Source organism: Carassius auratus, chromosome 46 (assembly GCF_003368295.1).
Source record: "Carassius auratus strain Wakin chromosome 46, ASM336829v1, whole genome shotgun sequence".
NCBI classification, from domain to species: domain Eukaryota; kingdom Metazoa; phylum Chordata; class Actinopteri; order Cypriniformes; family Cyprinidae; genus Carassius; species Carassius auratus.
Genome location: NC_039288.1, coordinates 12,502,401 through 12,574,489, shown reverse-complemented (window position 1 = coordinate 12,574,489; position 72,089 = coordinate 12,502,401). Strand labels below are relative to the sequence as shown.

The window sequence follows — 72,089 nt, the reverse complement described above, 5'->3', positions numbered from 1 at the left end:
TATAAGTTCAGAGATCAATGTGAGTTCGAAATAAAAGACCAAACTGGATCAAACACAGACTCAAAGCTTCCCCTTCACCCTCATTCATACTTTAACCTGTCAAACTTCACATAGCTCCTCTCACACACATTCACTAATTAAATACCCACTGCTGAATATTTCAAAGAATGTGTTGCAATTAAATAGATAAAATCACAATAACAGGTCTAAACAACTACTCACGACGTAATGACCAAGGAATGGAACATAAACTCTTCACATGGATAAGATTCTGTCAAAGAAAAACATCAGATGTGCCAAATAAACCACAGCGATTCATGTCCAAACTATGCATCATTATTAACAGCATATGCTAACAGACAACGACACTATTCCCTCTGCTTTCTATCTTTTGTACTCCTCTACTGTATTTTGACAAAGGAAGCTGGACTCATTAGTTTCTAAGCGGACATAATTTGGAGCCGTTTTGCAGATACCATTTCTTTCAAACTGCTGAAAAGGTAGGCAGATCAAAGACAGAAGAGAGATATTCTGAACTCACACACAGAGAAAGTCAGGGTGGGAAATAGTGCCATGTGAATAATTTTAAGTTAACAAGACCACCATGTAACGAGATGTTACAAATCACATTCATGGCACCAGTGGAGAGAAAAAATAAAATAAAATGCACAAATTGTGCAAGCAGTCACTGAAATACTGCAAGTCACCATCGAAAGCCTCATCATAGTGGATTGTGAAACCCAAAACTTTTCTGAATCCTGTTAATAACCACTAGAAGGCTGCGATGTTTAAGGGCCATTCATAAACGTTCACGCTCCGGTGCTCAGGGGTCCAATTTAGATACATTCTTAACCAACTGTGAATGTACACAACCTTCAGTTCAGTGAAAATCTCCCATCAATGACTCCTAACAGCCCTTAATTGCGCTTTGAGTTTCATTGTTAACAATATGTGGTAAACAGAAATTCATTTTATCTGCATCTACATGTGTCCTGAGGAGTCAAAACCTTGAGTCTACCAGCCGTTCACACATCACATTTCCTTCATTTTCCTATTTACTTCTGCTGGGCTGTTTATAAGCACTATATATAAGTCTTAACTCTAAATGGGTCTTTGAGGCAGCAGCTGTGTTGAACAAAACACATTTCAGACAGTGTTATTATTCTATTTCACGCTTTTCCATTCTGTACCTGGAGTTTTCAGATCGGCTGTGGCAAAAGGGAAGCGTTACTTGATCCATCTCCACACGGGCTATTATCTTTTCGGCCAAGAGTGAAATAGTGCCTTATTGAAATCCCACAGCCAGATCCACTTGGTCATATCAAACAAAACATGTTTTGGGTTAATCCTGTAGGACCCCTGCGAGAGGAACATGATAAGGGATCCTGTGCTATCCTGAGAAGTAATTATTAATAACAATTATAAATTTTTAAACAAACAATGGTGAGAGGAAAAGCTATTAGAATATTGAGCTTTTTGCAAGAGAGGAACGTAGGGAAGCCCATTTCTGCCACATAAGAAAAATCATAATTATGCAGCCTGATCTCATGGCAATTTGTACATATTTTACGAGGTGGCTAATTCGTATGTGCTAAATCGTATGTATTTTATGAATTGCACAATACATATACATTTGTAAGAATGACCTACACCTAACCCCGCCCCCTTGTCTCATAATTTTGTAAAAATTTCATAGTCACAAGTTTGACTTTATCTCATAATTAGAACACTTATGACATAAGTTTAAATGATGAGATAAATGTCATAATTATAAGATATGTAAAACTAAATTAAATACATTAAGTTATTAAGTAAATTAATTAACTTTGCATTTCAGAAATATGACTTAAATATGACAAAGCATGAGTTTTTATTTTCTAATATAGAAGAAATAGGCTTCCATAGGGAACTGGATGCATGAGGGAACATTTTAAGAACAACAACAAAAAAAAAAAAAAAAAAAACGAATTGTACCTATTATATGACAGAGGAAAATGTACACATGGATAATGATCAGACAGTAGGTTCTAATGGTCAAATAAAAATGTATCATGATGCCAAAAGAGATCTCACCAAATAAATACGCGGATGCAAAATATTTACTTGAATTAAAATAATAATTGTATAATTCTGCCTGTATATTATAGTAAAGCTTCAGCTAAAGAAAAAATAGTCCATTATTACCTAAGTGCTCTGAGGTAAGAGCTACTATATTTTATAGTATATGACCGCTAGCAAAGCCTGCTTTCTGATTGGAAGTTTATATTAGGGCCAAAGCAAAATCCATTTAAGAGCATATTTTCATGCTATCTGCGATTACATTCTCAGTGAGCACCACTGCTTCTGTCTCCCAGAAGCCCCCAAAATAATAACCCTATGACGTTATGCTGAAATCAGATTTCTGGCATGACTGGTTTATCTATCAATAGTATATCATCCAACTATGAAATCTAGTATTTGGGAAATGGGGCCTGAAATGACATCTTCAGTAATACTTGCTGAGCCTTACAGTCTGGACCTCTGGAGTCATTCCTCTTGAGCGCTGCTGTCATTCTGCTTAACATCTAAATCTTATCAAAATATGCAGGCACATCGGGAATACTTGCAGCTATTTTCTGTTTTCGTACATGCTTGAGGTCAATGGCCATGCTATAATCAAGCAACTGTGGCTCTATCTGGGACCGCTGTCTTGTGGTTGGCATGGGAAACTCAACTTCACCAGACCTAAGATCAAATTTAGAGGACAGCACAGTGGCAGTGGAATGAAAAATGGTCTGAGTGAAGTGTAATTTTATTGGTCTGGATATCACAGAAGGCAAGGCTAAAGCATAGCCTATAATTACACTTGAGGGAAGATCAAGCACAAATCCTGCCACAGAAAAAAAAGGCAAAATTATGATTTCGATAGAGCAAGTGAGATGGAAACATGGATCTCACCACCCCCAGGACTTCCTCCCTTAATCCCACAGAATATGTCATTATCAAAATGCACCCTTTAATAGCCTACTATTAAACAAGGAACACCCTAATCATCCTTTATGAAAATCGTTATTAGCTCACTGCATTAACCTTATTATATAAACATAGCTACATGATAAAAACATAGTGATAGCACCATATGTCTAAAAGTGATAATAGCATAAGCAAACTGCAGTGATAGGTCAAGCAGGAAAAGCATTTGTGCTTAATTGTTTGCAATCTACATCAAATCTCAGGCTGCGACTGCGTTCATTGAAATAAACTCTAGACTCTAAATGCTCTTTAGTGAAAAATTCCTATAGCCTTCCAAGCAAAAAGGAGATAATGTTCAATTAATGCTCATTTATTTAAGTGGACAGCATGCTAGCTCCCTGTGTGGCAGAACCCACAAGAGTATTTCATCAGTAAACCAGAAGAGGGTGCAATTATCAACCAAGAGGGGTTTATTTTCTTCTCCTCCACAAGTTTAGTGGATGATAAAAATAAAACATGAAAATTGTGCCATGAATCGTAAATTAATGCTGCACTAAAATGTAAACATCCCAAACACAAATCAATATAGCTTACGTAATGTAATATCTTACTAAATATATTTTATCCTAACATTAGCATGGTTTGGTCTATATTGCAAGAGAAATACATTCATATAAGTGAAATAATTGATGCACGCAAATTCTGAATTATTTAAATGAACCGAAAAGTGTTTGCTAGCATTGTTAGCATATAACTTAGCAGTGTTGATGAAAAAGTGTGCCTGTAACTTTAGCTTTGTTTCCTGAGTGGAATATTCCTAAGTGTTCTTTAAAAAAGTTTTTTTTAATTTAGCAATAAACCCTTGATTCTCATTCGAATGTCTCATCTTTTATATAGCTTAGCACTCCCTGATAGCAGCCATTCTAAAATCTTGAGTCAGTTGCTAGTAAGTTAAGCGTATCCCCTCCATCTTCTCGAAAAACCCATAAAACTGGGAGGATAGTCCCATAAATCAGCAAATATTTCTAGTAATTTACAGCATTCTTTGCCGTTCTTGATCCATGATTCATTCTGTTTGTGTGCAATTTTGGCTGATAATGGAATCCCAGCCGTACTCTTTCAATCTATTTCACCGCAGACAAGATAAATACAAACAATATTCATTAAAAGCCAATAATGTGTGTCTTCTGTACTAACAGAGGCCAACAACCTGTGATTTTTCTCACCCCCTGCATGTGCCAGCAAATGAAATATGTTTCAATATGCTATTAAACCAATCAAAAAGCAATCAGGCCTATTTTCTTTGTAATTGTGATCTGTTTGTGTGGCACGGTAGTTCTAGGGGTGAGCGGGGATTTGGCCTTCACCGCTCTGGAGTAAATATGAAAATAAACCACCTCTCAGGAAAGACCTAATTAGTCTGTCGCTCTCGGTTTTCCATCCGTTTTGTGGCCCTGACAGCTGCGGTCACGAGTGTCAGATATAATCATGTGTTGGGGTCGCGTGAGCCCTGGAGCGCTGGCGCGAGATCCATCACTCTGAGGGGAAGCAGCACCCATGAACATTCAATAACCATCTTTCTATTGCTTGCTCCTATCTGCGCTGATAGATGTTTTTTATATAGCTCATTACAATGTCTTCATTGTTTACTGACATCCCCAAGTGACAAAAATATCCCTAATTTTGCGTTTCACAAACGTCTGCATTTATTTGGCTGGAAAGTGCAATCACTATCCCTAGGCCTGCCTTCAAATGATGTAGAATTGCAATCACTGATGCTTTGTTTGTGCTATGTGTGCATGCATTCATTCTGCATTATGATGAGTGCGTAATATGAGCATTCATAGACCTATGGCTTCATATGTGAACTCCCAGAGAAGGTCACCGATGAGTAATGACATGAAGATCACAGCTGAAATCAACAAAGAGTGAAATCAGAAAAGTTACCTTTGGATTAATCCTGACTTCTCGTTTGGTGAAGACTTTCTTCATCATATCTTATTCCTTTGGCATGTCTTAAACTTGCACCGAATACATTGTGTTTGCTCATTGTGATTTCAGCCATAATCTTGTCAGTTACACACAGGTAATGTAATTGGTGACTAGTTAACAACTAATATTGGCACCTTACAGGTGAACTTGTAACAGTATGGCTATATTTGGAACAGTGTTCATATTTCTATTTCTGCAGCATACAGTGTGCTCTAGAATTTTTTACTTCAAAAGCACACATTCCCAAAACCTTCACTACAAACTAACACCAGACCTGCAATCAAATAAAAATAAAAATGATTTAAAAATCCTATGAAATTAATATGAGTGGCAAAAAAATATATCATACTGTTATATATTAAATTATGATCAGTATATAAATTAATATCATTAAGTTTGGAGTCAGTTTTTGAAATAAGTCTCTTATGTTCAACAAGGCTGCACTAATTTGATACAGTGAAAACAGTAGCATTGTGAAATATTGTTCCAATTTAGTAAATTTTAAAACAACTAATTAATGTGCTGACAACTGCATTTTCAGCAGGCTTTACTGCAGTCTTCAGTGTGACATAATCCTTCAGAAATCATTTTAATACGCTGATTTGGTGCTTGAGAAGCATTTCTTATCATCATCTATGTTGGAAGCAGTTGTGTTGCTTAACATTTTTGTGGAAACCATTTTTTTCAGGATTCTTTAATGAAAAGAAAGTTCAAAGAAAATAATTTATTTGAAATAATTTTGTTTTGTAACATTTCAAATGTCTTTACTGTCACTTCTGATCATTTTAATGCATCCTTAGCCAAATAAAAATGGTGTATTTACAGCTTCTGCTGCCCTTGTTATTTCACTCACAGATCTTAAGTGAACTGACCTCAGTGGCCCCTGTTAAGAACTCTATTGGTCACGCAGATGATGACCCTAGCAGTGACCTCCTTGATTGACACATTTTCAAATTGCCTTCACAAACATAAACATATTATTGACTTTTTATCTGCAACCTTTATAAAAAGTGTTTTGGTTTACACACACCTGTAACATGCATTTTGCTCATGTGTGCCAACAGCTCTACAATCCCTGACAACATTCTGAGTGAGCAGGTCTCCACACTCATTAGGTTTCATTAGTGAGGTCTGTGAGAAATCCCTGAAAGGTGCACACAGATGTCTTTGGAGGAAACACATGCAAGTGCATCACTAACTAAGTTGTTGAGGTTTTTTTTTGCCATCAACAATAAACTAATTTATGCTTAATTGTCTACTTATAAAATGGAAAAGGGTTTAAATGAATGTAAATGAATTATTATTTTGTTGACTTGAACAGCACAGTTGCCAGATACCCATTACAACACTACAACAAATGTATTAATTCCCTTTAGTTTTTCCTGTGCCAAATCAACTCATAATGGAGTATATTTTACTCACAGCAGGTGAACATAATTATTTACTGCATGCAGTGTTTATTCTAAAATGTCTTATGAGCTGCTACGTTTCCAATGTATACTTGGGTTTAAACTGTATATTGTATTATTTGTATTCTTTATAATATGTGACATATAGGAACTTTTGACTATGACTAAAAAAGATCAACGCATCTAACAAAAAACATAAAGACAGACTGACTGAAATAAATTTTCAAACAGTATTTACAATATGTGTACACAGTGATGTAAAAAATATATGATAGGAGGAAAAATTATATTTCATTCAATGATTTTGCATTTGCTCTTAAAACTTTTCACTGCAGTTCAGTGTCTCTTGCTAAAATATTGCATAAGCTTGCAAAACTTCTTGCATTTTTTTTTTTTTTTTTTTTGCATCCTGTTTCCCTGAGAATCTTTTCATTTGCTCACAAAACCATTAAAGTATAGTTCTTCCTCCCATCTCATTAATTCCATCGCAAAAGTTTCCTGGGGGAATGCAACTGTTTTGCGATAGGATGCAAAATAACAACATTGATAATTTTTCATTAAATACATGCAGTTTAGGGAAGTTATTTTTCTGAAATGTTGTATCACAATACTAAATGGCTTGGTGTAATTATGTTAAAATGTTTATGTCTTGAATTTAAATAATGGTGTGGCACAAATCACAGTAAAGATAAACAACAGAAAATGTGTATAAAGTAAATGTGTGATCAATGTTCCCAAATAAACAACAATCAGGCCAAAATTTAGGGATTCAAAACAACAGAAATATTTAACTGGCAACGATCTTACGATTTGATCTTACTTGCCTCCCCAGAGTGACAGGAGGTTAACCAGAGAGTGTGGGAGACTGCTGCTTCTCTGCCCCTCAGGGTGAACATGTCAAACGGTGCCCTTAGAAGACAGGACTGCCCTGCGACCCCACAGGTCACGTCCAGGTGTCGGTACTGAAAAGGCAGTGACACTGTCAACCACTAGAAAACAGTCTGTCTGCCTATTTCATCATCATAACCCCCATGAATCTTTTTTTATGGGGGGGGCGGGGCTCTAATTAATTCACACATGCTGTGAACACTTAAGCTTTCCTCTTTTTTTTTTTTTTTTTTTGCAGAGTGGTTTTTAAAATGATAAGTCTGCTTGAGAAATGCATTCAGGTCATATATCATTCCTTGGGAGGTCCGCAATTTTCTGGAATACTTTAAATTAATGAACCAGATGGTATTTTCACAACAACACCTGCAGTGTTTTGGCACCATGAATCCCAAAATAAATTTGTACCTGGAAAAAAAAAATCTTGGCAGTGGCAGTTAAAATAGTGTAAAACACCCTGGCCCTTGCTAACCTGTTAATATCTCTCTAACATCTCGACTGACTCTAATAGAAGTGATTTTTTTTTATTTTACTTCTTATTTTTTTTGGTTGCAGTTCAGTGTAATCTTTCAAAGAGACACAGCTGTCTGGGATAAGTTCCAAAGGAGCATAGGGGCAGAAAAATTTAAAAATCAATTTCCATGTGTCTACTTAGAAGTTAATGTGCAGTAAGTGCTGTGCAATGAGAAACCTGCTGTCAGCATCTCGCTGTTTGGGGTAAATTTATTAGCTGGGCAGATATGGCCACATGACATGCTGGTTTAGGAATGCTGGAGGTGTCCGAGTGAATGAGTGTACAGTTTCTCATTTATTTTCATTATTTTGCCTTCTGTGAAATTGCCAATTACTGTTAATCTGTCTCAATTTATACACCCCCAGCACGTGTCATTCAGAATAAACATATTCTGGTATATTAAGGTGCAGTGTGCACACATGTCAGGATATTTAAGCCACCTGGACTGAAACTGGACACGGAGACACTATAAAAACCTTAATGTGTTTACTGTGTGTGTAGACATTATAAGCAAATTAAATTAACAGAAAAAATACATTAACGAGCACAAATTATATATTTTTTAATCCACAATACAGCTAGTAGATTAACATGACTATTTCTAATATTTAAACCTAATATTTTAAATGCCAAATTCATGGAAGATTATGAAGAATAAAATTCTTCTCAACTTTTCTTCTTTTTTTCTACCTTCAGAATAAAGTCACATATACTCTGCATTCCCAAAAACATGTCTTTAGAATGTTCTTTAAAAGAAAGTTCTTAGAAATCATTATAAATAACCTCTTAGAAGAACCTCCAACTTCTCTTAAATTTACAAATGTAAGATTTTTACAGTTGGTTGTTTCAAATATAAACCGTTACAACAAAACAATAGCTATAAAATATATCACTAGGCATGTGCATGATTACTCCGAAGTGACACTGTTGATCAATAATGTAAACAATGATCTTTTGTAATTTGAAATTCAGTAACAATTTTACAAATCCAAACAAAGAGAGACCTCTTTTTGATTTTATATATTGCAATCTAGTTTGCAGCATTCAGCACATATAAGGGACATATTCATACACACAAAAAAGGACATATTATTATTATTATTTTTATTATTTATAAGAATTGCTCTTAGGAACATTACAAACACTTTAGAATGTATATTAAGAAATGTCTTAACTTCTTTCTTAAGGTTATTTCAGTGAATAAAAAATTCAAAAGAACCGAATTTATTTGAAATAGAATTATTTTATAAATGATAAGTGTTATAAGTAAATAAAAATGATAAATGTCTTTAGTCACTTTTGCTCAATTTAATACTTCCTTGCTGAATAAAAGTTTTAATTTTTTTTTTTTTTTTTTAAAGAATTGTTTGTGCACATTTTAGAGAGGGAAAATCATGGGAAAAGTTAACTAATATGGACATTTTAAGAGTAAAAGCAACCTCAGATGCCTCAGGGGTCACAGCGATCTGACAATTAACTCAGCTGCCCTCTCCTCAGGTGGCTTAACTCAAGACAAGAGCGCTAGTCTAACATCAGGCTAAAAGCTAAAATGAGGAAGGAAGCTCTATGACTTGAGGAAATGCATTAGACATGTTTTAGTGTTTACATGAAGTCGAAAAGTTTAAGCTAGCAATTTGAAACAAGCAGGGTGGGGACGCAAGACTGGTAGTTTGATGGTGTCTATTAAACAAGAAGAAATGAAAATGCAAAAAGAAATATGGAAAATTAAAAGTGAGCACGTCTCTAAAATACTGTATTCTAAAAAAAGAAAGAGCTGCAAAGTAAAAGCTAATCAAATAAATCAAATCATTCTCTGTGGGCTTTAGTGTTAAAGGCCACTGCAGCGCTCAGAGCAGTAATGTGCAGTATAGTGATTTAATTAGCGCATAATGGATTTGGCTAATCAGTGACACAATGTGTTGTTTTATGGTCCTCCGTTGAGAATACTCATTTCAGAGCAGATAAAGAACAGGAGATTGTATCGCTCCTCACTGACAAATTGCAACCCAATGCATTACTGGATCGGGATGTGTCGGTGTAAAAGATCAAATATATAATAGGGCACTGGACATTCTTCATAGCTTTTACTTTACATAAAATGTTGGGTTTCCCTTCCTGAATCACCAGGATTAAGTATCGCATGAGTCACTCTTAGATAGGATCACATGAGAGGCAAAACTGGCCTATTATGACTCTGTCGGCCTTGAGCTTTCTCCAGAAATCATTATTGTATGCGGCCCGCTCATAAACCTTGACTTTCCTCGGTTAGACTGCCATGACAGTGTTTTTAATCAGGCCTACATCAACAGCCCTGTTTATATATGAGTCAAAATCATTTATCTTCAGGAAAAAAAACATCACAAAAACACCCATAAAAATTATATTCTGAAGGCATTTGTGGTATTTGCAAAGATTAAGCGTTTAGGTTTTTCAAAAACAGAAAAAGTCACACTGACAATCTGCCAATCATTCCAAGTGTGCCAATATCCTGTCTGTGCTGGCACCATCTGGGGACTCATGGGACCCCGAGGCATGGAGATGTGATTCATTTAACTGTGTCAAATAGTTGTATTAAGACCCAGGTTCTGCTGTGTGTACTGGGAGGAAGAAAATGGTGCTTTTACAATTATATTCAGTGGAAAGTTCACCTTCTGACATGAGCAGTGCATTTTCTTTTCTTTCTTTCTTTCTGCAGTTAAATATACTAATTTTACACCATATGGCATATCTAATGTAATACACATTGTGCATTACAATACAGCAATGTTACTATAAAGTACTGAATATTTTTATGTGAACTTTTTCTTTTTCTTTTTTACATTCAGAAATAAACTCAAATTGTCACATTATATTTTTGTAATATACAAAAGGCCATCAATGAATCATTCCTTTGAGTCAAATCTTTAAATTAATCAGTTGAATCTGAACTCATTGGCATTGTTTGAATTGATGAGTTCAGATTCAACTGATTAATTTAGAAATTTGACTCAAAACAATGATTCACTCATGAATCATTAATTATTTAATGAACTCTCATTAATAAAAGGGCTAGTGCAGATTTTATTCAGAAATTAACAGCTTAAATTTCCATTCTCTGTTATACAAAACTATAATGTACATTGCGTTGCTTTGGCATCCTTTTCCGAAGCTTATTTCATGGAACAAATAAAGCAAGTCATGCAGCTTTGAAATGACATAAATAATGACAGAACTTTCATTCATAGGTGAAGTATCCCTTTAGAAAGAGTCTAGATTCAGACCTACACTGTCTGCATAATTAGCAAAATCTGAAGAAACTCCAGACTTACGCGACTTCTTGGGTCTGACTGTTAAATCGGATCCATTTGGAGAGAGAAGCCTGATAAACAACTGGATTAATCCGAGTTATACTGATAAATCTTAAGATGTTCCTGTTATTGGTAACATTTGTATTCATTTCCTTTTAAAATAATTTCAAATATTAGCTTTACTCTTTAATTTCAAATTAAATTTACCATTGTACAACATAAAAATTAAATTTCACCTGAAAAACTGAACATGAATTAAATATACAGTAACACTTTCATGTTTCTGATTCACAATCGGCAAAGCTGCATGTCCTCCCTTAGAAGACACAACGCATTGAAAATCAACATAAAAACTGTTATTAGTTGCTTAGCAACATGTCATCGTGACAGTGTGCAGTTTCATATTTCTTAAGTCTATAAGCTCAGCGGTGCTGCTGGACTTTTGTTCTTCCACCTCTCTGCAGACACAGTAGACACTCGGTGATAGACATGCAGCCTAACAAAGCCTCATCGTGTAACACCTAACTACATTTCACAATATACACAGGGGGTGAACTGACGAAATCTTTCACTGACCCCTTCACATGTCAACACGATAACAGTGGCCATGTGTTTTTCCAGTTTACTAACCAAAGGAATCAAAACGCCATGCTTCATTTTTGGTTGAAGGAGCATCAGACTACTCTTGATTAAGCTACTAATGATGCGTCAGTGACAACAAGCTGCCTCGTGGCTTTAATTGATCTTCCAGTCTTCCTCAGCAGAGATCTCTCCTACCTGCAGCGTGGGACGGGCTATTTTAAGAGATGATATAGTATTCCTCTAAAAGTCAGTGGCTGAGATGGTGAAAAAAGGGGAAAAATGATGGCTCCCCTTACAAGATGGCATAATGAGCCTTGCCTGCGACCGAGCTGTGAGATCCACCCATTAAAACGAAACCCCATGTTTGCCATCGTTAAAAAAGCAGCTGTATTTTCGCAGGTCATGACTGATAGGCCACTCCGAGCGCTCTGATACAGGCAAAGCTAATTGCTGAAATGCTCATTAAATCAGATAAAGTAGCACATAAATCAGACTGAAGGTTTGAACTATGGTCAGCCTGTGCCGTTTGGCGAGAGTAAATCTCCCAGGGACATTTGTTGAGTGCCTTAGATCTCATTACATCTTTTTCTTGACAAAGTTCCAGCACCTCTGATACTGTACTAAGCCTGGACTTAAACACAGCTGGTTTCTGTGGGCCTCGGATGAAAGTGGAGCTTGACATAATGTTGCAAATCTGAGCATGAAATGAAAATTGTTTTATGTGTTGGATTTGGGTTTAACAGCCTTGTTGGTAAACCTGAGACACAAAAATGGTAACGAAACATTGTATGGGCCATAATTCTTCACATAATGTGGCCCAGTCTCCATCGTAAATTTTAACCGAACAAGCAATTGCACAATATTGATTTAATGCTGTATATAAATGGGAAAAATCTCATAAATATTGATGGGATGGATTGAATATTTGGTTCAGAGAGTCATGATATATACTAGGCAACCAGACATCGCAAATAAAGATTAGCGAAGATAAATGAAGCACATTGCGAGATATGAAGCATTGATTTTATTCACTCTCCACTGACTCAGATTCGTGACCTGTTGGCAGTCTAAAGGCAACACTCCATCACATCCTCTGCTGCTCTATTGGAATAGCCAGGAAATGTATTAAAAGCCTCATTTGGAGCACATGTTTTGGGTGGGGGAAGCCAGATGTTGACATGCAACAATCTGAGCATGCTTTGCTAAATCTGCTGTGTGATTAATAACTCCCTGGCTTTTGCTAACCACATGCAAACAGATATGTCATCTTTCATTACGGTTTTATTAATGACTAATCAATATTTCACCGCTGTGATGCTACTACCAGATGTCAACAAGCAAATTGAGATACAGTGTTTCTAAGATTGAAAATAATCCAACAGGCTTTGTTAGTATCATGATGCACAAATGAGCTCTGTGTATTGTCCGAATTGTTTAACAGACAGCCCAACTTCCTACCAAATAGGCCTGAACCCGTTTTACTCACAAAGCTTTATTAAAATTGTATATAAGAAATTCATGGAAGCTTGTTTCTGTCTCAGAGTACAAAATACAAAAGCTAACAATGAGAAGTTTAAAATAAAAAAAATCAAGTCATGAAAGATACAATGCAATATATAAGGTCGCAACTGTTAAATATAAAGTAACATTATGAAAGAGATGCACTTGCGATTGCGAAACAAAACAAAAAATCGCTCAGATTTAAAGTCGCTCTTGTGAGATTAAGTGACAAAGTTGCAAAATTTGAAGTCACTCTGACAAAGTCACAATTGTGAGATATGGTCATACTGTAAAAATTAAGTTGAAATTGTGAGATTAGTCTCACTGAGATTTAAAGTCACATTTGAGAAAAGTAACATCACAACTGAAGCTATGTAGTCACAATGCAACAAATAAAGTTACAACTGCAAGATATAAAGTTGCACTATGAGGAAAAAAAGATGCAACTGCAAGATATGAAGTCACGTTGCAAGATAAAAAGTCACAAATGTGAGAAACAAAATCACTTGAGATATAAAATCACAATCTGAGATTAAAAATTGCAATTACAAGACCTACCAAATCAGACTTGCAAAAAAAATTGCATTTATGAGATACATTGTGAGATAAAGTCACAATCACCTTTAATTTTTCTTCCCTCAGAGGCAAAAATGGGTTTCCCTCAAAACTAGAAATAAAACACAGAAAATTAAAAATACCAGGTTAAATTAAATTGAATAATCAATTCCCAGAATCCTGCTGTGTACCACCTGGGGCAGACTGTGCTCTCCAGTAATAGAAGCACTGCTCTAAATGAAAGACAGCAGGGTAACTCCCTTTCCTCACACCTCTTTCCTCTTGGCAGAGAGAAGATTCCTGAGACAATGAACAACTTTGACACCAGCCGTTATTTTAGCGAACGCCTAATTTCATGCTGACAACTCCAGAGCCAAGATAAATATTCATTTCAGCCGTCTCCAGAAGTTTAGATAATCTGGCACTCTGAGACGGCATATGGAAAAACTGAAACTGAGGAACTGTGTGTGACTAGGGTGTTTAGACTAAATCAAGACCTCTGATGAGGGGATAAAACATCTCTCGCGAAATGTTTACATTCACACTATTTCTTTACGCTGTAGCTTCATCTGCTTTTCAAAGGCTCCCTCTGTGCAAATAAGATTTAAGTCAATGACACGGTTTGACTGAAGACCACTTTGTATTTCGAAGCAAACCAATCCCTCCCCATGCAAAGATGCATATATCTTTTAATAAGTTTGTACAAAGCGGAAGGCAAAAGGTTAAGTTTGTCCTTTCGGTTTTGTAGTATATCCAAGAAGCAGTACTTACCGAACATATTCCTTCAGGACGTAATTGGTCTCGCAAGAAAGGAAAATTCAGATTGTTGTAAATCAGGATAGAAAAAGAGAAAACATCATACTCTTTCCCATAATAATATGAAGTTCGTGTCCGAAAACCACATCCTTCATCTTGCATCTGGCTGCTTGGTCAATGTTAAACCATAAACCACACCAGCGACTCAGCACTCATCAGTCCACCCATGCAACTGCATATAATTACAGATACATAGAGCTTGGCAGAGAAAACTTGCTAACTACTTTAAAACATCCTCGAATTGGCAGGAGTTATAAGCATTGGGTTCGAGTAGATGCATGGTCAGGTCATTATATGTCAGGCTCAAAATACATGATCAAATTCCTTCCTGTCAACATGTCTTACTATTTGGCAGAGCAAACACAATATCTAGCTCTGACAGTGCTATTTTGTAACAGTCTCTTGTGCCAGTACAGTCACCAAAGCAGCACTAATAAAGATTTAGGATGTCCATCATTCACAAGGTTGTTAAGATGAAGTTCAGTTCAAAATTTAAATGATTGTTTTATACTCTAAAAAAATGACAATTTAGACTAAATTTATTGGTCCCTGGCTCTAGTTGTAATGCTGAGCTTGAGTACCTGCAGTATTTTTGTTGCTGTACTACCTGTGGTCAAATAGAAAATATACGCACAAGCTAAATTAAGCATGGCTAATGCAGCTCTTAGGAAATGCTTATTAGCTTAACTATATGAACAAATGACTGTGACATACTACAGTTTGCTATTAACACAGGGAAGAAATTCAGTTGTGGTCTGTTAGACCTAGTCTCAATCTCAGGTGGGAAGCGTATGTTCGGCCACAATCCGTTTGCTGTCCATCTGATCTGATACATATTGTACTGTACACAAAAATAGCAAGCACTGACTGAAACAATCAGTTTCAATCTGACTGGCTCGCGGTAACCTGACAAACTTTGTCAAATCATCTTATTTCATCTTCAGAAGAACTCATTGTATCAACCCAGCGTTTTGGGGATCAGGTCTTTGAAAAAATGTTCAGTTTTGATTTAGGCACTTAAAAGCAAGGGGTTTTCAAAATCTTTGACGCCAAGAACCCACAAATATGATAATCCCCTTGCAAATTTCTCAGAAAAAAAAGGTACAAAAGCTGTCAGTGGAGTGGTAGCATTTCAAAAGGCACTAATAAGTACCATTTAGGTAATTTGTACCTTTAAGGTACTAATATGCACCATTTAGGGGAGAAAGGGTACAAAGGTGTACATTTTGAAATGGAGCGAAATGACGCCCTTTCCAAAATGTTAAGGCAACTATACATTTGTGTACATGTGTAAAGACCTATTAATACTGTCAGAAAACATGAGACATTATGATTTAAAAAAAAAAAATTAAATCAAACTATTACAATATGATCTGAATAATACTGACTTACATTTAATGCATCTTTTTTACCCTCTATTAATGTTATATGCATTAACCTGAAAAATTTTTTTCACAGATATTGTTATTAATCAATAATTTTACAGTCCCAAATATATATTTTCAATAAACACTCTAGTACCCCCCCGAACAATAATGTGAGTCCCTGAACCAGGGTTTAAAAACCTCTAAACTTGATAAACAAAAATGTATACAATAATAATTCCTATGAAATTCTAATCACAAAGTCTACACATTATATGCAGTTTGTTTATTTATTTTATTTAATTGTCACGTCACAGCTTAAATGGGCCAAAATGCGTTCGGAGTCCACTTTCCACTTAAAACCTAAATTAAACCGATGAAGAGATTAACCAAGTAGAGCTATTATCGGCTTAAAACTAAGTAACTTGATTCCATCATATACACTGGAAAAGAAAGGGCACACCTCTCAGCCCATGCAAAGCCGGTACAAAGGAGATGGTAAGCAGAACCTCAACAGATCACAATAGAGCCATAAGAGCCTGGACCAGACAGGATAATGTTCCTCTAACACACTTAAAGCAATTGCCTTAATTATACCTCCCTTGGTGTTTGATGCTTTCTAGAGATCAGCATGGCTAAAGACACTTCCTTCAGTTTCAAGCTAACACACCAGCATGCTTCTGCTCACAGGACCTCCCATGGCAGATCTCTCCTGAGAGCAGACTGACATCTCCCTCACCTCTAAACACACATGCTCAGATGCTCTCCTTCCTGTCCCGCATATGACACTGTCCTGTTTATAAGCTTTAATTTCATTCTGTTGTCTCTGCTTACTGCTGTAATTGAGCTGTCCTGTCGCTGAACCGGGCCAGTGGGACCTGTATGTAATCAGCCAGGTGATCCCAAGGGCCTCTCACTGTCTGTGACAACTGCTGCAGATGCCTGCGGCGCTCTCCTGCTCACCTGTCCCGCAAGCCACATTGTGTCCCACATCTAAAGTATTCATGCATTTGTTTTAATTGTTATTTAGTACTTGTACCTAATTGGTTATTAGGACATTTTCCAAAGCAAAAATATTTAGTAGGTGGACTGCGTCTGCTAAATAAATAAACATAAATGTAAACAGACTACCTTACCTGTCAGGTAACATGAAAAATCATGTCTAAAACTACTATTTTCCATGTCTGTGCCAAAATCTAAAAGCAGCTTGCCTTCCTACCCTAATTTCCAATTATTTAACTACTAAATAGGCAGAATTTGAATGTAAATACTAATTTATAGAGGAATTTGCGTGCAGATAGTGGCGTAATTTGAACGTGTACAGTGCCATATTCAGCTGCTATATCAGACGCAATTTTATTCTTCAAACAAAAACTAAACTGCACTGGATTCAGATGTCTTTGGCCTTTCTTTCTCCATGTGATACCTGTAAATATACAATTTGTAAGAGTTGGGAGACAGCTCTTCTGTTTTCTTTGCAGGCTGTTTGTTTGATTGTCAAAGAGGCTTGACTTCACATTAATACTCTCTGGAAGTATACAGTCACCCATGGCCCTTATTTTCTGCATGCTCTCTGGCCTTGGGAATATCACATTGCCCCAGGCTTTCCCTGTATGAAAGGAGAAATGAATCCTCTCAGCTGTAGAGGGTGGTTATTTTTAGAATGTTGAATGGAGTTGCAGATACACCATATAAAGACAGATACTGTTTCATTTTACAATTAAAGGATGCTTCTTTCCATAAATTCTGTACACTGGGTTTAAGATGTTATAGTTTCACATATTGATCACTTTCCTCAGAGGATAATGCTTCATATCGCCCAAAAAACATGAGTCAAGTGTGTAAATACAACATGCAAGATCTTAACTAGCTTTACTACATTATCCAGACTCATTTCTCTAAATAAAATAAGTTAGTTGAGCAGAGTTCAGGGGTATATCTCTTTTCTTTACAGTTCCTTGGCAACCAAGATCTTATTTGCATATAACTGTAAAAAGATGAACAAACACATTTTTTTAAGCAACAATTCACTTTAAAGGCCAATAAGTGGGCATACTGAGCTTTGAAGGCCAATGCATTTCCAGCATGTGTTGGTTCTCTGCATAGTTTATGACACACAATAACTATAGTTTCTTAAACCTTTGTGCATATAAATAATGACAATAAAATGCTCTAACTGCATGTAGGGGATATATATATTTTATTTCTCATCAGGCCGGTTGAGGTCAAAGGCAGGAAATTGCTGAAATGAATGCATAGTGAGGAATATATTTCAAACATTTTGTGTGGCTTATCCAAAAGTTCGGGGTTGGGGGGGGGGGGCAGGGGCAAGGCAGAAGATATTTAGAGGCAAATCAGTGAGAAAACTAAACACCATTCAACACCATGTCACCAAGGAATCCCCTTCAAGCCCTTTCTTGTTTAAACTGGCCAATGCCCAAGACCCAGGAGTGTGCACTTGCTCATTAATATTCATTGACTCCTGAGTGTAATAATAATGATGGGCAAATATTAACATTTCTATCCCTCACTCATACAACAATGAGTTATCAGAAATCCCTGTATGCCTTGGTATAATTCCCTTTATGCCTTATATATATATATATATATATATATATATGAAGAGTTCAGATGCAAAAACCTCTAAATGCCATCCGAAATTTTCATCTAAAATTAGGATTTTTATCAAGCTCCTATGGTTAGGTTGAGTCATTTTACTTTAATGGCAATGTGCAGGTCCTTTTCCAGGCTATTAAAGTGAAATAACTGAACATAAATATAGGAGCCTGAAAAAAATCCTAATTTTAGATGAAAATTTCAGATGGCATTTAGAGGTTTTTGCATCTGAACTCTTCATATATATATATATATATATATATATATATATAATGTAATATAATTCTCTGTTTAAGGATTTGAAAGAAAACAAAGAAAACTGTGCAGGATTCTTAAATCTCAGCTAAATCATACAACACTGGGATAAAACATAGTGCTGGAATTTGCTGGGGGAAAAATATTTGCACACTGTTAATTAAATGGAAAGTTATGGAAATGCGACTTCAATTGTATTATCACCTGGAACACCTTAGAATAAATACCATCAGTCCTTGTATCGTAACCCACTGTATAATACTAATAACTTAAAACCAATATACATTAAAAAAGACAGCGGAAGATGTTTCTTACAACAATGACAAATTTATTTAATCATTTATTTCAGCTGCTCCAGCAAGTGTATTTACAAACAATGGCATTTGAAGATATAAAAACATGTCATATCATAATGCAAGTCAGCGCTGAACTGTCAGAGAAGTCACGGCAAATGTCTAATATTCAGGCAACACAGCCAAGAAGCCAAGGGAAATGGTGGTTTAGAAACCATTGTCTTCACAGCTGTATGAAGATGCAGATGTGTGGAAAGAAGTGAGAAATTATGTCTAACACTGAAGATATATTCTTTGGGACAAAGACGATGAGAGAATACAGGAACACAACTGCCTTGTGGAGAAAGACCCAGGTTCAATGAGACCTCATTCCTTTGACCTCAAATTCTCAACAAATGGGAGTTTAGCACATGGACAAAAACAGACTGCATTTGTTTTACAAAAATAACGTTTCCTGAATTAAACCTACTAACACTGTCTTTCTAGGTTTGTCCCCATGACAATAAACGGACGCGGTGCATAAACAGAACATTGCAGACTTTAAAAAAGATGTATATGGGTTAGGATTTAGCAATGGTAGTACAGTGGTGCTTTTAAGGATGGACTAGCACACATTCCTAGTTGTCGTTATGATTATTGAATCATTTAAATGTTACTCAAATCAGTCTGCAAATGCATTTATCTCCAGCAAAAAAAAGATTAACAAGTGAGTCTGATTTTATGACTGGATTAGTTTTAATTCCTCATTTATCTCTTATTTCTTTTCCACAAGTGGTTCTAGTGACTAAACAATGTACAGGTACATAGCATCCATAGGATCCATGTTCTGCTGTGTTATCATAAAAAAAAAAAAAAAACATAGTGGCAAGCCAGACATAACCACATATTGTCAAAAAGCCAAAAGATACGTTTATGTTGGTTTACAAACTGTTGATATGTAGATGCGAATGAAAAACATGAAAACCATTCAAGAAAGGAAAACCTGGACTAGGGCAAATATTTACCCTGTTTTGTGTCTGTAAAGGCCATTAATATTGATCCCAGTAGCAGATCTCATCTTTCTCCATCTCTGGCCAAGTTCACCAGAGTATCGCTAGCCCGCAGCTAAACTGGACACCTTGCTCCTCCCGTGCTGCTGTCGATTTTTTAATTCCAGAAATAACCCACATGAGGCCTCGCAGTATGTGGTCTGCATGCCAGGCACTTTAGACAACATCAAAGAGCCTATTAAATCATGTTAGGGTGTCAGCTGCCACCGGGGTGGATCAGCGCTCCGCTACTGTTTCAGTAGATCCCAGATGAGTGTTTAATGTGCACAGTTCCTTATTTAAAAAGTAAATAAATAAAAAACGCCACGGTTGAAATGCACTTTGACAAAAGAAATGCCCATGTGAGAATCCATTTTGAGGTTTTAAGAAAATATTTCCATTACTTTTAATTCATGCTTAGAAAAAAAAAGAAATTCAATTGGTAAGGTATGAGCTCATTTTGTTGACCGAATTAAAATGTTAATGCTGTATTACTCTAGGGTAAAAAGACAGAATGAATGGCATTTGCAAAATGAATGCAAACCATTTCCTCCCTCTTCTCCATGATAATGGACCCTTTTAAGGAGCGACGCGACCCCTGATGGACACGATATGGAGACGGACTGCTGTTTTTTTCCCCTGATATCATTTCAAGGATTGACTTGCTGAAATTTGAACCCAAGTTATTCTGCAATGCAGTTGTTATTCGTCTAAATCAAGTTAAGTTGACTGCAGCTAGGCATTTTGTGTTCGTTTCTCCTGAATCCTGGCTGACGACTAGTACAACAAAGTGTCAAGAGCACTAAGACTGAACAATAAATAAGAAAAGGATGATTCACCAAAAACAAATTAGTATACTCACTCAAACGATTGATAAGTGATGCTCCGTACTCCTAACAAAACATAGATTTTGGCAGCTACACTTGAGCATTTTACTTCAAGAACACCACATCCGTGTTTCAGTCCCATGTACACCTGTACACAATGTACAAAACGAGTGCTTATCTTTTTCTTTTATCTACGAAAACGCTTCAAAAATGGTCACCATTCACCTGAGCACCTGAGTCCACGCGGACTACTCCGGTTGAGATATTAAAAAGCTCCCTCTTCATAAGGGATGCTATCAGGCAACAATTTGCCTTGATATCTAGTAAAGTCAGCAGTTGAGTCCACAGTGACGATTTTTTCCCACAATGCACGTGGAAAACGAGCTCTCTTCCTCTGTTGATCTGACTTCTCTTTTCTGGATGGCAACACTGAAAGCAGTCATTGTGAAAAAGAGTATTTTTCTTCCTCTGCCCCCAATTACAAGTCCCTCTCCAACGTCATATAGGGGCACCAAGAGGACACGGACCTATTTTAGTGTGCGTGTCATAGTTTAGTAGGTTTTTTCTGTGTATAACAAGAGGTTTTTTTTTTTTTCGAGGGGTGGGGCTTTTGTTCACTGAAAACCATCCAGTCTTCCTGTGCGAGAAACTACATTTCAGCTGAGAGAAAGATCTCAGTGGTCCTTAAAAGTGCTCGATCACGAGTCCTCCTGTGTATTTCAGGTGTCACCACTTATGCGCGGGATGCTATAAGGAGGAGAGGGAAGCCAAAAGAACCAGCACTGAGGCCAACAAGGGCCCTACAGTCTGAATGCGCCCAACACCGTTGACATCTCCTCGGGATGGTTCGGCAGATTCGTGACTCGTTCCGTCTAAATGTTTGAAAAAAAAAAAAAATGAAGATTAAAAAAGGTCTGTAATACCTTTGAGTGTACAAAAACATCTAGACCTTTTCTGATAGTTTTGAATATGGAAATGCCTTCGAAATACAATACGAACCGTTATTATCTTCTATAGAGTTAATGCTTCCATCATTGACCTTAACGCGGTCGTGACTCTTCTCGCAGTTGTCTGTGGGAGAAACATAAAACAGGGTGTTGTCAGGGTTGTGACATCATCTTAAACTCATAAAACTATTCCAGCGGTGATAAACGATGCAATTGCAACCACGTTTTGTCAGAAGCCACACCAGGATCTCTCCCGAGGGGCTTGTAAAACTTACTTGAAGGTCTGACGAAAACTTTCAGCCTCAAGCAGCTCCGTCTCCCGTTTTCACTGACTGTAGACGCTGTGGAAATAATTCAGATGGTCAATATTAGGCTCAGTCGATCCATGCTGCACACGGTTTAATAAATCAAAGTCATTTTTTTAGCTTTAGATATACAACATGACTCAACAGTAAGGATTCTGTTGTTGTTGTTGTTGTTTTTTTACTGGCCTGGTCGAGCCAGTAGTGCAGATTTTTTTACATGCACTGCCAACATTTTCATCTACATTTACATTTAGTCATTTAGCAAATGCTTTTATCCAAAGTGACTTACAAATGAGGTACAACAACAAGTAATTTATCATAGGAGACAGAATATTCACAGTGCACAATGCTTCAAATGTGATGTACTGTAGAGTAGCCCACAAGATATATCTGTATTTATTATACGAAGTGCCTTTGTTTGGGGTTCGGTTTAATTTCCATAGTGATAAGGCCAGTAAACCTACATTTTAAAACTTGCTATTAAGTAAAAAAAAAAAAAAAAAAAAAAAAAATCCTTTAATTTTTATATTATATTTATAACAAATGTTGTAACAAGTTATAACAAATTGTAGATGTAACTCCAGGTGCACTATGAATGCATGCACCACTTTTCTTTGAAAATGACTGCATGACTTATGAATGATCAAGACAAACCCCATATTGGCCAGCAGAAGTTAGATAATGACCATCATTTTTTGACAAGCTTTCCAAATGGTGACAAAGCAACATTTCCACAGGCTCAAGGCCACTAGGACCATTTATTTCAGGTTTAGTCTATTAGTACATCATCAGATGCTACCTATCTTAGTCGTTTGTGGCTTTTTACATGCAAAGGCCTCATTTAAATGCTGCCATCAGCCTCAGAGGAATGCACAATCAGCATTCATTTAGCTTCTTACTGATAGACGCGGGCGGTGCTACTTTGGCTATGCCGTTTCCCTTGTCATCTCAACCATGAGCCATGTTTCTCAATTTGTCCTCTCCATAAAGAAAAGCTTATTAGCACTTTAAGAGGAACAGGTAGACAGCCTCTCTCTCCACTATCCGCTCTTTATGCAATATGTAATGCAATCTGGCATAGTCAGGAAGTAATGCAAATGAAGACCGGTGGGATGAGGGGGAAAGAAGGGCTTGTTATTTTACCCACAGACCACACTGTACGTAAAGGTGACAAAGTAATGAGCAATGCGATGCACTTCAATAAATCCGCTCCTTCAAAGCCTCAGAGTAATGAGCATCGACTGCACAAGATGCAATGTCCTTATAGCCAACACAATATGTTTTCTTGATAATTCAATTGGTGAGGCTCACTTGCACTGATGTGGACATGCACTCCACTCTGACTTTCCAAATGGAAAGAAATAGGAGTTGGATGTCTTGTTTTTCTGGTAGGATGCTTGAAATTTGGATTATTTGACAATATACTTCAGGATAAATAAGCTAAGGCTAATGTCCACAGCACACACACACTCCATTAGTGGCAGGATGATGAATTAGTCTTTCTCTTTAAATTTGTTTACTGGCAGCAAATATTTATTGAACGACCTTATCTTGACCACAGACATCACTAACAGCAGTTTTTTTTTTTAAAGGTGCTAAACCTTTCCGAGCTCTTTTCATAACCTCTGATGGGTGTGACCATTCCACAAGCCTCTTAGATGTAGATTGGTCATTACATACATCAACACCTGCTACTTAAAGCTGTACTGGCAGCTAGTAACATCAACAGCTGCAAATGACAGATCACAGGCCGAAAGAAACACCTGCCACTAAAAGCTCTGTAATCAGCTGTGATGATACGAATGACTTCTGTTCAGTCCATAGACCATATTGCCAGTGAGTATGAACTGCTGAACCTTACTTTGACTCCTCCCGGTCAGACCTCATGAGTTCACTGTAATGGATTTGTTGAGGAAATATATGGGTCAGTGAGTATAAGTGGCTATGATAAAGGAAATAAAAGGGGTTTGAAATGCTGAGTTCTCAGAAATGTACTGTTAGTGGTATCAAATTATCTAATTTTCAATAAAAAATTTAGTTCAATGACACTAAAAATATCACAAGCATCAAGAAAAAGTTGTAACATTTCCTTACATCTTATTTAAAATCATATTTAAACTCTTAATACTCTTTCTTAAAATATAATATGTGTTACTCTATATGATATATATATAATATGTTATTGTATTATTTGCACACATTACTTAAATAAATATATTATTAATATGCATTAAAGGTAATGTAAAGAAATATGATTTTATATGTTCTTGTTATTTGTTACATTTTTTGAGACATTAAACTGAAAATTGTATATAAAATGTTATAAAAGTTATATGTGATATATAACTATACAAATATTATGGACCGTTATTCCTTAACATGAAGTTTTTAATTCATTTAAGAATTTGAACTAACTGTGTTTTGTTAAAAAAGGTCAAAATATCCACAAATTTTCAATTATTTTTACTGTCATTATATACAAGTAGTGCATTCTGAAGTACTTTTTAATGAATTAAAAAAAAATTTTTAAGTGTCTTGTCATTGACCCCTATATCTGTTTACACTTTAAACCCCCATGAAAGTGTGAAAATGAAGCTATAATAGGATCAGTTGCCTATAGAGGAAAGAAAAAGAATCAAGAGAAAGACATGTCGGAAGAAAAGAATTATAACTCTTTTCCCCATTAGCTGGCTGGCTCATCTCTGAGCTTGCAGACATTCCCATAATGCACCATGGCTCTTCTAGCCTTGACCGCCATGATTCGCTGCTGTGTGGGGTCTCCAGCTGCACTTAATCTGCTGTCTCTCTTCTCATCCCCACACCCTCATGACTGCGGGGAGAGCTTAGGTTAAATCAATGTGCTTATGTGCTCTCTACACTGACATACTGGGGGCTTGTGAAACCTTAATCACATCCCCACAAGCATATTTCCTTTGATTTGGGAGAAATTGCTTTTGTCTCATTCCTCAAGTCTGGTCTAGCTTGGAATGGGATCCCATACTGATTGGAAACACGACTTCACAAATACATTGCACATTCCAATCTTACTGTCACTACTACCACAATAAATATCTGCTGAGTGTGAGTCATAGACTGTATAAAAACATAGACGTAGTGTCCGTGACATCACCCATAGGTTTCCGAAGAGCGTTTTTTTTGCCAAAAGTGGGCGGAGGCAGCCGTTACCATCTTGGCAGTGTGTCACCGCGCGTCTCTCCCTGATAATCGAAAATGGGCAAAAAGGCGGGAGCTGGTTGCTGAAACCACGCCCACTTAGCTCGACAGCGGTGTCAGCAGCTGCAATCCACCTGTCACTCAAGTGGCCACGCCCTTAATTAGGCAGAGCTTTAAGGCTTAATATAATTTAAATTGCTGAGTTATATTAAAAAAATCACTCCCCCTCACAGTTGTCGCGAAGGGCAAAATTAGCTAAATAGATCAAAATCATTTTTTTGAACCAGGATCTAAAGTTGGGCAGTTTAACATGGGGAGTCTATGGGATTGACACCCTTTTGCATGGCCAGTTGACGAATTACAGTTTAAGTCACTTCTGTATGGGCTTCACGAGTGAAAGCGGGATGTTGCTTCTTGGTGTGAGAGGGCAAACCAAGTGTCGCATAATGTAACATCAGTATTGTCAGTGTCCAAAATTAACTTCTTGCCCAGAGACGCTAATAGGATGCCATCCGGAGACGGGCATTTGTGTGGTTGGAGAGGGAACTGCGGATTAAAGATGTGCAGGAGTGACCATTGCTGCTCTATAATGGCATTCATGACTTATTACAACCACAGCGAACCCACAGAAAAACATTCAAAACTCAGCATTCTCAGTATTTCAGTGAAATGTATTTAAAAACCATGACACTGATTTTTTTCTCCCATGTTTTCAATCAACTACGAACAATAACAAAATATGTCTAATCTGGAATATGTTTTTTAAAGCTGTGATCACACTCATTTCACTTCAAAGTGTAGCGCTTAATAAGCTATACTAAATAATACCAATAAAACAGAGAACAACTACAAAATAAAATAAAATATCAGCTTTTTGTAGCAGCAACATATGTAAGATCAGTCTTCAACGTTCAAATTGCTGCCTGTTATATAAATGTGAAGATGACCCATTATGATTTAGTTGTTCCAAGTTTTCTTTTCTTGACATTTAAAGGGACAGTTCACCCAAAAATTCTGTCATCATTTACTCACCCTCAAGCTTATTGGTAACCAAATATGCTGGTCCCCATTGGCTTCCATAGTATTTTATTCTGTACTATGGAAATCAATGGGGACCATCAACTATTTGGTTACCACTATTCTTAAAATCATTATCTTTAATGATTCACAGAATGAAGAAACTCACGTTTGGAACGACTTGAGAGTGAGTAAATGATGAATGCCTTTTCATTTTGGGGTGGATTATCACTTTTATCACTATCTCAAGAAATATTTCACGTTTCTTTAATAAACTGTTTTGTTCAAGGTCAGGCTGTTACTCTTACAGTTCCTTATAAAGTTACCCGTCATTGGCAAGTTACTCACTCATCGAAGCCAATTTTTTGCTCATAAATTGCTCTTGACATGTGTTAACTTTAGAACTTAATTACTGTAAATGTGCCAGCCTGAATGCTCAGTGCCAGTAAGAAAGAAACATCTCTAATTTCAAGGCTCTCACTTTTTTTGTTACATAAACTGTGACAATAATCAACAGTCTCTCCTGTATTAAGATGATTTCATGGGTGGCTTATATGACAAACTCTCATTCTGTCAGTCATCAGAAATCCCTCGCTGTCAGCATGCGGCATGTAACTGACCTCTCATTGGCAGACATTAAGACTAGACTACTACACCAGCTCTGCTTATTCAAAGACACTCTACACTGCCACGGCCCAGGCTGCTCATCCACGTCTCCTTTCCCACACGGCCGACACCAGATCCCTGTGTAGTTCTCCACCCGAGCTGCAGACAGCCAGGGGCAATAAACCTCCCAGACACCACTATTCCAGCTATGAGTCGAGCGATCAGATGCGATGTAACTGAGAAGACTGATAAATGAGGAAAGACGGATTGATGCTCGGTCTTTGAATTAAGATGCACACCTAATTCTTTTCTCATGCATTCTTGAGTGCTTTGAGAGCGCTTTGTAATGCGGGGAATAGTTTTGGCTCAGGTAGCAACTACGCCACTTATAAGCAAACCGCAAAGTACAGGATTCTTATCAAAGAAATCAGGTCTTGCTTTAAGCACTAAGTAGAAATGTTTCTGGTTTACCTTATGAAGCATTATGAAGATGGAGGGACTAGACTACAAATAGCAGTTGTTGGCTTTTGAAGCAGGGTCACATCAGACAGCCTGCACTACCGTTGGTCCCGCTCAGGCAGGAGGGAGAGGCTGACAAAAAACCTTTCCTTGAAATTGGATTTCTATCCTCTGAGATTAAGATCAGACTTCCACACTGGCCATATTGGAAAAACATGCTGCCTTGAGCCATTCAGGATTGTGAGTTCAACTGCAGTCATCAGAGCATGTTCACTTTTGACCTGCAGGGCCGGGCCCTCTGATCCCCTCTGATCGTTTCCTGAGTGGGCCGGGCGGGCACGCTGACTGACAGCTCAGAGACTGCGCTTGTCACCTCTCTGCACTCCTGGAGCGACCCCTCACTCAGAATGATTAGCTACCAGCCAACAAAGATATTCTGTCTAACCAAATCATTACAGGCAAACTAATGAAGAAAATGATTCAGGAAAACTTGGTTAAAATAGACTTAAAATTAATCATTATGTATTTTAAAATATTTATACGGTATCAAATTGTATAAAAAAATGAATTAAATATAAAAACATCAACTGTTTTTATAGCAAAATATCAACAAATTTTGTGAAATTATTTTCCACACAGTATGTATCAAATTATACAAAAATGGCAAACATAATAATAGAAAATTAAATGGTACATATTTTTCATTTTAAATAATAATTTAACAGTAAAGAATATAAATGTATATAAAAACGATTTATTTGTAATTCATTTTTTTTTCTATAAAATTATTTTATATTATAAGCTGTTAAAAAAAGAGAAATACTAAAGCAAAAAATAATAATGAAAAATGTTCTATTTAAATTGGATTATATATATATATATATATATATATATATATATTTTATTGTTAATTTATTCAAATAGATTGGTTTTACAATATATTCAAATATTTCTGCTTTCTATTTCTAGTTTAAAACAGTTTCTGAAATGATCAAGGTTACTGAAAGCCGCTGTCTACTTGAGATAACATTTAGCAATCACTCTTAACTGCTTTGCTTCCACTCGAGCTGACTGACGTGTTGTTTATTTTGTTCCCTTTACTCATTATTCCATACAAATGGAGAAATGTCCTCTTCTTTTGAGAGAGCCCATAACAGTGTAGTCATGACACTGATTCACACAGGAGCGAGACGTGTGCGCTCTGAATCCTTGTTTTCCTGTAAAACCCCTCATATTATCTGACAACTCCATCACTTTAGTCGAGATGTTTCCCATCCTATTATTCTTACTCACAAGCCTTCGGGGAAAAAAGTCCATTTTACTATGTTGCAACATCTCAGATAGACACCCACACTGATGCAAAACATCCATATCTCCTGCTGGGATCTAACCCCTAAGTGCTATATTCTGTGCATTCCAATCTGTGTTTTTTTTCTCAGTCTCCATTTACTTATCTACTGTTGCTACCACTTCCCCATTCTTCATTCTTCTATTCCTTCCTTTCACATCTCATGCAAACATGTCCATCGTTTTATGTGCCCATGAGATCTGTCAGATCATCAGGGCAGATAGTGCCAAATCAAATGCTCCACATCTCCTGTGTGCGCCTGCATAAATGAACCCATCATGGCCCTAAGCAGTCCGAGCAGTCGGACCACTCCTGTGCCTTATTTTGTCTTCCCACTCCCGCCCTGTAGGGATCTGACTCCAGTTGTAAAAACATGGGTTTAGATGCTTGTTTTTAAGAGCCTTCTCACGAGCAAACGAAAGCTGAGACTAGGAGTTTGCAACAAAGACTCTTTAGAGGAAGACCAAGATGTTTTTTCCTGAGGTTCACGTTTCCCTTATAGCCTGTTTGCCAAGACTCCTGAAAAACAAAGTCATACTTGGCAATGACTTCCTTTCCGTAATGTCCGTAATCAGATACTTGCCTTAAAATTATACTATTACATGAAAGACTTGAGATGTGTTATCCTCCGTGAGGACGCTAATACAACATCCTTTTTTTCAGGCAATGCAACCTTTTCCATATATAAACCGAAATGCAATCTAACAAATCTATTTAACATGCACAGCATCTGCTATTGGATAGAGAAATCATAAAACATTATTGAGGTACGAATCACTTCAGCACAAAAAAAAAAAGAACGAAAAATCAACATGATACTCACAGATATAGTAATATTCTCTGCCTGGCCGAAATTCAAATCCTAGTGAGAATGGTGTGAAAAGCTGAAACTTCTCAGAGAACTTCAGCGGCCCGTTGGGCGAGCGAGGCCGGTTGCACTCCCAACGCTTGAAACCTTTTGCCGTGTGGTCGCAAGAGCTGTAGCCGTCGTAGTTGACCATGTAGAGGACGTAGCGCTCCATTCTCTCCTCAGGGACTGTGTCAATGTAGTGGGGACAGTATACATCCAAATAATCATTGATGCATACATCAATGTGGTAGTCTCCTCTGTAGAACCTGTGACAAAAAGAAAAGCGAGAGGCCGCAGTGAGTATATACGAGATGAAATATTAACGATTGAGTTACTCTCATTCGTATGTTTTACGAGCCATCGAGCCCCTACTTCACAGAAAGGCCAGTTCTGGAGGAAGCCACTTATTTGAGAGCAATTACCGCAAATGTGAAAGCACGTAAATCATCCGATCTTAGTCTGCTAGGGCTCACTGAGGAGCACGAGGAAAATTCATAATCCTGTCGTTGACGTGGATGCTTTAAATACGCCTGAAAGAATGGGTTTCCATGGGCCAGAGATGACAGCTTGAAATATGGCACTCCGAGGAATGTTTTAGAAGAAAAAAATGTGCATCACTTGTGCCAAAACGGCCAACTATTCCAGATTTACGTCTTGTTTATTTTAAATCGAGATGACCTCTAGAGGATCTAACCAAATGTGAATGTCAATGGAATGTGTGCGACTTCATTTAGACAAGAAAGTGATTTAAAAACCATAGACTCCCATAGGCTCCATAAGTGTTTAGTGAAGATGGATATGCTCAGGTCAGCTATGTTTATAGGCACTGCAAAAAATATAATATCATATTTACAACAAAAATGAGTGAACGTGACTGTGGGCTGGCGACATGGATTAAATGTGAAGGACGCCCAGGATTCGGTGGAAATTTTCAGGGTGTAAGATAGTGGACACCCAGCAGGAACCCTGGGGAGAGTCAGATGAGCTTCCAGGCTCATGTGAGGTTAGCATCGCAATCCTGCTGTGGACAGAAGCACAGCTGGGCAAGCTGACACAAAGATTTCCACTCATTACGGACAATAAAAGACTATTGAGAGCAGATGGAGATCGAGACCTATCTGATTATCATTATGTGGATTTCCAACACACTGCTGGAATACGGAGTTTCCCTGTAGGTTTGGCCGGCTTGGCGGTGGTTTGTGTGTGCGTGTATGAGTGTGTATGCATGTTTGGCAGAGAGTGTGTGTGTGTGTGTGTGTGTGTGTGTGTGTGGATGCGTATAGATGCTGCTTCAAATCTGCAAGCAGTTTAGGGCTATTTTGAACAACTATTGTTTATTACTCTTGGGAGCTATATCATTTGAATGGAAAGCAAATTCTCAGCTGTGAAAAATCCTGACTGATCACGCAGGCCAATGTTTCCAGCTCAAAATCTGGTATTTGAAAGTGTGTAACATGCAAACATCTTTTTACTTTGACATTGGGTACCGGCAAAAACAAAGCTATTTCCTGATTTAAATGACTGTCACCTTTTAAAGAGGAATGATTCAGTCTAGTGTTCAAAAATAAAAAATCGACACAGTTCTACAGTTTTCCAAAACTGGTGTCCAGAGCACATGATCGTGGAAAACATTACAAAACAAGAAAAACACATTTAAATAAGGTGATTTATTTAACACTAATGCATTAGCTTTAATACACTAGCATTCATAATTGTTGGTAATTAAAATTTTATGTATACCAGCAAATATGTAACATTTCAAGTTATTCACAACCATTTGTTAAACCATAAGTTTGGGGTGGTAAGATAAACAAAAATAACGTTTTTTTATTTTACAGTATTTAAAAATTTAATGTATTCCTGTAATGGCAAATTTTCAGAAGTCATTCCTGTAGTCTTAAGTCAGTATCACATGATCCTTCAATAATATGCTCATTTGGAGCTGAAGATTATTTATTTATTATTATTATTTATTATTATTATTATTATTATTATTATTTTAAAATCAGTTAAACAGTTGAGATGCTTAATATTTTTTTTTATTTCTGCAGGATTCTTTGATGATTAGAAAGTTCAAAAGAACATAATTTATTTAATTTTGTAACATTACAAATATCATTTTTGAAGAATTTAATGTATCCTTCCTGTATTCATTTCCCGAACTTTAGTTTAGATTATTTAAAGTATTATGAACAAACATGAATTGACAACAAACAGTATATTGGTAAATGAACATTATCTGTTGTAATATTATTGCTAGTTCAGATACAGAATGCATTAACTATTGTAAACAAATTGGCCATTACTTTAGCGTGTCACCCATTTTCCATTCATCTTCTTAAACTAACCTCTAAATTAGTCACAAAATAGTAAAGTCATGGCTATCAACGCAAAGGTCATGGGTTCATTTTACGTGAACTGCTAAAAAAAAAGTGAATCTTCAATACACTGTAAGTTACTTTGAATAAAAGCATCTGCCAAGCACATGAATACACTGTGAAATGTGAAATCTCACCTATCTATCATGTGAAATATCTTCGCTAGAGGATACCAAATAACTATTTCCCCTGGGTCACAAAGTTTAAAGACCAGACAACAACATATAATCTCTCTGGACAACACCACCTAAAGGCAACAGAGAGCTTTTCTATGTCCGTGTCAGAAAAATCAATGAGTGAGAGGATTGAGTCACATTGTGTTACTTTATAATATTCTTACGTGGCCTCTAAATCAAAAGCCACCTCAGCATTTTATTTTCAATGTGTATCAGATGAGCTCCAGTGGGTTATAAAGAGATTTGACCCCATTAAACCCAATAACAGACAAACAGCTCATCAATGTTGGTCTTTCTTTCATGTGCTTGAAGAGCGATGGGCCAGCTGGTCAATAAACCACACAATGCTGTGCCAATTCATCATTAGGATTAAAAAAGTAGCTCATTAGCTGTTTCTATCAAGGCTACTAACACAAACATGGCACAAGGCTGCATCAGAACAAGTCCTACAACAAAAACCTCCCATAACGATAATCCTGCTATTCAGTTGATTCCATCGCTCTTTCTCTACATGTTCAAACAGAGGGTTATGGGTGATGACCGGGGCAGACCTGAGTCTAAAGAAAGGCAGGACACCAGGAGGCAGTGGGCTCATGGAGTACATGATTAAAGTTGGTTCATCCCAAGGTCAGATTCTTCAGACTTAACAATGGAATGAAAAATGAAGGAGGCTCTTCACTCAAGAATTTCCAATAGAAGCCAATTAAATCAAAAGAACTCTGAGAAAGCTGGCATTTATTTTCCCTAGAACTGAAGAAATGGGCAAAAAAATATCAAGCTGACATAGACATGCCTCTGGACAAAACAGCATTATTGTTTTTAAAGGGAAAACTCACCAAATTCAAATGCTCCAACATTCTAAACCCATGTGATTTTCTTTCTTCAATGGAACATCCAATAGACCCCACCCAGTAGACCACATCGGCTTTCATTGTATGGACAAAAACATTTTTCAAAATATCTTGTGTTTAGAAGAAAGAATGTCATACAGGTTTGGAACAACATTAGGGTGATTAATTTTGGGGTGAACTATCCCTTTAGACACACCACCTTACAATTCCTGCAGAGGGCGTGCTTGAGGCAATGATTGACGTGAATCCCGGGGTGTGGGTCAGCTAAGCCTTGAGCCCTCCAGGCCTTTCACAGTGGCACAGATGGAGGATCTCCTCCTCGGGTTACAGCTCTTGGGCCAGCCGTGGAGCAGTTGTCCTATCATTCAGTGGGGAGGCAACAGTACATCTCCCAATGCCTCAGATATCACTCATTCACCCCTTCCAAAAGAATGTCTGCCCAGAAGCATTAACATCACAGACAAACAATGGCCTGCCAGGACTTCAAGCTGTGCTGGCTTGGCAAACGCCTCAAAAGATGGATGAAGGTGAAAGAGGGGAGAAAAAATGCATATAAGAGAGAGTTTCCCATGGAAAATACTCCTTGTGAAATTTTCTTGTAGAGAATATATGGTTCTCTACATTAAAAACATACTGATGTTTGTGGGAGGCATGTCCATATTTCAGAAACATTGGCAAAGAACATTCAGCAGAAGATTAGAAAATAAGGCTGAGGTTTTAGGTAGATATTTGTGGATGGATATGTGGTTTAAGAAAGTAACCGATCATGAGTGAGTGAGAACGGGACTACCTGTCTTGAATAAGATTGTTACCTGTCTAACAATTATGATATGTGGAAAATATTCACGATTCCACAGCTTAATCGTTCCGCTCTTGTGATGTTGTGATTAGTGGAGTGCTGTATCGTATATGTCACTCATCAAAGAATAGGGACCAGGGAAGTTGTGGCCTAGTGGTTAGAGAGTTTGACTCCTAACCCTAGGGTTGTGGGTTTGAATCTCAGGCTGGCAATACCATGACTTAGGTACCATTACCAGTGTGTGTGTACACTTTGGATGGGTTAAGTGCAGAGCATGAATTCTGAGTATGGGTCACCATACTTGGCTGAATGTCACTTTCATTTCACTTCAAACAAATGTATCGAAATGAATGACCTTCATATCTGGCATTCACAATCACTTGATTCTGGTTTTGATTCATTAAGATTGAGTTCTGATTTCTTTTGGGTATATTTCAGTAATGTCAGTTTGGTTACACATGAAAAAAAAAAGCTCAGTGTTGTCAGTGTCATTTTTGGGGGAATCGGATTACACTGGTTGAAAAACGTAAACATAAATGTTAAAAATTAATTCTGTGGTCATTTAGTCACCCTCATGTCATTCTAAACCTCCTTCAGAACAAAAGCTTTATCGTTTCTATCTGTTCCACAGAAAAAAAGCATACAGGTTTGGAATGACATGAGGGTGAGCAAATGAATACAGATTTTTTTATTCAAAGGTGAACTGTCCCTTTAAGAATCAGTATAGAGAATGAGAAAATCAACATTTTTAGCCAACCCTAGAACAGTCTGTTTTAATGCTTTGGCGAAAGGTCACATATGGGACACCCTGCGGCCTTGTGAACTTCATGGATGAGTGCAAGCAGCAGACATACTACTTATAAATAACATGCTTGTTTAGATTGAAAATTTCATTATCTTGAGTGGATCCTCTTTACTGCTGCAATTGAGTAGATGCTTTACAGTTCTCAAATAACTAGACTGACATGAGTGCTTGGCACCAAATATACTCTAGTGGCCTTAATGCAACATTGAGACCACGTGAGGTCAGAACTAGGGTCATGGATCGGCCATTATTAATGAAGGAATCCATATTCAAAAAAGAACGAATAGAATGACAGTTTGACCCTGAGGTCATTCATTTAGTGAGTGTGTAACATAAAATGTATTCACCAAACAAACAAATGCAAAGAACAAATTATTTGTTGAGAAAAACAAACAAGCAACAGCTCAGCAGCACAAGTAAGAGAGAGGAAAGGATAAGAGTCAGGACTTCTAAGTAAACATGAACCTGCCTTCCACAGCAGGCTTGAGATCTGACCTCTCCCAGAGGGGCCATTGCGCGCCTTGAACTGCACGGGTCGTTTTACAGTGCCTTGGGCAAAGATGCTCTGCACCCAATCGAGACAGCGTTGAATCAATTAAAAGTAGAGGAGAAACAGTTAGCAAGCCACAATACCTGGCTTCAATCAGCAACTCTTGCTAATTGTCAACAATGCTCTCCCTCTGATTTACGGGTGACTTAAAATAGTCTAGAGCACAACACATTTTGTTTATATCCTATTAAAGTTCTGTGTGGGAGTATTACCACGGTGTTTTTCCAGAACGTTACACTTTAATGTTTCATCAGTGTGGCATAGCGCTGTGAGACCATACAAGAAGAGAGAAAAGAGTGGGCGAAGAAGGTCTGGCTTCCCTGCAAAGACAACTAGTTGCTCATAAGGAAGCACTACTCAGGCTAAATTTCTGATTTACATGACCCATATTTAAAGTAATAAAGAAATAAACAATAACATACTCAAATAAATTTGTATTTTCTTCTTGTGATAGCAAAACTGTAGTTTCAGCAGCCATTATATCAGTGTCACATAAAAATCATTCTAATATTCGGATTTGCTATTGAGGAGAGATTTCCTATAATTATTTTTGTAAACTGCTGTGCTATGTAACATTTTTGTTGCTAATATTTTCATGATGCATCATGATATTTTTGTAACATTATAAATGCCTTTACAGCTACTTTATGTATCCTTCTTGAATAAAAGTACCAATTTGTTATAAATAAATCCAAACTTTTGAACAGAGGTCTATATAAACACATGCACATAAAGCCTAATGTAAATATATATTAATTGTTTATGCTAAAATATTACACATAAAATATTTTAATTATTAAATACAATTATTAAATAATTACATTTTAAATAAGAAAAACATTCTCATTTAAAACGTAACCATTTTTGGTCACACTTTATTTTAAGGTCTAATTCTCACTAGAGACTATTAACTATGACTTGCTTCAATAAACTCCTAATTTGCAGCTTTTTAATATTTAGTTAGTTAGGTAGCTGTTATGGGGAAGGATTAAGAGATCTAAAATATTTTCAGGCAGAATAAGGCATTAATATGTGCTTTTTACTAATAAACAGCCAAAATGCTATTAATATGCATGCTGATAAGCTGCTAGTAATAGTGAGAAATGGTCCTTAAATTAAAGTGTTACCTAATTTACCCAGTTGTTATTCTATAAAATGTATATTGTTATTTCAAACTGGTTGACTAAAAAGCTGGGTAAGCAGCCTGGTGGAGACAGAGGCACATCAGCATCCCATGATGAGGACCACCAGCATCTAAAACACTACACACACACACACTCACTAAACTGTGCTGTTTTTATATTATTGGAGTGAGAGAGAGTGAGGGTGGCCTAGAGGCTGGCATGGAAGCATTTTTTACCTTTAACAAATGCGCCAGCACCAGAAAAAACAGCACATGTAACGTAATGTAACATCTAAACATAGAGCCCCCTCAGAGTGCCAAGCATGCCATGCTCAGCCCCCCCACACCTGGTGCTCTCAATCTCCCCAATCCAACCCAGTTCATCAGAACCCTCAGCGGCCCTGTCAGAGCCTCCTTTATTAGCCAACGCACCCTGCAGGGCCGAGAACCACCAAACAGCAACACACACAGACAGAGAAAACTTTGAGTATAACTGAAAAGCATGCGGCCATAATTTAGGAGAATGTTTTAAATTCTTTACACTTGACTTCAAGAGAAAATGTATATTTGAAATCCCTTTAAAATCAACCTTCTGTGCTTCTAAGATTTATTTGAATAGTTCAGGACATCCCTAATCAAAAAGTTCCATGATATAACTATCTGATATCATCAGTGTGCCATATAACCACCCAAGAAATGGCAGTCTGCAACGAAAAAAAATGTATTCCCTGGGGGAAAAATTGTATGCATGTACCATATGTCGCACCAATGGTATTGACTAGATATGGTCTCATTGCTCTGGACAAGAAACACCTTCAGACCTCATTTGAATTCGTCTCATACCGACCGGGAAGGATTAGCTCACTGATGCACCACATATTGTGTTGTACGGACAGCATCACCAAATAGGATTCTGGGAAGGAACCCTTCTGGAAAGTTAATTTTCCCTCTACTGAGGCAGTCTGGGCAGCCCCAGCCCGTATAATCAGCAGGATTTAGAATCTGCATCTGATGACAGGTGATTAAAGTAAAACAAGAACACCTTTCCATAAATCAGAGTTCCTGCCTCGGTCTCAACTGAAGATGAAGGGATGGAACCATGACACAGATGTTTCTTATCTCCATGATCGAGCTAATAAACAGTGAGTTGTGTATATATTGCTCTGCGGCAAGATGTTCCGTGTCTGACTGGACTTAATGTTTTTAGTGCAGGGAGGGCTTTCTTTTCATTCCGGGTGCTTCCTCTTATATCTGCATTCAAGGGCTCCAAGTTCAACAAGTCCTTGTGAGGAAAATATTTATTATGGGCTGTGGTTGTGTGATTGACATCATAGCATAAAATCCTGGATTATGAAGCGGAATATGATGGAATATGGAACACTGCGGTATTCTTTGAAGTTATGAATTAGAGGCTGCCATGCAATGGTAACCAATTCAAGGCCGAGATGTTTTCGTTGAACAAAGACGAGTGATATTTGGCAAAGGTGATTGTCATGCTAAATTCCCTGAATGTATGTCGAGTTTGATTGGCTTTCTGGATGTTCATTTTGAGGTCAAGTTGATCATAACTCAATGTCAAATGGTTTGTTTATCATGTCAAATTAAATGGAAATGGAGCTATGAAGGATGGAAGCACAGCCTGTTTGATGGTTTGTATAATATAATATAATATAATATTTAAATATATAAAATTATTATATATAATAATTTTAGTCTTTTGGGGATAAATGACATATGTTTGTAAAAGTATGTAAATTATATAACCAATTATAGCTCACACACAGCTTCGTTTGCATTCCCATCAAATTAAATATGGCGTCAACCCTGATTAATGTCCTCTGTCAATATCATAATCCATGTTTGTGTCTTCAGTGGCCTGTTTTGGGCTGCTAAAGTGATTAGCATCCCAGTACAGTGCCGGATTTGATCTGTGGTCTCGTGTGTCTCCATGGTATGTGGTAGTTACCTTGCTATTGTTAGACAGCTAAGGCCTCCACTGTTGTCGGTTTAACAGATTGATGGAGTGGCCTTGGCCCTCAGACAGCATAAGAGGGCCACAGAGGGAGGCAGAAGAGGAGGTGGCAAGGCTAACACTTAGTGCAATGTATTTATACACAACCTCTGTGAATGAGAGGCATGTTCATCCCCACATGGAAACGGACAGATGACTGTATTACAGCTCTTGCCTGCAAGCAACCCTTATGAAACAAAAATATATTGTAGTATATTGGAAAATATCATGTAATATATTAGGCATATATTCTTATATATATTTATTTTTTCCAATATATTGCAATATATTGAAAGCGGCAATCATTTGTATATTTTGCAATATATTATATAATATATGTATCATCAATATATTACTAAATGTATTCAAATATATAAAATATTAGAAAATAAAAAGGGAAAATAATATATTACAATATATCACAATATATTTTAAGAAATATATTGGTAAATATATTTTTCTTTCGTAAGGGAAGGCCTCCTTGACCCCACATAATAAAGACTTATTCTCCTACAATGAATAAAACAGGTTTTACATTTAGTCATTTAGCAGACACTTTTATCCAATGTGACTTACAAATGAGGACAATGCTTTTAAAATTGCTCTATTATTAACAATGGATGATTTTCAATGAGCACAATCATGAGTGGTGGGGGAGCTGTTTATTATGCATTTCTAAGGAAAGCATGGGCATCAGCTTTTGTGTTGGTTCAATGTCAGGACTATTTGGTGATGTATAAAGAGATAGCAACTTGGCCTCGCTCTGCAAACCTTAGCATCTTAGAAAGCTGTTGGAAGCATGAAAACGGTGTGAACAGGCGTCAGTCAACAGACATTACTGAGTTTTTAGTGCGCACTTAATACGCACACAGGAGTTCTCAAAAGGCTGTTCGCCGAGTGTCTATCAACACAGGAACTCAACACGCAGATCCTTGTTTAGTTGTAGAATGACTCAGAGAGCAATTTAGCTGTCGTGATATTTAGGTTTTTAGGCTTTATCCTAGCACACTAAAGCCTTTTGAACAACATTTGATAAATATGCATGGTCTTTAGGGTGTTGTAATGGAAACATTCTAGTTTGTTCCCCAGGCTTCAGGTTTCTACTTAATCAAGCGTGAATTTTTCTTTTAGCAGGTATAGAGAGCAGTCTGCTGGGCAATTTCTGCTGACCTTGAGTTAACTAGACAAAGGCTTTGCCAGTTTATTTACCCTTCAGATGAATTACTTGCAGCCCCAGAAGGAGAAGCGATCACTCACAGTCAACATACTGAAGGAGGGTGAAGTTTACAGATGGGTGGTAAGTGGGATTTACCTGTAGGTGTGTGTGCGTGTGTGTGTGTGTGTGTGTGTGTGTGTGTGTGTGTGTGTGTGTGTGTGTTTGACTTGGGGCCTGGTACGCACAAAGGCAGGCATGGGATGCATTCTGAGCAAGTGTGAATGGTACATGGGCTTATTTGAGAAACAGGTCTTGGCAAGCCGCCCTGTGCAGTATTGATGGACTCAGTGAAAGATCTTAAGCAGTGCTGTCTCAGGCAGTCCAATAAATGTGGCTTTTTTTTTCTTGCAGCAGGTAAAACGGAGCTAATCCTCTTTTCTCCCCAAACTAATTGAAAGCAGGTCAGCATTAACAAGAGATTTGACACTATATGGAGGACAGATGTCAGGATTTATAAAAAGAAGTTAAAAAGGGACATTAAGCATGGGAAAATGAGGGCAATTTAACAGATCTGGTGACATTTGTGTCCCTCATGTGTACATATGATTTTATATACTATATATATATATATATATATATATATATATATATATATATATATATATATATATATATATAGTTTAAATAGATAGAACATTCAAACATTCGTTGAGCTATCTCACCCACACAGGGAAAGCGCACAAAGACACATGCATTCGCACACTGGTGCTGTTCCTCCTGCATTGAGCGCAGAATCCCAGCATTCCTCTGTTCCTGCTGGCTCTTGTCCCTCTACACTTGTCACACTGAAGTTCACCCACTCTAATGTTTTAAAGTCTTCTGAAGAGACTCTTGCAGGCCTGTTAGCATGGGGGAAGTGTCAGGTGACAAAGCCGGGCTTAAGGACTCACAGGGGCCCTCCTGGCCCTCTCCACTTCACTCTGTCCTCCACACAATGGCTAATTGGAGAGATCTATGGGGTTCAAAGATCCAGGGTTTAATCAGTATTTAGCACCATCTGGCTGCACAAATTCCTCCTCCTTCTCCACATCCCTGAATTTAAGACTTCCTGCTCAGGTTTTGGACCTTCAGGCCTTTCCAAATAAAGCTTGGCAACAAGACGGAGATGCAGCTGTAAAACCTGAATGTTTTATTTATTCCTGAAGTGCATTCGGGGGAAAACTTAGTCTTAAGTCTCAAGTTTTAAATGCAAAACATATGTAAGGCACGTTAAAGGACATACAAAGTTCTACTCTTATATATATTGTCAAGCTACAGTAAATTCCCAAGCCAAAGGAACTAGTTACATATGCCAGTGACCAGACCCCATACAGAGTTCTTACTGCCAGGTCTCTCACTCACTTTCTCTTCATGTCTTTCTGAAGATGCTGTCAGTGCCTAATGAGCATCGTTGTGCTGTGTGGAGGCTTACATGTGGGTTGCCAGGTCTTTCTTATTTCAGCCACTCCTGCTGAGCCATTTAACACCATTTCGACCAAACATGTCAACCAGCAGACAAACACACCCTCTCAATGAGGACAAATGCCACGTTTAGCTATTTTCCTCAAATCCAAATGTAAACAGATGAAATGAAAAGAGGTCTAGTGAATTCCAGTTCTGTGAAGGGCTTGAAAATGCCAACATGTGTTCAAAATGACAGCAGACTGAAAGAAACACCATAGCATGCATAGAAAGAGCTTATTCTCTTTTCAGTACACTCTTTTTTTTTCTGAGTCTATACTTGTCACTCAACAGTTAAGGATAAATGGCTCTTTCTCTATGGAGATTTAAAGACTTAAAGGATTGTTTACACTGTAAAGTCTACCAAAAACAACGCACCACAAGTAATGCTAGGTAAAAATGGGCGAGAACACTACATGTGACGCCCCAAACTGTATTCAAATAGCAGAGAATGCCACAGACTCCTAGCTTTAAAGAGAATCCCTGTGCATGTTGTTAGGCATTGTTTAGAGTAAACATAATCATCTCCATTTCACAGCACTATCATCTTGCTCATCTAAGAGGATTTGAAATATGAGACCGGGAAGTCGGCTCAGGCACCTCTAGGCTGCCAATGTTTTTCACTGCCTCACAAATGAGTGTCAGGCAGCTTTCCCAACACAAACACATTCCCCAGCACGTCCCTGCCTCCATTCACGCCTAATAAGCCATGTTCCACACATACGCTCGTAAGTTAACAGGAATCTATGCCATGGAAAAGTCTTAACCGAGCCTGGCAAGAGGGATGTGCTCAACTAGTGAGAGTTTATAGATAGAAAGCGGGTGTTTTATCAATGGTCTATGCTGCGGTCTCATGGGACCAGACTCCAGATGGAGAAGAGGAAGCCTCTTTTTGCTCACGGGTGTGGCAGAACAATACAGCACTGTTCCAGGTGTGAATGTTTCCTAAACCAACTGATCTGATGCCACGTCGCTGCAGGCAAAAAACAGAAAACGAAGAAAACGAAGTGTGCCAATGATGCCGGTGCTGAAAGTTTGAGGATGATATGTCGGGTGTGATTCACCATGCACGTTTGTGACATGTACTGCTCAGAATTTCCAGTAATTTAAACTCTAGGAGTGAGCTCGAATGGACGTTTGAAGATGAATGATGGTATGCGAGAGTGCGAGAGGTCAAAAGAATGAATAAGCACAATAGCATTCATTTATCTGCATGAATCATGCAGAGGCAGTTTCACTGTGGCACACTGTGAAAATCAGATGCTGCAGAGACGTGAAAGCTCAGGAACAGTTTGCAGAAATGAAAATTACTTAGCCGTTGCTTTCCAAAACTGTGTGGTTTTTTACTGGAATACCACAGGAGATATTTATCATAATGTCCTGTGACTGACTATGACATACCATCATTGACGGTTTGAACTAAACTCACGTGCAAACATGTTTTAATAGCTATGGTGGAGGGGAAATCACCACAATTTAAATGTAGGTCTTTTATATATCGTATGGCATAGGACTGTCACAATATCAAATTTTCACTACAGGATAATCATGGCCAAAACAATTCACAATAATGATAATAATCATATCAGTTAATCGCAAGTTTGTTTTATGGTTTAACATTTTTGGCCAATGAATCAAACTCAATATGAGTGTAATTTGTAACCATTACAAATTTTAATAAAAAAAGTGTATTGTTGATTGGCACTTCTCGCAGACTGAAATGTGTAATGTCTTTGCTAAGAAATCCCCCCCCCCCCTAAAACCCCCACAATATCAAGATAACTTTTTTATTTCATGAAAAAAACAACAACAACATGAAATCCCTAATATATTTTTTTTCTGAGCAAATGGTTCCTTTCAATATTGTATAATTTAGAAAAGAAAAAAAAAAGCTGCTAGGGACCCAAACACCCACTCCTCCTTGAGAGGACTTCAAGTCGTCCATGACAGGTGGACACAAACAGATATTGTCAATGACACATGAAAAGGAGATACGCATATCTGCGTTTTAGCTAGCACACCCTCGTTAACAGACCTGCACATGCCTCTGCATTTGACTCTGCAACATTTAGGACTGACCCCTGCGTTTATCTTTGGAATGTGGGAATTTAATCCGCGGCCCATGAAAGGACCCTCCGCGTTGACAGTTTGTCTCTTCAGATGGACACCTCGGGCTGGTGGGAATGCTGGAGGCACCAATGAGCCCTGATAATGGCTCGGCTCAAAGTCTCATCTCTCCACACCTCCAACCCTGACCTAAGCGGCCAAGAACTCTTCATGGCCTCTTCACGGGCCCAAGGGAGGGCAGCTGGCCCAACAGTTGCTCTAATGCTGGTCCTTAGAGATCAATCTTTAAATTCTGCAGCTCAATTTAAGTAAAAGTTCCCTGATATTTAAATCTGAGAAAAAAGACCTAGCACAGAGGGTAAAACAGCAGAGCAGATGAATCCACAAACCACAAAATAGCAAATGAGGTCTGATTTCTACAAGAAACAAAGCAAAATTTAAACAACAATGTGTTTCAAATGGAGAGGACTCCATTTTTTATAAGGATGAGCTTTAAAAATATATTGAAGAATCAATTTTGCATCAAACAAACAACGTACAAAAAGAAAACAACTTCAGACAGCACTGTAAAATGGGTGCCTTTTATAAAAGACACGTAAGACCTTGGTTTTCTGACGGACGAAGCATCAGTCCCAAAGGATGGTACATGCGCTTCTTTCTTCAACCTCTATAACCCTGATCAAAACAGTTGACTAGTGACATAAAGCACAGCCCCTCTTTCAGGACTATCTATTATCTCCTAAGAAGTGAGGACTGATAGACAGAGAGTGTATGTCATGTACCCATGATTTTTATTCACACACTCTCTCGTTCTGTCCAAAGGGGAGTTCAGTGGACCTATTTGATGAATGAGTCCTAAAAGACTTGTTTTTTTTCTTCTCCCACACACTCCTACATTTACCCTCCCACTGTTTCTCTCTCTCTCTTTCTTTCTCACCAGTACCTCGCTAATGACCGCACCGGTTGCCGGCACACGGTGACTACCCATCAATAACTCCCACATCACGCAGGTTCGGAGAGGGGAGCCAGATGAGCCTCCGGCCAGTACACATCTGCTTTCCGTGTCTCTGTGGCTGGTTGGTGTTCCAGACGCATTGTATTCTTTCAGAGAGCATGGCATGGCTAATGCAGGTTGTTGGGCTTGGGATTGTTAGCGGGCGGCCTTGGGCTGATTATTTATTACAGGGCTTCCACATGTTTTTACTGAATGGAGCTAACAGGCCGCAGATGTTGTCTAACGGCAAACGTGTTTTGCTGTTTTGTTTAACAGGGGAAACTTCTACCTGAGAAGACTAGATGAACTAATCCATTATGGGTGACAGGGCGGAAACGATGGCGCACTGCTAAAAATCATTCTACTAAATTTTTTATTTATGCTTAAAAAAAATGGATTGGGTTGAAAAATAAGTCAAGATTATTTTTTGTTCTTGAGCTTCTAAACTAATCTCGTTTTAAAAATGTTTAAATATTTTTATTGGACAACAAGGCAAAATTACTGCTTAAGAAAATGATTTTTGCTAACAAGTTACAATAAGATTGTTAGTTTATACATTATTAAATTATTAGCAGTACTTTTAACAGTACTTATTTGGTTAATTTTACTTATATATAGCAATTCTATAACAACAGAGTATAATAGGCACGGAGGAATGTGCTATTTCTTACCTGAGCAGGAAATTCCACAAGACACAAGAAATGGATAAACATAGAGAGACAAAGAGAAAAAAAAATAGTTTTTTTTTGTTTTTTTGTTTATCAGGTTATGCTTTTGCATTTGATTTCCATTTTAATTTCAGGTTATGCTTTTGCATTTGATTTCCATTTTAATTTCAAGCACAGGGGAAATGCAGTTGTTGAATAGTTCTGCTGTTTCACTGAAATTATACAGCAAACTTATTTATAAATTCTACTGATATGATTTGCTTTAAAAAACAAAAATGAATAAATAAAGGAGAATAACAGCAAATAACCAATAAAATACTGACTCACAAATTAACGACAATGCTGTATATGCTCTCGTTACTTCAACGGCCCATTACAGTTGGAGAACCATTGAGAATGGCGTTAAATTATAGGGAGCCGGGAATTCACACAGGAACGAACTTCTCGCTCTACCTCAGCGCGTGGGTGAAAATCCCTTTCCTGTCTCGCACAAAGGATCACCCTGTGACCTTATGGCACTTCATCCAGAGTGGATAGTTATGACTCTGTGTCCATTACCTAAATGGACAGCACTTGAGCAGTATTGATCAGGGGCCTCTTTTCACTCATCACACACCATCCTGACATTGTACAGCTCTATGTTATAATCCGCCGGGTCAAGGCTAATAAATCTGAATCATAAATATTCTGTCTATGACATAAATAACAAGCCAGTCCACGGAAAATGGATGATGGACTTTTAGAGTTTCCCCTGAATTGTCTCTGCACACTTGATTAAATGCCAAATGCTAACAGGATGGTCTCAGCTGAGGGATGTCACGATCTTCTGATGACCGGAGTACATGAGTGGAGCGGAGTGCATTCTGTAATCACTCCAACTCCAACAACATTCAACACCATTCTTCTCTCCACTTCCACTCTTATCATACACATATTCTGCTGATGACCAAATAGGCGGTTTTCAGTGATTCATATTGTCCCACCAAGTGCAGTTTTCCATGATGAGCCATTCAAATATGCAGACTAAGGTAGTGAAGGAGAGATGTTACGAGTTTCAGTGCTGTTGGACTGATAGCTCAAAAGCAATTTTCTATGGCAAGAGAAATCTACAGCACTAAGAAATCACAGACTAAAGAATCTGCACCCACACCGATGTGCCTGAGTGAGGAAATCGAAACCTGTTTTTATTTCTCTCCTAACTGTGTAAAACACCTTCTGTCCTTATTTGCCCTCATTCTGTCACTAAAAAAATTCCTTGTATGTGTAAACATACCTGGCAATAAAGCTCATTCTGATTCTGATTCTGCCCACATTTCTAAAATGAAAAGTCTCAACACTGGCGAAATTCACTGGCGATGTTCAAGACTTTTAAGGGCACATCGCTGTTATATACGGCTTTATTTGTGAGTATTACACAGATCTAAGATAACAAGGATGATCCAGGTGCTTTGCGATGAAAGGAGGGGGAAGCATAAGAGTCGTATTCTCCACCGTTATGAGCAGATAACCGTACACACAGGGCTTTCATCAAAAGCACACGGGGCATCACTGAGGATATGGGACTTTTTTCTCATCCAGACAACAATAGTTAAGCTACACAATGCATTTAAATAGCCTTTATGGGATTATTATGGACGTCTGAGCTGCAAAATGAGAATGGGAGCACAGACACACACTCAAAACACAAAGCCATGGTGGTGATCCTATCGCGGCACGGCTTCCCGCAGGCCTTTGCTGGAACTTAAATGACATCACATGACTCAGAGAGCCAGTGAGCATCCTGGTTCATCCAGTTTCTGTGTATCAGGCTGAGAAGGGTTGAGCAAACAGAGCCAGGCTCCACCCCTCACCTAAGGCATTGCTGCCAAAGGCCTCAACCATCCGAGCCTGATGTCATCAAGCTGTAAATTAGAACTCAGAGGGCTTTCAGAAGCTGATATGGCACATAAATAAGACTAAGAGACATAAATAGACAGGAATGTTGATAATGCCCAAGATACCCAAAGTTCTCACACTGCGCACAACAGAGCAAAATAAAACGAACAAGTCCTGGAATTTCTTAAAGGAATTAGCGATATGTTGTACATACTAATCATCTGCCCACAAGGTTGGCATGAGAACAACTGTCCGTTCAAATTGATAAAGAGAAGAATAAGTAGTCTGAACCACAACCATGTACCTGAACCTTTCTCTCTCTTTTTTTTTTTTTTTTGGATCAAGTGCAAAGGCTGAATTGCAAGCAGAAAGACGGTGTGTCTGACATTCACACCTCCAGCGCTGGAGGACAGGACTCTCAATTGTCATGTTATGATGAGTGACATTTGAGACCTGGTAGATTTCACTGGAGGAAAGGTCAAAGTGTCAGACAGCCCGGTTTCCTGTGACATCATTTCTCAAGCAATAATGAGAGCCGGACGGCTCGGTATGACACTGCATCAGGTTCAATTCGAAACTACTGAACTACTGATCCATATAGAATACCTCTGTCGCACAAAAACAGTGCTTGATTTGACAGCAGGGCAGATGATTGTGATAACCCATGTTTTCCTTCAACACAAACCCATCCAGGTGTTTCAGATTATACTGTATGGCTGCCATCCGCAGGATTTCAGTACTCACAGGTGTGCAAGATGGTTTAAAAACAGCTGAACTCACTTTTTAAAGGATATAAGCAGAATTTAAAGGGATAGTTCAAAATCCTGACATCATATACTCGCCCTCAGGTTGTTCCAAACCTGTATGTCTTCCTTCCATGAATCACAAAAGAAGGTATTTTGAAACTTGTCTCAATGTTTTAGTTTGTGTGTGTGTGTGTGTGTGTGTGTGTGCTTACAACAAAAATGTTGTTTTGGACCCCATTTACTTTCATTCTTCATTGGCATCTATGGTTGCACGAAGAACCTTTAATATCCATTTATTCCACCATTCCACAAAAGTTATTTATAGTGGAAAACGTTTCTTTAGATTAATAAAATGTTCTCCAAATAAGAAATAATTACTCCAGACTGTTTCTTTGGTTGCGAAAACCCCCTTTTGGAAGCTTGATTTTTAAGATTGTATAAACAAAATCAGTAGAAAACATTCTTCAAAATCTACTTTTGTGTTCCACAGAAAAAAGTCATACATAAATTACAGATTTGCAACATAATTTTTGGATGAACTATCCATTTAATTCTTTAAAGGAGTCATATGGCGTTGCTAAAATAACATTATTTTGTTTATTTTGTGTAATGAAATGTGTTGATGCAGTTTAAAGTAAAAAAAAAAACATTATTTTCCACATAATGTACAATTTTTTTGCTCCTCTATGCCCAGCCTTTCTGAAACGCATTGATTTTTACAAAGCTAATTTTTCTGAAAAGCAAGGTGTATGCTGATTGGCCAGTTATCCAGCGCGTTATGATTGGCTGAATGCCTCAAGGGTATATGGGAAATGTTACGCCCCTTACCATACTGTGATGACGTGAGTCCTGCATAAACATAAGTCTGCATTTGTGATCGGAGAAATGACAAACAACAAGCGCTACTCAGCACTGCTCAAAACTCGCGTTTGAATCATCAGTGGCAAATCCTTTAAATATAAAAACATACTTACAGACTGTGAGTCAGAAGTATATATTTATATATATATATATATTATATATTTAAGAAATTTTTAATCATTTGACAATAGATTAAAAAATAAATGTGTAAAATAAACATACACTTTAGATGACAGTATTTTTTTCACAAATAATTATTTCATAAAAATATAATTAAAAAACAAGTAAACACTATAATCAAAGAACAGGGCACTCAGTATTCTGGGAAGTTTGTCTGCATTTGGAATGATATTTTTCAAACAAATCAAAGTAACACTAATTTAACATACAGCACACAGTGAAAATGATATGAATATGACAGTGGGGAAGACAGTGAGTTTACAGTTTAAAGCATTCAACCATCACACAGAGAGCACGCGATCATGTAGAATAAAAATGCACACTTCACAAGATCTCACAGCTGGATTTGACTAAGTTTGCAAGGTTTGTGAAATTAAATGTTCATTAGCCATTCAAAGATTTGTTTAAATTATATAGATACATATTTTTTTAATGCTGACGGCAAACTAGAAAGTATTATAATGTTTACCTTTCTATTACTAATAATATAAAAGCAATTGTAAAAAGTCTATAGTGCCGTCAAAATAAAAGTCCCTCCTCAAACACATCGACCAAGCAGAAAAACGTATCTTATATAGCGATATATCGATCGACCACTAGTTGAACTCTTCTGGAACAGTGTTGTAAATACAACTTAACAACTGATTTCTAGTTTTGTCCTCTATTGGAAGGCCAAACAAAGTTTAGCTTTCCCAACGAAACACACAGCGTCTCCACCACATGTAACAGTGAGAATCAAAGTTACACCTTCTTTCTTTTTGTGAACATTTAGGCACTGTTATGCAAATCTTTCCACAATGTGACATAGACATGTGGGGGCGTGTTAGAATGAGTCGTTTTAGGTTGGAGTGTTTGACTCTTAACCTTTAAAAATAATATCTCTTTGGATTTGAGACTTCTTTGCCACCTTACAGATTTTCTTTATGCACCAAGAGCTTGTAAGACAAATTGAAATCGCATCATGAGACCTCTTTAAATAACAAGAAAACACATTACCGTGACATAACTCAGCAAGCCTCGAGCCATTTCATTGGCTCTGAAGGAGATATATATATGGCCCTTGTTTCTGTGTGGGAGTGAACTCCACCTGTGCCATGATGAGGTGAGGGTTGAGTTACCGTGACCAGCTTATGCAGACTTCCTCTAAACGCTTTCAGTTCTGACAGATTTAAAGGCGAGGATGGACACACCTCATTCATCTGGCCATACACACACACACACACACAGACATGTCATATCTGCATGTATAAAAGAGAAAAAGATATTTATTTTATTTACAGCTTGTGGAAAAATAGGACCATCTGAGTGCAAGGCGCCGGAGGTTATCATCAGGCCAGCTTTAAGGGAAAGCACATGTTTGGCCTCACTTTAGACGCTAATGTCAGTTGGATTGAAAGGCTGGGAAAAATCCAGGCTGATTCCAGCACCATCCAGCCAATGGCAGAGCAGTGAGACATTAATAACCGGCATGCAATACTTTTAATGCCCCATCAAACTTTATTAAGCACAGTAGCCATCAAACGCAAAATAGATTCTTTTTTCAGTGAGTTACATGCTGTATAAAATATGATAAAATATTGTTTTCTGGTTAAACCCTAATCCTGAGGTCATTGCAGAGCTTTTTTGCCAGGAGAGCACATCACCACGGAGATGTCTGCCCTGATGATCCTCACAGCTTCAAAGAGCTCAGTCCAACACACACAAAACCACAGAGGCGCAGACATATGAAAGGCGTCTGTGTGGATGTGAGCGCGTGTGTGTGACTGCATAGGTCAGTATTGGTGTGTTTATGTGTTTGTGCGTGTCTGTGTGTATCTGTGTGAAATCCTATCAATGTCACAAAGGTCATGCTCGCTCAAGATAACCCAGGGAGACTGGTGTGAGGTGCCAGAGTTTTTTCTTCTCTTTATTGTGTGATTAGTTGTCACAAGGATTTCTTTGGTGTCACAATGAGGCCTTTCATGTTGTGGGCACCTCAAGGTTTAAAAGGCGATTCACTACATTCAGCATGAAATGTAAAGAAAGACACTGGCCAGCTCACAATACTCTCTGAGACTACAATTGCACGCACACCAACCCATTTTTTAAAGCGTGAGGAATTCTTAAATTTTTGTTGTAAAATGTTGGTGTAATTCCCACAGGAAATCTGGGATCGAACGCTTACACACAATGAACACAGAGACGTCCATTCAGCATGTCACTCAGCTTGTGGTAAAGTTTATTCGGGTGAGTTATGTTTAAGGGGAACTTTTAAAGGTTAAAGTCAGCGGCCAGGATCAGTAAAATGAATGGTAGAGCCTAACAAAATAGTCTGTCAAAAAACAGTGCCTCGCCACATATCAACAAATATGTTACCATGTTTACAGTGACCATGACAACAGCCCTGCGGATAGACATATGTTCAGTGAGCATGCTTATTTTGTGATTCATGCTCACCCTGAAGTTCCTTTTTTTTTAAGAGGATCCACAGACTGACTGTCAGTATTTCTATATATGAGGTCATGCAACACTATTTAACACTCCGTGAATTATGCACAACTCAAACTGGTTGAATATTAAGGCCTGGTGTGAGAAGGAATCTAATTGGTTTTTGACCCGGGTGTTGAGTGAACATTGAATAAATAAATTAGGATTCAATTTTATGATTGATAGGTTGTATTCATTTTTGTAAATATATATAATGATCATGCATTTTATAATATTGAATATATTCTCTATACACACACATATATGCAAAAATATATTTATATGCGCAGCTGTGCACTTTACTTGTCATTCTATATTCATATTCTTTATTTTTAAACTCCATTGAAACATGCATGAAATACAAACATGAAACTCAAATTCACAATAATTCTGTAATACAACATTTCCATATAAACTGGTAATTTGCTTTACCTTTGTTGAGCATCCTATCTAGATTTAAATTATAATTAAACTACCAATAAGAAGGTTCTTTCATCATCGGTAATTCATCTGTATTGTTGCATGTGTATGCATATGAGAGCTGCTGCTTGTTTCTATCAGCTTCAAAAGTAAAAAACAAAACATGAATTACATGTAACAAAATGAAAAACCGTTAAACTTAACAATATTGACAGCTCTGATAACTATAAATATTTCCTTGCGACCGGTCGCCCTCTATGCCTGTCCTTTGACCATCAATTTTCAGTAGCAGGACGTTTGAATAAAACAGACAACACTGAAACATATGCGGCCAAGAGGGCAACATACATAAAAGGGAGTCTGCAAACAGATCTGAGAGCAGGGCTCTTTAGCAGAGACAGTTTTATAACCTGATTCACTCAGCAAAATACAGCGCCATAAAAGAAGCTCTCTGTCCATACAACGTCATGCCACGATGACAGGCCGTGTTAATCACTGCCGTTATATGCACATCCAGCAGACAATCTGCAGCCACAACTGAAGCCTGGACTGCATAGCTCAATCAGCCTGAGCCCAGCAGACCAGAGCTTGTAAACCGCTCTCATTCCCAGAAAATTCTGCTGAGGGAAGGAGCTAATATCTTCTCTCGTCATAGCTGCAATAGTCTAGGTCTGGTTCTTATCAGAGATAAATGTCTTGGTGAGTGGACTGTACTGTGCTAGACAGCTCTTATTGGTTTTAGGGCCTGTATGGGGTCAGTATGGATCATTTTGTTGATAGAGGCCTGATGTGGGTAAATTACAGTATCTTAAAAGTATAACTCGAATCGGTCACACCGGGTGCACTCTAAGTACTTGCATGCTGCCCAGTGATTTTCTGTAAAGGTCGTCACCGGCAATGGTCTTGTTAGGCACAAACAATTAGTTAGGTACACATCACTGCACAATTACTCTCTCGGGGCGTCATTCTGCATCATTCAGAATTGAATTGCAGCAGCAAACAGGACACAGAATTGCAATTTGTATTTAATTCTAGGAAGGAAGTAGAATTCTTAAATTTTTTTTAAAGATATACATATAGCAATAGAACGATAGACAGTTGGACAATAGATACAATGAAGATTGATAGAATGAATGATAGAACAAAAGACAGTCGGCAATAGATAGAACAACAGTTAGACAGAATTATATAACAACAGAATGAATGCTATATAGAAACAGGATAGATTGAAAGAACAACAGACAACGATAGATAGATGGTTTAATTTATTTGAATTACAATTCTGTAAAAATTCTTATTACACTTCCAATTCCAATTCAACTTTCTTGTGTAGTGTGGCAAATTTAATTCAAATTCTTTAGATCTGAATTTTGCTGTGAATCTGCTGTACACAGACTAAAAATTTCAAATCTTTTGCCTTGTTAGTCAGAACTGTAGATCAGTAGGTAAACTGAACAAACAGATAGGACAGAATGATTTAAGGTGCTGACTGTGAATTTCAAAGAGGCAGCTTTAAAAGCGAGGCTGCCGACTATCATGTGTCTACACCAGCAGATAACCTTCGACTCAGCTTTCATGGGGCATTTGATTCACAGTGGCCCCCTCACTGGCTAGGGTGAGAAGGAGCACGCCGTGAAGAGAGGAAAAGTCCCTGTGATGGTGCTGATAGTCACACTCTCGGTGTGTATTTTCCTCCATCTGTGAGAAACAGCCTGCACTGCTTGCTCAGCGGGAAAAGACACACAGACACAAAAGGGCGGAGCCGCCGTTCTGGTCTCAGATTCCAATCACTCTGACTCACATTCACGTTTATTTGTCCCCATCAGACAATGCAAACGGTGTGCTGTGATATTTATGTACACAACTAATGGAAGAAAAGTTCTAAGTCACTACAGTAGGTGCTGATATCAATCCAAACACAAATGTATATCTTGTGACATTATTGACAATAAAAAGACTTCTGCAAGTCATGTGAGAGTTTGGCTAGCGCTTAGATCCTGCTGATGTGCTGAAACCTCCTACTTGTGCCAATGAGAGAGGTGTCAGACACATTTAGACTCTGCTGACCGCATGGACTAATGCGCTACTTGTCTCTTCTCGTTTACAAAGATTTTGTTCAACAGTTCTTCATCTGCTTCCACAGGCCATCTATTTCAATTGGAAATGAATGCGCTTAGACATAACCAAACAGAATTAAGCAAGAAATAGTCCACAGTTTGAAGCTAAACAAGGCGGGCATGATTATAGTCTCAGCCACTGAACCAAAATACTCTAGAGAGCTTGCAACTTTTGTGCTAGCTACAAACTTCTGGTATGTTAAACAGCCAGTAAGTGCTATTTTATAACTATAGGCAAGTTAAGTAAACTGGATTAGCAGAAACTTGGGTTCTCAACTTAGTGTGATTTTTTTTTTTTTATGTCAGCACCAATAGAATATTCATGGCAAGAACAGAACAGCTAAAAATACAGTGATCAACCAATTTTCCAAAAAAAAAAAAAACCTTTAATTTCCTGTGATTAATTATAAAAACAAATACAAATTTAAAATATAATTAAAAAAGGTTATACTTAATTTTGCCCCCTTACTAATTTATAGTTCATATCTATATTTTTATATCTCCAACAACATAAGTGCACATCATTCACCAACACATATCCATGTTCAATTGCTCACTATAATTTACTGATATAGCATCCTTTCTCATTTTGCAGATAAAATATATAGCACAAGACCACAAGCACTTTAATCAAATCTTGTTTTCTTAAGTGCTATTTATGGCTAATATTTGCGGCAGGTCACAGGTTGCTCTTCTGACAGGCCCTGGAAGAGCACAACATATGATTCACAAACCAGCACAGATATCAGAGCTTACACATATTTTCTCTGAAAACACTGTCCTCACGCCCTGTAAAAATGCCCCTGGGCTTAACGTAGGAATGCGCCCGAGCAGTTTCTCTCTCTCTCTCTTTTTTGTCTAACAGACCAATTCAATTAGCACCTGAAAGAAAAGTGGGAACGTCTTCAGCTTGGGTCTGCTCTTATTCTGTGCTGCAGTTCCTTTCCACTCGTTTGTTTTGAACACAGAAAACCACAGAGGTTGTTGCTGTGATTACAAATTTGATTTGGAATTAAAATGACTCACGGTGCTGGATAAAACTAGATGTGATTTATGCCCATGGTGTGGACAACATTTCCAGGTAGTCATATGGTTTTCCCCACCATTACATAAACTACTGTCATTAAAAGCCACCATTCATTTTATATATTATATTCAAAATTAGTTTTTAAACAATATACATTTCATTTAAACTGATTGATTCCATAGATTATTACAATTTAATCTTTAATGATCTATTCTGCCAAAATTGACTACATTTTTCCCACTACATTAAACTAAGGAAACTATGGTAGCCACCACTGACATTAAGACATTAAGACAAAAAAACTAAAAAAATTCTTACCATTACAATTAAATAGTATATAAAAAAATATACATAGATAAGATAAAAATACTGATTTTATTGTAATAAATCTTGTGCTATTTCTGATAGATTTTATTGTCTTTTTTATGCCCTCATTGAGTCCTAAACTGTAAACGAATTTATCCTTGACACAGCAAATCTCTGTTCCATTAAGGGTTATTTGAGTTCAACCGCAACCCAACAGGGCTAAATAATGGCCTTAAATAACTGAACACAAACACACAGACACACTTGCAAAACAAGCGAAAACACCTTTTTTACAATCAGACCAAATGTGCAATTGGCAAATTTGCAGAGGACATTAAAAGGACAAAATCTGAGCAAATCCAAAATTCTCCTTTTTTCTTCTTCGAATCATAATTTAGCAGATGTTTGAGAACAGAAAAAAAGAAAAAAAACTTGGAGGTGACTTTGATCTTTACAGCAAGACTTCTAAAGCACGTGAGTCTGTGAAATGGCCTGAATGATTACCCTTGGCTGTCTTTTCAAACACTTATCAAACACTTTTATTTGAGAGATAAAACATCCTAAATGCATCATAAACATCTCAGAGAGGTGATTAGCTCGGGCTGGAACCCCACTGACTGGAGGTGCTAATGGACTGAAGTCAAGAGAGCGAAGGAAAGCCGCAGCCATGCGGTTGTGGCCTTTCTGGCTTTGCCATCAAACTACGTGCCATGAGGTCAGTATAAACCTTTTTATTTGGCCTCGCAATCACAATGTTCATTGTCTCCCTGAGAAAACCAAAAACAATTAAACCCACTGAACTCCCACACCAGTTTCAACAAACCTAAAGCTGCCTTAATTTAACGTAATTCTGGACTCCAACAAAGGGGCTATGGAAAACGAGACTGCAAACATAACGTTTCAATGCCATGTGATAACATTATGAACTGCTGTTTTGTATAAATTATCACATTTCAGCATCATTAAATAACGTTCACGCCACAAGTGAAAACCCCATAGTCCAGGATGTCAGATTAAAAGGGTGCAAATGTGGCAGGACGTGCCGGTCCAGATAAGCATAGCAGGGTCTGTCTTCAACAACACATCTTCATCCCACACACACACCCAATTATATTAGTGTGTGTCTGGGCAAAAGTGGAGATTCACATTAAAATCGCACAGTGCTACACAATCATCTGAAAAGCATCTGGACTGAGTGATTTGCTCAATAGGCTCTGCCGTACCGGCTCCATATGGCGAATTCAATGGCCACCATGCGATATCGCACCCAGGCAGGGAGTGGGGAGATAGGCAAAATAATCAAACACAGAAAAGAGAAAACACAAAGTCATTATAAGACATCAGGGATGAGGCAGAGGCAGACGGGGATTCATTCCCCCAGTGGGAAGGCTAAAATTGAGAGTGGCTGCGTGCTTGTATCCTTACACCCATATAACACATATTCCTTGCTTTCAAAGGCTGGTATGCATATCGGGATTATTCCTACAAGGGACTTGCCAACAAAAGATATTATCAGTTCAACAGGGTCGCAAGAGGGGATGGAAATGACATCAGAGTTAAGGCAGACAATAAAAAGGGATGAGAACTCAGTTAAGCCAAGACTACAGCCCAGTGTTAGCCGTTTCATCCCCACCGTGTATCTGATATCAGCCCTTAAGACAGAGTCCGTGGACGTGGCAGACAACTGGCGACGGAGAACGAGAGGGGAGAGGGGAGCGACTATACGGGGCCCGTGCATCCAGTAACCTTCTCACTTTCATACCGGAGCAAACTTTAGGTGTCCCGAAGTGCGCATGAATTATATGAAGGCTAATATGAGAACATAACTTATGAATCACTCTCTGTTGGCAGGGACCAGCGCCAGCCCAACTATTAAACATTGTAAATTTGAGGGTAGTGGTCTTTCTGTCCACTTATGAAATACAGTGGCATGCTTTTAAGGGTGATCGATCTTTAAGTGAACTTAGCATGCAAATCACCTGAACTTAAAGTGAACTTGAGTCTAATTAAAGAAGGAATATGTTCTGCATTCAGGCCGCTCCAAGTTACTCTACTATGCTAATCTGCCTGAAGATACTCAACCCATCAAAACCTTATTGGTTTCCCCAGATCTGCAGAGCCCCTGCTGATATTCAATTGGTGGGTTCTGGTAACCACTCCCCTCGATTGCTTTGTTCCATGCCCTAGTTTTCAATAGTAAACAGGCACATTCTAACATACTCGTAGTAGCATAGTGTAAATCACAGTTACAAATTATAAGGAATAAAAATGACAAAACATATAGGGAATATTAAAATACAAACTTTCAGTAAAAAATAATAATAATACAATTAATAAATGTCAAGGGATAAATTGTGTGCATGTTATGATATAATAGAATGTGTGGAAAATAACTGAAACATATTTATGTGATAAAAAAATAAATAAAAAATCCTTACCTTCAGAAACAAGCTATATTGAAAACCAATAGCACTTGAACAATTATGCATTGTGTGTCTAGACCAGACCAGATAAACTCCCACAAGATATTAAGACTTTTTTTTTTCACAAAACAAATTCTCATATGGCCAAACAAAAAGCCTAGCTTAAATGACTTTAAATGTTCATATTTAGAGTGATGAAAACTCTGTTCATTTCTAAAAAAAAGAAAAGAAAAAAGAAGAAGAAAAATCCATAATATTTTCGACCATTTTTTAACCATACAATATTAGTCTGTTCACGAAAGGTTGGATTCAAGGTATCATACATTTTGTCACACTTTTATTAAATTTGTAACAACACTTGAACTTGACATATAAAACCTTTATAAAAAAAAAATCTTTATAAAAAAAGTATTATATAAATAAATGTATCAATAGCATTGCATTTACTATGAGTAATTAATGTAATCCTGTAATTTTTAAAATAATAAATTTTTGCAAATTTCAGCGTGCAGGTTTGAGGACATTAGAAGGTGATGATTTGAAGGATTTTCTTTGTGTCTTTTCAGGAGAGCAGAAATGCCCAGAGGGCCATAGGTACAGCCATAAAAGTGGTTTATTTGTTTCCTGAGCACATTTAGTGTTTATGTTTCCATAGGAAGCCTTTATGGCATCGCAATAATATTTATGTCCAAGACAGATGGTTTCTTTTGAGCTATAATGAGATCGTATTTCTGTTCATGTCTTGTGGTTGCACAAAATTCCTCCTGACAAATTTATCACTTTTTGGATAAGATGTCTAATGAAGCCTGTGCATGCAGAGTTATTCATTTACACTGGAGAATTATATGCATCTTTTAAAGCAAAAAATAATGCTAGAAAAATTTTTGAAACATTAAATGCAAAACAAAATAAAAGTTGTAAAAATATTTAAACATAAATGAAAATATTAAATAATGTAAATATGTATTATGTTAAAACATACATGTATATCATGTTCATTATTGAGAGTTTCATTTTCATGTATATACGGTAGCCATAAAAGCAGTTATTTAAATTCATAATAAATAGCACAACAGCTCTAAACCAACAAAAGCTCCCATCCTAATCCTAAAAAGAAAAGATTTATCTTTGTATTTACTCATGATTTGAATCACATTTGGGATTATTCCCAATGCTTCACGCTTTAAAATGTTTGCAAACCCCAAAAAGGCAGCAAAAAAAATGCTTTTTTTTTTCACTGACCACATCCTTATTCCAGAGATATATTGCAATACATACTGAAACAGGAATGTAATGTTAATTATTCAGCCTAATAAAATGTGACACTTCCAGTTTTCACCTTTCCCAGTTTCAGTGTTTTGCTCTACGTCAGTTCTTACAGTCTCGAGTGATCAAACAGGGAGGACCAATAATGATTCGATTCTGTTAACTAGTGCTTTACAGTGATTCAAAGAAAGCCTGAGGGGAAGAAACCTTAATTTCCTGCAGACTCCCTGAATGGTCGCATGGCTGCTTTGAAACAGGATGACACTGGTTAGTGGCTCATTGTCTATTAGACAAAGTAGGGCTGTTCGCCCATTAGAACCTCTTTGTAATGAGCGCTGAAGGTGTGACACACAACTTGTCACAGGAGCAGCGTGAGCATGCCTGCAGTTTCACCGAATCACATGAGAGATCAAAGGATTCAAAACAAAGGCAAACGCCCATATGCATATTCAAAATGCCATTTTGATTGCATTACTAATCAAATGAATAAGCAAAAACGGTAAGAACTAAAAAGTCATGTTTTCGGTCACACCAACTGGGCGAACAGCTCTCAGTTTGACCGGCACACATCTTTTGTGTGTTTGCTTGGTAAGAAGGTCACTTTTGGAATAGGAAGTGCTTGATTGACTAACGGCTGACACTTTGTCCTGCTTATTTGTGATGACCTGTTACTCCAGCTGCCCTCTCATCTCTTGCAATGTTTGCTGCCCCACGCACGCGATCCCACTCCCGGCTGCCAGCATTGCGCTTGTCTGCCTTGCCGCTTCGCTGCACCCTCTCATCGCATTACTTCTGCTATTCTAACTTTTCCATCAATTATGCACAAGAATAACTGAGGCCTGGCCGCAGCAGATACATAAAAGAGGAGTGGATTCCTCCATGACTCCACCGTCTGCTAGCATGTTCCCCCTACCAGTGATACTAGTGCCAGAGCACCAGACTACAGTCGCACGAGTCTGGTTTATGATGTCTGTGGCGTAAATTAAATCAGTAAATTTAGATTTGTGTTGTGTAACAAAGATTTTAGGACTAGTTTACTTGTCTGGAATGGGGTCAACATTCTAGAGTGAAACTGATAGAAATAAATAAACTGTTCATTCTTTTGCATCGATTGACTGCGAGACCTAAATTAAACACAGTTTGGAAGGAAATCAATTGTAACGCATTAAAAGGCTTAAAAACGCTGAAAAGGGCAACAAAAGAAGGAAACCTTCTCCCAGATCTGCCGCTGTTCTGTTCAAAACACAAAATGGAAGCAAGATTGAAAATGGCTGTGTGGCCACTCCTATCTGGTAGAAAAAATACTAGTAGACTACTCATACTGACAAGAAAGGACAGGAAACTAACTTGTAGATAATGACAAACGTAATGAAAGTGTCATTAAATGACTAAAACAGACCGAAAATGATTTAATGTCTGAGATCTAATAATCTGTGGTAAAATCTACAGTACTCATAGCGAATGAGAAGAAATGAATCTACCAAAAAAGTCATCCACTGCAATATAGCAAAACATTGACCTCTAGATTCCAATGATGGTCACACTGACCTCATTTTCTCAACATTGCGTGTGAAGGTATGTTGGCCAGAGATTTGACTCTGAGATCGCAAACAGCGTTTAATATTTTATGCGTCCCAATGCTCGGAACGTACTCAAATTTGTAACAAGGAAATGCTTTACCACTTACCACAGACTGATCATCTACTATAAAATGCTCCGCAATCTCAAACCAAGAATGTGAAGAGAACATCTTGGTTCTAAAAAGTTTATTTTGACCTTTGTTTTATTATTGAAAGAGGTACATTTCTCAATATGAACTGATACATGTGCAACGTTCAAAAGCATCAGCCAAATAATTTTAAGCAAGTAACAGCCTAATTAAAATGTCTCCTTTTTTAAAAGTATTATTGGGTTTTTACATGAAAATTAACTATTAATTTACTTACTGCATTATCCTTGGAGGTATGCTGTTTTGGCATTTTAATTTCATTCATAAAAAGTTTGGTAAATTGTGTTTTTCTCTACAATATTTAAATAACAATCTGTTGATTTCGTTGGAGCACCACCATTGCCATAATTGCAATATGTTCGTAATAATCCTGCCAAAGCCACTTAATGGCAAAGAATGTTTTTAAAAGATGTATGTCCTTCACCACAGCGCAAAAATATTCATCATCCAGTTTTTTTAAATACTTTTAATGAGTGAAATATTTCATCGTAGGCAGCTTCAAAGAATCCTTGTATGTTCTTTATGGATGAGAAAGAAAGATAAAGGCATTCTTCAGCCAAAAGTCCCTCAACTGTGCAGGTGAAAGCAGTTTTAAGGTTACAGACAAAGTTCAAATCGGTGAGACAAGTTTTTAAAGCTATGAAGCCTTCTCTCTCTCCCTCTCCCTCTCAGTTTCTTGTTCTTTCTTGTTTTCCTTTTATTCTAACTCTTGCAGATTCTAACTCTTGCAGATTCAGTCCATTTTTATTAGCTTAGCCTGTCAAACAAATGCTTTCTTCATAATTTCTCATTGCGATTAAATGTGCCGTAATGAAGGGCCCAAAGAGCAAACCGCTCTGTGCTTTCACAGAGAAAGAATGCGCAAAGTAGTCATTACCGCATGCTACATTTTCCTTCAATTCTTATCAAGGAGGCTTGGCAAACTTTAGGGTCCTTTCAGAAGCTTTATCGGGTCATTAAGGTCTGAAGCTGATTAATATGAATTGTTGTTAAGGCCGTGGCTCTCCGAGGGAGACACAGAAGAGTGAAGGGGTCCAGAGGAAGTGTTTTGTATCTTTACACAATGGGCCGATGACCTCCTAAGCCCTTTAGTGCCTCTCTGTTAATACCTTCAGCCAAGCCTTCAAAGACGCCACCGAAGACATTTCACCACTCACAGTTTAAAAACTCAGCGTGTATGAGGAGCTTACCTCGAGCAAACACAGAGGCCTGAAATGCATCAGTTATCTTCTAAAAGTTCAGAGAGGAAGAGCGATCGCTGTGATGACTCAAGCGTGATTTCATAAAATGAAAAGAGAACCGGTTTGACTTTAATAAAAAAAAAAGAGACACTCCCAGAATTCTGGCTGAGATGCAATTATGACAGTTTATTAGCGGAACGCAAGAGCCCAGTGCAGAAAGAAGGGGGCCAGGCACCTCTCGGTGTGTTTGGGGTCATCAAACAGCAGGATGTTCTAGTTACCCTGCAGGAGAACTTTCTCTCTGCTGGAGTGAGTCTTCTGATACCCCAAATCTTTTGAGAGTCCCAGCACACTGCCATATAGCCCTGGAGGGTTAATCGGGATGGGGTCCGATTGTGTGACTCAAACCGAGAGGCCTGCGGTTCCCATCTGTAACTCTTTCCATTCTTTAGTCGGCCTGTATTTCCTTCAACAAGCCATGTTGTATTCACTTCCTGCGTGTAAGAGCCTAAATACTTTAAACTCTGGCAACGATCCACTAAGACAGGAACAATGGCACCCTTTCACATGGGGTGGGAGAAGACCGAGGTCTTCAGACCAGTCAATATTTGGACATGACCCCCCCCTCATTTAAAATCCAAGCGGTATCAAGCAGCAGGAGGCTAGAAGTGCCAGTGAGGGTAAAGGAGGGTAAACACGGAGAACAATACAAACTGAACCCCACACAATACCACCGAACAGCTATCACAATATCAACTGGCCACAAACCTCAAACCATGAGCTTTGTTTTTAAAGTGGGGATTAAAACTGAGCCGGTACAAAAAGGAAACCATCTAAGGGTCAAATTGCGCAGGCTAGAGTTAAGAGGTGAAAAAGAGATGGCTTTACAGGAGATCCATGACATTTCCCATTTCTGCAATGAAGAAATGAGCAAGGGAAGACTACAGAGAATGTGTTTAGGTGAAAAATGTTACAAAAAAAAAAAAAACTAAATAGGCCGAGTGCACTATTCACTACACCACCTGATTGAAAAGGCTTCAAAAACTGTAGGAAAAGTCCCACATCTGTTATTGAGAGATTTGAAAGGCATTATCAGTGATTAAAACGGGACTCCGTCAGAGTATGAAATCCCTCTACCCAGCTGTTAGGTCCATTTGACAGACCTCTTTGATGGACAGTGGAATCGGCTTCCATGGCACCACATACACAAACAGCCAGAAGATTAAGATAGGAATTCAATACTGATTCCTGACTGATCCTGCCTATCAACAACAAATAAACAGGTTTCATTTTCAACATAAGACCTATTTTAGTTTAAAATTCCAGAAACTAGCACAAAAATAATACTGACAAATGAATATATTTGCGATGTAGATCGCATCTCTGGATTACCCGAACACCACTTTCTCAGAAACACGGGAAAGGCGGGATACAGAAGGAAACAATAAGCTCTCTATCTCAAGCCAATCCAAGTAATGCCTGTGAAAAAAACATGTCTCAAACTAAGAAATGACTAATCTGAGAACGAGCTGGGAAACTTCAGAGGAAATCTGCCAACTTGAATTGAATTTGTAATTGCAAACGGCATGGACTGCATTGGAGAGGGGAAAAAAAAGAGCCTCCGAAACCCAGTGAAGCTTGTAAGACCACCATATGTAGAGCAAGACAGAGGCTTACATATGAATGGGTGCGCTGCAAATCTCAGGCCGAAAACTAAAGGAGCCATTCCCCCTTAAATCCTCTAAAGAATCTCTATAGACTCCTCTGTACTCACTCATGTGAAAATACTAGCAATCACTCAGTATGTTTGCCGCCGCTCTAAAGTGTAACTCCTTCCCTTGCAAAATAACGATTATGAGATAAGCCTGTCTGCGTGCTTTGAGAAAATATTAATAAACAGTTGTGATTCTTATTATTATAGTACGTTGTTTGTCACTAAATGCCGTTGAGATATTAAAAACTTCAATTAAAGCTCTAATGCAGGCAATCTTTATGACAAATTAATATTTCATGGCACAGCTATCTAAATCTTAGAGTTGGACTCCAGCGTACAGTAGCTGTCTCTAATGTTCGTAATTTAGCCATGTTAATGAGCAACATTAAGAGAGGAAGATGCGTCTATTTGAAACAACACAATGCACTGATCAAATGTCATAAAAGCTACGAAGAACTGGTCTTTCAAGGGTCCAATAGCCTAAATCAATTTCTACATAAAAAAGTCAGACATCAGATTGATGTACAGACACATTCTAATCAAAAGTTTTCTTGTTTTATGTGTTATGAGTGACATTCAGGGCCCCAAGGTCTTGCCAAAGAGTGCTGCTACATTATACAGCACAGCCAGATCTGAATTAGGACATTGGGTGAGTGTATGAATGTGAATGAGAGATACTCATTTGAACTAACTCATTTATTTGCTAGAAGGGCCTCATTTTGCCCTGGCAAAACCTAGGCAGGGAGCCTCCAACACACACACGCAGATATTTATGATCACACAAAAACATTTCTGCCAACCAGGCTTGCCCTCAGATTCACCCTAACTAGAGCTTAATACTGTCCGATGATGGTTAACTGCAGCCTTGTGCTGCTATCACTGAACGTGTGACCCTCTCTCATGAGCATGCACCCAACTGGGCATCAGCCTCCCCTGAAATGCCTCTCTGGGTTTGACCCATTGTGTAAAACCAGCATGGGGCAGGGGTGCAGGGCAGAGAGAGAGCCCCATGGCAACTGAAGAGGAACAACTGAGAATGGGGATGAGCCGGACGCAGCGCTTTCAGGCAACTCAAGACTTGCGGCAAAGAGAAGGGGACAGCAAGCCAGATGTAATTTCAATTTAAATATATTACTTGTATGTTAAATGTTTTTTTTCCACATTAATTATAATATATTATGAATATTGAAAACCAACTCATCATGTATCTCACATTCAGCCAGAAAAGCACTTATTTCCACTCAACTCCTGATGCTATTTTCCATTACCACCCTTCACTGCACAGCAAGGTTGTACTACCTTATTAAAAAGCCTTTGTTAAAATCCATTACTAGTCCATTTTCAGTCACACATTTTATAAATGCCTCAAAAGAAATATGAATCGATAGAATTGTGCCCTTTTAGAATTATGATAGCAAGCAAAATCACATTCAGAGAGGTAAATTTAATTTTAAAGAACTACTGACCATTGAGCCATGATATATATTTCTAATGATGTTTCTAGAGCGCAATGTCTAGAACAAGCTAGTGGCACAGGGTAATGATTTCTTAGTTTGAAAGAGCTGAGAGCTTGCCTGTCAATCTCCCAAAAGCACAAAGAAAACCTTCTCATATAAATCTGGCCTAAAGTTATGTAGTTATTGGAAGGAGGTAAAAAAAGTCCCATAAAAAGTAGGATATATATATATATATATATATATATATATATATATATATATATATATATATATATATATATATATATATATATATATATATAAATGTGTGTGTGTGTATTTCTACTAAGCCAGCTATAACAGGAAGCAATTTTTTGAGAACTACCAAACTAAAACATGGCCTTTGTTAGCTTGGCATCAGTGAAAACCCCTACAACTAATTGAACAAACAAACAAACAAAGTATGGAATATTAGAACAATTCTCGCTTCAGTTTATTTCTGAGCGCCGTTTCTTGCCATGCTCTTCAGAATGTTGCCAGTTTACTGTAAAACACCGCTATCAAGTCTCTATCGCGCGTGATATTTTGTAAGAAGTTTCTCCCATACAATATGTTTGTTATGACTGTTGTATCATCAGTTAAACTTATTCAAATGATCCTGACGAAGCTGTTCAATTCACATCCGCGTTGTATTTCGCTCGATATCCCGCGGACTGTTGCGCTTCTACATGACAGAAGTGAAAGGGCGTTTTAATATATTTACTGCGCAAATAACTAACTCACCTTGGGTTTGTCCGGTTCCAGTAGACAGCGTAGCGATCCGCCACAACCTTAGACGCCGGTTCCAGGCCCAACACAGACATCCACAGGCTGATCAACACAAAATAAAACATCTCCACCTGCGGCATTTCTGAAAGTTTCAATCGCAGCCTCCTTGGCTACAGCGTTCCGGGGATGAAGAAGTGCGCGACCCGTCAGATTTCCCTTGAATACCCCACGCGCGGAATTTCTTCTCTTTAAAGGATGTTTCTTTTACAGTGCAAAAGATGAAGACAGATCTATACGAACGCAGTGCAAGGAATGATAAAGTCATTCAAGAGTCACAGTTACATGTACATAATTATTAGAAGAAACACTAAGAATCCGGTTTAATACGCTCGCCGACTGTCAAAAGTCCAGGCTGATAAAGCGTTCATCTCAAGCACATCCTTTCTTGCGATTTATCGACTTACTTTTCCACGAGGAAAGAAAACAATTAGACAAACTGCAGGTCCTTCGAATGTTCACTTCTCATTCCAAACCCCGTCAGATCTTCAGCGCGGTTGATTACTGTAGTAAGTTTGAGTGAATGAAAACAACAGTGTATGTCCACTGGCAACTCATTCTCCAACATGTGAATGAAGACCTGCGCTCTGTTTGTTTGGTCAGACCTTGACGTTTATGGACTGAATGTAGACCCCTTCCTGAAGCGCTGTCTTTAGGTTATGATAAGGAAGCCAAACTATCTTTCTGGACGAAATGCACAGAGGTTCAAGCGTTTTCAAGATTCAGTGGTAAGATATGGTTCACGACTGTAACGTTCCAGGCAGCTGAGTTGGTCAGAGTGTATGAGCCATGCTGTCTCAGAAAGAGAGAGAGACGATACAGTTCCAGTGCTCGCTCTCTTTCTCATTGGTCTGTATTTCTGATGATGGGCGTCCCGGTTACAAAAACGACATCCCGCCTCCAAAGCTGGTGGAGCTGCTTATTTACGGCGGTGTAATTCTCAAGAAAATACTCATATTTTCAGCGGATAACTGTTTAACGTTATTTTATTCTTTTCTCGTCAAAGGCAGCAGGCAGGAATAAGTGTGTTTCACGTTTTAAGTGCCTTCCAAAATCTACATGTCATTATTATAATAGGCTAATATAATGATGACATATTTAATAGGCCTATTTCATAGAAATACTACAAAATTACTTTGAACGGTCATTATTAGCTTATAAGGGTGTATAGTTTCTATCAGCAGTGGTTAAGTGACACTAACCGGTCCTGACCCATGAAACTGACTGAAAATAATGTTTTGCTGTGCGGATAGATTCAGATCAGACCACGACGTTTTGGCATTTTTTCTTGTTACACGTTCATTTTAAACTTAGAACAGCAGATTCACCACACGGGTAATATTTGCTTGTGCTCTCTAAAAATATCCCTGGAAGTAATTTAGCTAAATGTATAGCTACAGTGTAGCCTATTTCTAGAAAATTCCATGAACGCCTACACATAAGCCTATGTACATTTATCTTTTAAAAATGTTAGTTTTGTTTGTTATTATCGGCTTCATGTGTCATTTATCAAAATAAAGTGAAATGTTTTTTTTTTTTCTAAATCGCCTCGTTTTAAATGAACAAAAGCATCTGGTTATAAATTCGTCGCAATGTCGTTCAAAAAGTGTGTTTGTTTATGTGGGTGGTTTGTGTTTTGCTTTTTGATACGCACATTTTTTGAAAACCAACAACAGTTCCCACTCGCTCTCATCTTCAGTAAACAGGCCAACATGGTTCAGCTGAACAATTGACTTTAGCCCGCTCCCTCTTGTGGACCTTAAAGCCCTAATACGCCCCACAGTGGAGCGACTGAAAACCGGCCAAGAGAACACGTGGGCATCTGCTCGGCATGTCAAGACTGCAGGATGGTTTATTGTGTTACTTTAGACCAGCCCCCAGCTTTCTCTCCTTTTCATGTGTGTGATTATCTAGATCAAACCGCACAAAGTTATTATTTCGATTTTTTTTTTCATTTCCATGTAAGAAATCTCATAGACCTAAGGTGTTTTGGACTTCACTGCCTCAGGTGCTGAGATGTAATGAGTAATATATCACACCTACAGGTCAGACCCATCAACCTAGCAGACTAATGCACTATTATTTGCTTCATCTCAGACAAAGAATCTCTTTAATTTGGATCGGAGAGTGTTTCTACATCAGATCTAAACACAAGCATTTTTACTGATTTTAAACGACTGCAATAATACATATTTTTTTCTTTTTTGTGCAATAAAAGATGTTTTCACCGAACGGCAAGTGTTTACTTTCTTCCCTAAAGCCTCATTCCAGTAGAGTGGAATAAACCGAAATTACATAATATAATAACTGTCTATTGTAAAGTCCAAAGTCCCTTAGATTTACTCTGATCATCTTATTTGTGGTGATTTATGAACCATTAAACTTTTTTTTGTATATATCACTTTAACTTTTTTTACAACATGATGGATGAGAACAATAACATTTTGCACCCATGTTTATTTTTATGTTCATTTAATGGATTGTATGTCAAACTACTTAACAATACAATGTAATGAAATCCATCATCATAACAAATGACAATTTTTTCTTTGCTAAAACAATCCTTTTCTTCCTCTCATCCATTTCTATATTCCTATCAAATGCTCCAATGCTTCTCTTCTTTTCCCACAATCTGCTGAACTAAATCCTGGAAGAATAAATGTTTATCCCATAGTCATGCTGTTTTCAGAGCCTGAGTTTTGAGCAGTTGATCTTATGTAACTGACTCCAGCTGGACTGGCTGATCAATTTCTTCCATGCAGAACAGCAACTTATACAGTGCAGCCCAAAAAAAGTTTTTGAACACTTGCAAGTCGCACTTAAAAATGTATGAATTTCACTGCATTATGTAAAGGGTAAAAAAAAAAAAAACTACCCAGGTAGCATCAACAAACAAATGAACCGACTACTAACTTTTGTTTTCTATACATAATTTCCAAAACTCTCCATATATATAAGTGATTATTTAATGTATAAGATTATTATATTAATGATCTTTTTCATCTATATCAAACTAAAAGGCTTTTTTTAAGACATAGCATAAGCATGCTTAGAAGAAGATTGACATACTGTATATATATATATATATATATATATATATATATATATATATATATATATATATACAGTATGTCAATCTTCTTCTAAGCATGCTTATGCTATGTCTTAAAAAAAGCCTTTTAGTTTGATATAGATGAAAAAGATCATTAATATAATAATCTTATACATTAAATAATCACTTAGAAACTTCTAATGAAAGATTTAGCAGTTGCTATATTATAAATAAAATGCGCTATTTCAATATTGAGCTAGAGTACAAATGCAAATATTAACTGAATTAACAATGATAATTGTTCAATAGATTAACCATTATGAGTTTATTAGAACTCGTGTGGCATCTTGTGAATGGTCACCTAAAATAAAACATGAACTGAATCATCCGATTATTCCAAAAAGAGAAGAAGAAAAAAAATCATTTTTTAGCCACACAGTCAGTATTTAATGAGATGATTAAGACCGTAACTAATAATGAGAGGTTAGTTTCAGATTCATGGAAATAATTCTGCTCTATCTCTAGCAAGGTAAGTCTGAATGTTAAGCTTGTTTAAAGACATGATTTATTTGAGCAACGTGCAAATGTGGTGAACCATCTGACCTCTCTTATCTCATGACCTGTGATTCACACACATCATGCTTCTAATACCCTTCAGCCGGATGGACGGCGCTCAGCACATATTCCAATGACAGGCATGTCCCTGCTGCAAGGTACCAAATCCTTGTGACCTATAACTCCCCTGTTCAAGCTCAACATATGAAACAAGCACTGCTGACATCGGAATGCCAACTATTCCAAAACGGGAAGATCTCACCGCAGCTTTACATTGCTGTGGAGACTGACCGCATGTCTCTGATCACAGGCGTGACAGGCATAGGAGGAGAAGAGGAAGCTCTCGCAGTCTCGCTCCTGCGGGCCGCTCACCAGATAGAGCCGGATCAGAACAAGACCTGGATTCATTTGCTCAGCTTCAATCAGCTCACTTATCAGTTTCAGCTGACATCTTTCGTGTGATCTCTTTCCCCCGAACAAATTTTCAGATGACAGTCTAACAGATAAAGAAGTGCATGTCAGGAGGTATTATAGGAATTTTCTTTCAGCATATACTACATAAGTCCTCAGGGATTTTCTGATGTAGAGTAGACTGGGCAGGGAAATATAAAAGAAAAACTTGATGTAACTCTGGGAAAACCCAACCAAGTGAGGGGAAAATAAACAAGACTTAAGATGAATATTCAAGGATTAAAAAAATAAATAAATAAATACAATTCTGGCCAAAAAATGAGCAAATATTAATATAAGTAAACTATATTAATATTACAATTACAATACAATAGTAATCTAATATACAATAATAAACAGTTTTTGTAGCTTAATGTTTTTGTATAAACTGTAATAATTTTTTCCGGATTCTTTGATGAACAGAAAATTCAATGAACAGCATTTATTTGAAATAGAAGTTTGAAATGTCTTTAATGTCATAATTGATCAATTTAATGTATAAAAATATAATAATAAAAAAGCACTTACCCCAAACTATAAGTTTTTCAAACTATTTTCAGCATTGATACTAATAATAAATTCTCAAATCATTTAAAAATTATATATCTAAATATTAATTATTCCAATCTTTGAAAATGATGTACTTGTGTAGCCTATGTGGCAGTGTACTGTATATATGAAACTGAAATTAATTTTTTTAAGTTTACTTTGAAGAAAAAAACTAAATATGCATTCATTTTGATATTTGCTAAAGATTACACTTGATTAGATCATGTAAAAAAAAAATTAATAGGGGAAATGTGACCTTGCATGAAAAATAAAATAATAAAATGATATAAAACATTATTCATAAATGATGACCAATAATGACCAATAATAATCAATATGATGGGACTTAGAAAATGTCAAGGCTTTCGTCAGAGATTTTTATACTGAGATTTTATACAAAGTGATATTTCCATTAACACAGCCGTGTTTGAATGCTGTCCAATGAAAAAGCACGTGACACTCTCAGTCAGCACTCTTTGACAGCAAAGTGTTTTAGCTGAATAAAGCCACTTGTTGAGGATAGGTCTTCAGGGACAAATGAATGTCCAATCTATGGAAATGTGGAAGCATTAGCAGATGCAACGCCGATCTAAGACCTTGTGTGTGTGAGAGAGAACAAGCTTCTTATCAAATCAGACCAGCTGGGATCTCTGTGCTTGTAGAAGCGGGAATACACTGAAAGAAAAAAAGGAATGTCTGGCTTCATTTCCGAGTGATACCTGACCCTCCGGTGGGATCCGCAGAGCGTGAATGAAACAGGCAGATGTATTTCAATAAAGTCAGAGAGCCAGAGGTGGCCTTATACTCAGACTGAAAAGACTGCTCAAGTCATTCTTCTCATGTCCCGCTGATGATGACTGACACATCGAATGGGAAAGGGTCACTACTGAGAGGAATTTTGAAAAGATAAAAGGTAATAGTAGCGGACTCCTGCTTGGATTGTTTAGTGAATAAAGGCATAGTCATGTCACTCAAATCAAAGTAACTTAGCTTTTTGTTCTTCATCTGTAAAATGAGAGATTTAGAGAGACATTCCCCATATGCTGGATGAGGATATTGCATTCATATTTAAAAAATGAAAAATAAATAAATAAATAAAAATCACAGCCAAGCAAGCTTTAGAAATTCTGCATTTATTCAGACTCTTTCAACATTTCACACATTATCACAGTTTATTTGCTATAGAAAATGGTAATAAAATATGACAAGGACACAGAGTTAAACTGTGTCAGAACAAATTCATCTTGATAATGTCAGATAAAACTTAAGCAAAACATGGTCAAAGTGCATGAATACATTTTGGCCCCAATTTTTTATCAATTCTACAAGTAATCCACTGTGTGAAGATTTTTGGGTATAATGTGTCACATTATTGCTATCCTCACTAACATAAATGAACTATAGTGTCCTGCACCCATGGTAAAAAAATAAAATAAAAAATTATACAGTATCTGGTGTCTAAATAATCTTTGGTTTTTTATGACATTATGACTTTCTTTATTCTATAAAGGTCACTCTTTTCAATGCAGTTACAATAAACAACGATTTCAAACTTCAAAAAGGATGCAAAAGGGCCATAAAAGTATTCTAAAATTATTATTATGGTAGTTTATACAACTCATACACTACATTCACAGTCATCTGAAATCATAAGATAGATTTGTGTGATAAGAGTTAGTTACTGAAATGATCACACCAATCTATCTATCTCTTTGATTTATTGGTTGCTTGATTTGTTTAATAGATTTTTGTGATAAGAGTTATTTACTGAATGTAGCTGTCAACTACAGAACTGGGTGAGATGAGAACTGATTCAGTCTGATTCATGAATGAATCATTCTAACCGGTTCCGAGAACTGGATCAACTGGATCATTTATTGAAAAGACCCGAGTCAAGGGAATGATTCGTTCACAAATCAGACATCACTACTTCTCAGTTATTTTAGTATTATTTAAATACTATTCAAATATTTATTAAAGTTACAGTATGTAACTTTTGGCTCCCTATTGGTTAATAAATAAATCTGTATGCTTATTGTGGAAGTACACAAGGAAAAAAACAAGATTCTTTCTTTTTTTTTTTTTACTTTTTGAACAAAAAACATTAAATACTGCAGCTTTAATATTTTATATTGCTTATATTTATGTGTTATATAATTAAGTAAATTTTATGCACTTTTGTGATTATATATATATATATATATATATATATATATATATATATATATATATATATATATATAGATATATAT

General features: G+C 37.5%; 1 protein-coding gene across 1 annotated transcript; it reads right to left on the bottom strand.

The window, feature by feature from the left end:
- Positions 1 to 19,034: 19,034 nt before the first annotated feature.
- On the bottom strand, positions 19,035 to 66,068 carry LOC113064223 (ephrin-A5b-like). Its single transcript, XM_026234873.1, has 5 exons — positions 65,190 to 66,068; positions 29,555 to 29,847; positions 22,098 to 22,163; positions 21,875 to 21,946; positions 19,035 to 21,747 (listed from the first exon to the last, which is right to left on the bottom strand). The coding sequence occupies exons 1-5, from the start codon at positions 65,312 to 65,314 to the stop codon at positions 21,623 to 21,625; spliced, it is 681 nt and encodes a 226-aa protein (XP_026090658.1). The 5' UTR covers positions 65,315 to 66,068; the 3' UTR covers positions 19,035 to 21,622.
- Positions 66,069 to 72,089: the final 6,021 nt, after the last annotated feature.

What these genes read in the sequence shown, in the direction of transcription:
- LOC113064223 (XM_026234873.1), bottom strand. Translation starts at nt 65,314, where the DNA reads ATGCCGCAGGTGGAGATGTTTTATTTTGTGTTGATCAGCCTGTGGATG. An exon ending in CAGAGAATATTACTATATCT is followed by an intron (nt 22,164 to 29,554) that starts GTGAGTATCATG and finishes TTATTTCCACAG; the next exon opens with CGTCTACAGTCAGTGAAAAC. An exon ending in AGTTTTCGTCAGACCTTCAA is followed by an intron (nt 21,947 to 22,097) that starts GTAAGTTTTACA and finishes TTTCTCCCACAG; the next exon opens with ACAACTGCGAGAAGAGTCAC.